This window comes from Balaenoptera borealis (assembly GCF_965194805.1).
Source record: "Balaenoptera borealis genome assembly, chromosome: 1".
Classification (NCBI taxonomy): Eukaryota; Metazoa; Chordata; class Mammalia; order Artiodactyla; family Balaenopteridae; genus Balaenoptera; species Balaenoptera borealis.
The window spans coordinates 101,610,595-101,682,683 of NC_138860.1; positions in this window are offsets into that span (position 1 = coordinate 101,610,595).

Genomic DNA, 72,089 nt, shown 5'->3' on the forward strand with positions numbered 1-72,089 from the left:
GGTTGCAATGAAGGTAATGCCATTACATGCAATAGATGATATTAGTACTAATGGCTGATAACTGATTCCATAATCAGAGACATTTTTAGGTATTATTCAGATTTCTATAAGCTCTACATATATTTATAATGTTAAAACAAGAACAACTTCACAGAAGAATAGTCTTTCTTTAGCAGTGATAGCTATTTTTCACGTTTAATTTAAATTTTATTTTTCAACTCAAATTGCCTATCAGGAACTTGCTAATTTAACTTTGAATAAATAAAACAATTGATATATACTCATATTTTTGTGAATAATCATTAAGAAAATTCTTTAGACCAAATGGATCTCAAATCAATATCTAAGTTTCCTTCACATCAACAATTATATAAATGTTGAAAATGGTAGCAATAGCTTAGGTTGCAGCTCAAAAAATAGAACAATACTATTAACTGCATGAAAATGTTATAGTGACTACCTAGAATGAGAAGTGCTAATTTGTGATATACAAATTCATTTAGAAATAAAGATCCTTAAGTATGCAATGCTTTCGAAGCCAATATACAGAGGATGCCTATCTAGAACAGAGATTGGCAAAGTAAAGACCATGGGACCCAACCTCACCAGCTGCCTATTTTTGTACATAAAGTTTTATTGGAACAAGCCTCACTTATTCATTTGCATCCAATTGTGTTGTCTATAGCTGATTTCATACTACAAACAGCAGATTATCATATGGTCCTCAAAGCCTAAAATATTTTCTATCTGGCTCTTTACAGAAAAAGTTTGCTGATCTCTCACCTAGAGCAATCCTTGCCCGAATAATTCACTTGGCAGCTCCCAAGTTGATTAATATTTATTTCATTTTCTTTCATTTGCGTAACCAATTCTCATTGTGCCTTTATTGTCTGGGTTTCATAATTTGTAATTGATTAACCCACTGTTGATGGCTTTGTATTTCACTATAGCTATGAAAATCAGCCGGGTTGTGGCCCTGACTAGGTCCCATTAAAGCCAAGAAATGATACGTCTACTAAGTAGAAAGACACAAATAAAATCCTTGGTGGGTGATTTGTAGTTTTCCTGAGAATGCAGTTCATGAGACCTGAAAAACTCAGTAACACAGTGTTGGCAATATACATAAGAAAGGCATATTGTCTTCTTTACCGTATCTATTGTCTCTTCTCATTAGTTTTACAGAGAATATAATGAACATTAAAACACTTCCTTGTTAATTTTTATTTGACCTATAAAAAGTGAGGAAGTCTGAGAAATGTATTTTTTAAAAGATGCATTGATAAAATAAGCTGCATTTTGCTATAGTAATAAACGACTTCTAATTCTCATCAGCTTATAAAAACTAATGTTTGTCTTTCATTTTAAATGTTCATTGGGGGTCAGGTTTTGCTCTACTCCATATCACCTTCATTCCATATCTGTGATGAGCAGAGCACCCTGTATCTGTCATACTGTAGGTCTTGTGGAAAAGATACATGGCAATCCAATCACTACTTCTTCAAGCATCAGCTCTGAAATGGCAAAAAAAAAAAAAAAAAAAAAAGTGATCTGGCAGGGTTCTTGGTAGTTTATATGTATGAATATTATATAATCTTATAAATATGTGGATAAAAATAGTTAGTAGAGAATCAATTATTTGGGGGTAGAGAGCATTGTAAGAAACAACAAATGAGTCATCTAGGTCAGAATGTAATGTCTTCTGATGAAAGCCTCTTGAAAAATGTATGCATATATATATATATAGAATAACTTACAAATGTTATGAAGAACAAAAGAGAGAAGCTGGAATAAATTTCTCAGCCCAAAAGTTAACATTTCAAATGTACTTTCTTAAATGGAATATTCTGTGCAGTATAATATTTTATCACTGCCTTTCAACTCTGGTATCTCAAATTATTTGGACTTTTGATAACACTATATCAAATAGTTAAAGTGGTCAAATAGTTACTGTAAATTACATGGGTGAGCAAAAAATTGTGACTTTAGTATATAGTTTTAACTCTTCTTTCTAACTTCCTTCTTGAAGAAAGTAAATTTCAGCATATTTATGAAACCACTGTCTGAAACAGTGATTGTTCTGACCCTTACGTGAGAGTGGATGTGTTTGTACCCCTTGGCAGCAGATAGAGTAAATGGCCACTCAAAGTATATGGTTTGGATTTCTCTTCTTGAAGCTGGGAACAGGTAAATATCATTTGATCCCTTCACAAGAAGGGCAAAGAGAACATTTGTTGAAATTGGTCCTTAGAGGAGGAGGTAAATTCTCTTGAGTTTGAAATATATATGAAAGGGAACTACATGAGTTAAACTCTGATGAAGCTTCCAAACTCCAGGAATAAGGAAGATACACGACAAGCTTCAAGAGGGGGAAAATAGGGTATTAAAAAGGAAAGAAATTTGTACCAACACTGAATCTATCAATAATACTGCAATGTAAGAAATTATGAAATACCATGTATAGACTATTGACAAAAAAAGACTGTGATGCAAGAATATTACAGTCATTAGAAATAACATACATCTATTAGGAGGAGCAAAGTCATGTCTGTGGGACATTTGACATGATGGAATGAGTTGCTCAGCAAATCTCTCTAAAAACAGTGCTAAAACTGGATAAAATGATGAAATACAAATATATATTTGAGTTCTGGTAGTTGACAAAGGCATAGAAAAATTGAGAATTGTTTATGCAGGAATACTATTAAATCTCTGGTAAAAACAGTGTGAGAATGCAGTATTCTTTCTAGGGACTGTTTTCATCCTTACAACTCGGTTTCAGCCATTGAAGTAGTTCTACCAAAGCAAGACCAGCCATGTAAGACAACAGCTTCACCACCAGAGGGAGCCCAATTCATTTGGAGAGGAGTGGGCATTAAGATATTAGTAACATTAGTGATCTCAGGACAAATAAATGTAAAAATCTGCAGATCCATGAGGCAGAGATTGTGATCCTGATTTAGGCAAGCAATGGACTAGCAGACTAGCTAGAAACTTAAATGAAAGATCCAGGAAAACAAATAGCCCTAAGGGTCATGATAAGGTTACCATATATCTAGTAGTTGATTGGAAGACTGCATTTTCAGGAGAAAATGGAGGGGGTTCCACCTAACCATATATTCCTGACTAACTGTGAGAATCTCAGAGAACATATAAGATGGTCAACCAAAAGTAAAAGTAAGACACATTTGAAAAGTGCCTTGAATACTACCACCCACCCACCCACATGCATACATACATATCATATCCATCAGCAGAGGGTATAAGCCTTTCACACTATAAGTGTTTGAGCACAGCCTCTGCCCAGTGACTACTTGAATTTAAACTTAAATTTAAAAAAAAAAAAAAGAACTGATTAGAGACATGTGTGGCCAAATACCATGAGATTCCACAGATTTAGTTCAATAAAGTTATTAAACAACAACAACAACACAAAGCACAGTAACAAAAACAGCACTTAGGAGAAAAATCAGAATCCAAAGTTGCTAAAATATAGTACCTAAAATTTCAATTATTCAACAAAAAATTAAGACACTTGAAAAGAAACCAGAATGTTGGACACACATTCAAGTAAGGGCAGTCAATAGAAATTGTTTTATAGAATTATTTTATATTGAAATTAGCAGACAATTTTTTAAATATTATAAAGATGTTGAAAAAACTAATGGAAACCATCTTCAAAGAATTAAAGAAAAGCATGATGATAATGACTCTACATGTACAGAATCTCTATAAAGAAAATAAATTACTAAAATAAACAGAAGAAAATTCTGGAGTTGAAAAAAATAAAAAGTAAAATACAAAATTCTCTAGAGGATCTCAAAAGCAGATTTAAAATGGCAGAAGAAAGAACCAGTGCATTTCAAGATAGAGAAATAGAAAATGTCAAATGTAAAGAACAGCAGGAGAAAAAGAAAGAAAGATAAAATGTTTTGGAAATCTATGAGACAAAGAGCCTAATTTTAAAATTGGGTAAAAGATATGAATTCACTGGAGGTTAGACAATTTACTGGAGGAGATGTCTCAATTTTATTAAGCACATGAAAAAATGCTCAACACCATTAGTCATTAAGAAAATACAAATTAAAACTATAATGAGCTATCATTGTATACCCACAGGAATGACTATAATAAATAAAGACAAACATAACAAGTGTTGGGATGATGTGGAGAAACTACAACCCTCATGCTTTGCTGTTGGGAATATTAGATGGTACAGCCATCTTAAAGAACAGTTTGGCATTTGTTAAAAATGTTAAACATAAATTTACCATATAACCTAGTTATTCCATTCTCGGGAATTTACATAAAAGAAATAATGTATATCTACACAGATTCTTGTACATGAATGTTCATAATGGCATAATTTGTTTTAGTTCCTAACTATAATTTGGAATATCCAAATGTCCATCAACTGGTAAGTGGATAGACAAACTGTTATATGGAAATGATTAACTGTTATTCAGCAATAAAAAGGAACAGAGTATGCATTCATCATACTGTATAAAGGAATCTCAGACATTATGGAAGTGAAAGAAGCCAGGTGCAAAAGACTGTTTATTGTATAATTCAACATATGAAATGTCCAGAAAAGGAAGTTCTATATAGACAGAAAGCAGATTAGTGGTTGCCTTGGGTTGAGGATAGAGCCAGGAACTGACTACAGGGCAGGAGTGAACTGTTTGGGGTGATGGAAGTCTTCTAAAATTGAATGGTGAAGGTGGTTTCACATCTGTATAACTTAACTAAAAATCACTGATTTTTACACTTTTTAGTTAATTTTATGATATGTAAATCACACCTCAAGATATGTGGAAAAAAGTAAAAACACACAAACAAAAGGAAAGAACATTCAGACATGCAAGGACTCAGGATATAACCATGCATATACTCTGATAGAAAAATTTTCAAAGATGACTCTCATCAAATGAAAGTTTAGTCAGAAAAAACCTCATGAAAGAGGAAGACAAATGATACAGGAAATGATGAAGAATACTTCCTCTCTCTCTTTCTTCCTGTTTTATTGTTTCCACACCTTTATCTGTATCAATCCTTCTGTCCACCTATCCACCCATCACTCTATTAAATTCAATAGAGTAATTTCAAGAGTGCTATATTTTTCTCCTTTGGCTACCTTCAAACATACTTTGCCCACTCTTCAGTGAAATCTTCAGCAGATCCCATAGCTATTGGATTATTATCAACAACATTAGTAGCCAAATCTTCAGGTGCTGTCGGAGTCCAGCTCCAACAGGATCCAGGATACCCCAAAAGGATGGACAGCGTCGGCGATGAACAACAGGAAGGAGACTGAGACTCGTGGACTCAGCCAAGTCAACAGGAAAGAGACTGAGACTCGTGGACTCAGCCAAGTAAAAATAGCACCATCTCGTGCTTTCTTTATTTCATATACTCATATATAGATTACAGTAGAATTACATAAATCATTAACATACATTGTAGTATTATTGTTTTGAGTCGAAAGAATGAATCATTTTGAACCCACAAAGATTTCCTTAAAAGATTACGTAAACCATACCTTTTAGTTTCTAGATTTTCTCATAAGATAAATTCCAAGGTTACCATTACGTACAGCACATGTTCTAAGAATTATTCTTGGTGGTTAACCAACCTTAACACCTAAGTCTAAATATATCCTTATATTCTATATATCCTTAGCCCCCACATAGCTTTTCCTACTTGGGCATTCCTTTTTTATAATGCCATAAAAATATCTAAAATATATTTTATAATTTCTATTTTGAATATTGCTACTCAAAGGCAATTTAATATAGCAACAAACAATATTAGGATTCCAATAATCTATTAAAGAATAACTTTCCAAATCATTTCTATTTGTCCCTAATCTAGAACATATCTGTTCACCAGTTAATTGATCGAATATCATTAAACTACCATTAATATTGAACCACAAATTATTATTACCATCATAAACACCCTCATATGGCCATATCTCTAGGGAGGATGGTGTTTTCCAAAGAAACATTTCCCTATGTCCAGATTTAGTCACTGTTTCCCAATGTCCCTCTTTAGGCACCGGGCCTTGCCAAACAGTACTCAAAGGGGAAGTCAGGAAATCTAAGATTTTTCCTTGGGGCAAATCCTGCCACACTTAAATTTATATATATAGAAATTATAAGTATTGCTTTTACGAGGAGTGTAGTCCACCTTCCACGTGTGGTTCCGCCTTGCAGTTCCGCACTGGAGCACCCCATGACCTTGTCATGGTGTTGCAGCGTCTGGATGGCTTCCAACAAGGTACTAAAAGGTACAGAAAAATCTCAGTAAAAGTTTAAATCTTAAGTCCATTTAAAACTTCTGTCAACTTAAGTGTTATAGGAAAATAAGAGATAAGAATATATAATTTTAAAATATTTTACTAGGCTGAAATTGTCTATACTACTTTTGTGTATCAGATGTCTTCTAGTGAGCACAGAAATGCTGATATACAAATGCAGATTTGTGAGCTAATTGAGTTTAGTAGATTAACATTTATGATAGAACTGGGAGTTTCTAGAATGGAAAGATTGATTGTTCAGTGTTAGAAATTCAAGTACATAGTTCATTACATAAAATTATTATTTTAAAATAGGTGAATAATTAATGGGGTCTGCATTCCATATATAGTATATAGTTAACAGGCTCTTTAGAAATAAGCTGTTTCTTTCAACACAGAGAGCAAATGGATCATCATGGTATGACAAGAGCTGACAGCCTCTTAGGCTAAAAAATCTAGGAGAAGCATGTCGAGAATGAGTCTCTCAGGCAATTGCTAGCTCTGTATCGAAAAACACTGGACCCTGGTAGAAACATACATCTTGCTTTCAGCTTTAGTCTGAGAATGAAATACACCAAACTACAGCAGAAGAGAGGAATGGGTGGGATCTACTGAAATTTCTTAGCCTCAGCTTCATACCTAAGTTTTTTCACAGATTTTTACTGAGTTTAAGAAACTAAAATTAAAAAAGCATTGTATTAGTCATCTGTTGTTAAATAACAAATTTATTCAAAACTTAGAGGTTTAAGAGAACACATTTATTATCTTCCAGTTTCTAGGGGTCAGAAATCTAGATATGGCTTAGCTGGATGCTCTGTATCAGCTTCCTATGATCTCATTGGAAGGCACAACGATTTCACTATGTCGTTATCGTACCTTGGAGGTTGTTGTACTAAAGGACACAGTTCCTCACTGGCTGGTGGCCATAGGCCACCCTCAGTTCCTTGCCATATGGGTCTCTACATAGAACAACTCACAACATGAAAATTGGCGTCGTCAGAGAAAGCATACCAGAAGAGCCAGAGAGAGAATGTGAGCAAGACAGAAGTAACAGTGTATTATAGGTATATCTCAGAAGTGACACATTTGCCACATTTTATTTTTAAAAACAGGTCACACAAGGAGAGGGGATCACACAAGGACATGAATATCAGGAAGCAAGATTCATTGGGAGTCCCTTTGAAGCTGATTACCAAAATCACCTATGATAATTAAATTTAGTACCTAGTTTCTAGACATTCTTGGGACACTGGATCCATAGGAAATAATTAAAGAAATCAACTGTTCCCTGTGCTATACAGTAGATCCTTGTTGGTTATCTGTTTTAAATACAGTAGTGTGTGCATGTCAATCACTTTGCTGTATACCTGTAACTAATACATCATTGTTAATCAACTATACTCCAATATAAAATAAAAATTAGAAAAAAAGAAATCAACTGTTAAACAAAAATCTATTGAAGTGATATAGGCCTACACATAAATCAAGGGATGAGTATTCTGGCATAATTTATAGAAATCAATTTTCATATTTATTAGAATATTTAGTTTCATCACATGCATATGTAGATCTAATTAATAGTTTAAATTTTTATCATTGATTTTTTTGAAATTGTGTCAAATATTATATTTCCATCATTACCTTTCCCAAGTTATTTCTTCTATTTGACTTAATTTATATAGAAGACTTGCAGTATGGTTTCTTGAGATCTATAAATTTTTTCAATGCCTTATTAATGCATTTTTATATTATAGCACTTGTGTTTACAAATGAGCATGCTTGATCAGCAAAATAATACTGCAGTAGCCACCCTACTCTTTTATACTATTATGTACTTTTAAATAGAGTTTGGTATTTAAACATTCAAAATGGGTAAAGTGTTAAATTAGTATAGACTATTTTGTTACTTTAAACTTGACTTTAGCAGTTTAAAGTAATAATTTAAAGACTCAGTATATAAATTTAAACTTTATTTCTTAAACAACAATACCAATAAACAAATATTTAACACATCATCTTCTAAAAGCATAGTATGGCTGTGTTATTCCCGAAATATCAATCCAAAAAGAAATTCTTGGTTTCCTATCTACATCCAAGAGGTATTATAATTTTCATTTTTCATACTCTAGGAAAAAGTTATTATAAAATCTTATTAAACATTTGTAGAAACATTATGCTCCCAGATGAATGATTTTACCAAGTAATCTTGGAAACAAGCCACTGAAGAGAATCCCAAAGGAAACACTTGTGTTTTATTCTTCAGTGAACAAAATAAGAAAAAAAAAATGTATTAGTAAAGGTAGACTAGTAATATTAATTTAACTCTTGACAAACCAGTGAACATAAAAGATCCTTTTTAATTTGCTTAAAAATTCTTTACTAACCTTCCAAGAAAAAAGCACTTATCTAGGCTGCAGATATATACAGTGATAATCAAGACATCTCTCTATAGCCCTATGAAAAATATAATAGATCAATAGAAAATGATTTTTTAAAAAGCATGCCTGTATATGTGCTTCCCTGCCTACACAAAATATGGGAAGATTCAAATAGCACATTAGAAGAAAGGCTTCAAGATTTTGCTAGGGGCCCTTGAGTATATAATTATCAATGTTATATGCTTACTAAAGGTTTTTAAGACAATGTTTTATACATTTAAATATATATTTTGAAATCAGAAAAAAATCACTCTACTAATTCATTTTAGGGAGGGAATAAACTTTTAAAGTTGTTATACTTTACTTATATTGAAATCTTAGTAGTGTTTGCATTTTGACTTAATAAAATAAAGTTCTCATAAAATTTTTTAAATCTTTTTTCATACATTTTTTACAGTTATTTAAATGAATTTTATATTACTAAAAACCTTTTGCTTTCTTGAATGGAATATTTAAATGCTTCTTATCCATAAATTTACAACTATCATCAATATAACTGTGTAATTTTATTGAATTTTAGTTTTCTTGTGTCTTAATGGAAGCACTATCTGATTGAATAGCAGAAATATTCCATTATGATCTGTCTAGTTTTGCCTAAATCCATTTACAAAAATACATCTAGATTGCCTATTTCAAAAGCATTAGCTGTTATGGCCTTACACTAGATTAAATCTGGCTTTTAAAATGTTTTAAATTATATTTTTAAAAATTAATGATTCACAGAGGAGATCTGAATGTCTTTTGTAGCAAAATATCTTATAACCACTTAGGTGAGTTTAGATAGTCATAGACCTAGTGACCAATGGTGGTAGGTTAGGCATAGGGGGCTGTTCACCAATCCAAGTGGCCATTTATACGTTCATTCTTGCTTTTTTGCCCATAAAGCCCATCCAACTGTTCTACCTCTGCAAGTTAAGAGCTACTACAATCTCAGTTGTGCTGCTCCACCGCAACAGTGAAATTTGGCCCAGGAATGTTTTCTCATTTGCAAATGATGAGAAGCTAATCAGTTGAGGATCAGAACAACTGTTTTGTAATCTGTAGAAAACTAGGCTTGTAGAACCCTGGACATGTGGAAAAATGTGATGAACATGCAGAGGTGAGTTCTGTCAATCATTGATTATTCTACTTGGCAATGAAATGCTGTGGAGGAGCTAGATAGCTAAATGGCAACTGTTATTTCTAACATGTAATATTAATAACAGAATATGTAAAGGTGTCCAGATACAGGAGACATGAAGCATGAACATAAGGCACAGAAGACATGGTATTCAAGGAGTCACATCATAAGTTCATGAACAAATTAATTTTATTTAAAATTTAGAAAAATATGAGAATAGATTAAAATTATTTGCTTAGAAATTAGAAAAGGCATGGGATTTTTTTTGTTATTTCCTGCATTTTTAAAATTTTTATTGGAGTACAGTTGATTTACAATGTTGTGTTAGTTTCAGGTGTACAGCAAAGTGAATCAGTTATATGTATACATATATGTACTCCTTTTTAGATTCCTTTCCCATACAGGCCATTAGAGAGTATTGAGTAGAGTTCCCTGTGCTATACAGTAGGTCCTTATTAGTTATCTGTTTTATATATAGTAGTGTGTATATGTCAATCCCAATCTTCCAATTTATCCTTCCCCGGCCCTTACCCCCTGGTTATCATAAGTTTGTTTTCTACATCTGTAACTCTATTTCTGTTTTGTAGATAAGTTCATTTGTACCCCTTTTTTTTAGATTCCACATATAAGCAATATCATATGATATTTGTCTTTCTCTGTCTGAGTTACTTCATTCAGTATGACAATCTCTAGGTCCATCCATGTTGCTGCAAATGGCATTATTTTATTTTTTTATGGCTGAGTAATATTCCATTGTATATATGTACCACATCTTTATCTATTCCTCTGTAGATGGACATTTAGGTTGCTTCCATGTCCTGGCTGTTGTAAATAGTGCTGCAGTGAACATTGGGGTGCATGTATCTTTTGGAATTAGGTTTTCTCTGGATATATGCCCAAGAGTGGGATTACTGGATCATATGGTAGCTCTGTTTCCATACTGTTCTCCATAGTGGCTGTACCACCATACTGTTCTCCATAGTGGCTGTACCAATTTACATTCCCACCAACAGTGCAAGAGGGCTCCCTTTTCTCCACACCCTCTCCAGCATTTATTTTTTGTAGATTTTTGATGATGGCCATTCTGACTGGTGTGAGGTGATACCTCATTCTTGTTTTGAATTGCTTTTCTCTAATAATTAGTGATGTTGAGCATCTTTTCATGTGCTTTTTAGCCATCTGTATGTCTTCTTTGAAGAAATGTCTATTTAAATCTTTTGCCCATTTTTTAATTGGGTTGTTTGTTTTTTGATATTGAGTTGCATGAGCTGTTTGTATATTTTGGAGATTAATCCCTTGTTGGTTGCTCTGTTTGCAAATATTTTCTCCCATTCTGAAGGTTGTCTTTTTGTTTTGTTTATCATTTCCTTTGCTGTGCAAAAGCTTTTAAGTTTAATTAGGTCCTATTTGTTTACTTTTATTTTTATTTTCATTACTCTAGGAGGTGGATCGAAAAAGATCTTGCTGCGATTTATGTCAAAGAGTGTTCTGCCTATGTTTTCCTCTAAGACTTTTATAGTATCTGGTCTTACATTTAGGTCTTTAATCCATTTTGAGCTTATGTTTGTGTATGGTGTTAGGGAGTGTTCTAATTTCATTCGTTTACATGTAGCTGTCCAGTTTTCCTGGCACCACTTATTGAAGACTGTCTTTTCTCCATTGTGTATTCTCGCCTCCTTTGTCATAGATTAGGTGGCCATAGGTACATGGGTTTATCTCTAGACTTTCTATCCTGTTCCATTGATCTATATTTCTGTTATTGTGCCAGTACCATATTGTCTTGATTACTGTAGATTTGTAGTATAGTCTGAAGTCAGGAAGCCTGATTCCTCCAGCTCTGTTTTTCTTTCTCAAGATTGCTTTGGCTATTCAGGGTCTTTTCTCTTTCCATACAAATTGTAAAAATTTTTGTTCTAATTCTGTGAAAAATGCCATTGGTCATTTGATAGGGACTGCACTGAATCTGTAGATTGCTTTGGGTAGTATAGTCATTTTCACAAAATTGATTCTTCCAATGCAAGAACATGGTATATCCCTCCATCTGTTTGTGTCATCTTTTATTAGTATCTTATAGTTTTCTGAGTACAGGTCTTTTGCTTCCTTAGGTAGATTTATTCCTAGGTATTTTTTTCTTTTTGGTGTGATAGTAAATGGGATTGTTTCCTTGAATACATTTTTTAAAGGAAACAAGAGGTAAATATCTGATGTTAATGAAATGAGAAACAAAAAATCCTAAACTCAAAGTCTGATTGTTTGAATGAATGGATCAATAAGCTTAAAAAGAGATAGCAAAAAATATATTTTAGAAGGTAAAGAATGTCAGCTATAATAAGAAAAAGATTCAATATTATGTTAAACAAATTAGAAATCCTAAAGGAAATTGTTGATATCCTAGCAAAGAATAACCAAATTTGACCCAAGACATACTAGTACTTAAATTGGCTATTATATTTGAAAATAGAAGGATTCAAAATTAATCTTTTAAATAAGCATTTGGAACAGATTTTTCCAAAACTGGCTTCCAACTATCTGGTAAAGTACAGTTAATATCACGTTATTTCAATGATCCATAACATAAATATATGCAATATCCAGTCAATATTAGAAAAGTAATATATAAATTTAATAGCACAACTGATAATACTAAACAAGAAAAATGCTTATATTTTGCTTATGACTATAAATGTAAATATTTTAATTAAACATTAGCAAATAATTTATGAAACAATATCCTATTATTTTATTAGGATAAGCTTCTAGTAAGACCCCAAAATACAGTGGCTCAAAAACAATAAATGTTTATTACTCTTGTTTTAAATGGTGCAGTTGCAAATGGCTCCTCTAGTGACACAGCATAGCAGGACAGTTATGCCCTCCATAACACATGGCTTTCGGGGTTTACCAGCTATTGCTATTTGCAGCTAGTGGAACAAAGAGAAAATCAAGGACAGGAATCTTGGTTTTTAATGAGATCAACTAAAAGTTAAACACGTCATGGTTTATTACCCTGAATTCTACCATAAAAACACAGTTAGCTGAGGGAGGAGTTAAAAACTGTAGTGTTTGGTCTGACGGCCATTTTCACAACATAAACAGTGGATTCTATTACAAAAAAAAAAATTAGATACTAGATACTGTGAAAATTATTTTCTGTTGCAAAAACTGAGTAGATTTTATTACAGGAAAGCAAGGGAGGTTTAAAATCTATTAAAATAATTTATCGCATCCTCAAATTGTGAGTACGGAAAACACAAGCCATGTTGACTTCATGACCAAGCATCTTATATGGGCCCTTAGTGCGAAAAGCAATCTTACTATATTTTACTAAACCATTCACTCTCTGCTCCCATAGGTGGCTATTTTATAGTTTGTACTCTCTTCCAAATCTTCCAACACTTTCTTTCATTTCAAATATTGATAACCTTGCTCTTTGTTTCATTGAGAAAATACATGAGAAGGAAACTTTCTCATTCTTTGCCAGCAATCCCTCAACTACATGCAACTAACTGTACCACATGTGCTGCACTCTTTTCCCATTACAGTGTATGAACTGACCATGTTACTCAAGGGCAGCAATTCCACTAGCCTTGAGGACTATGCCCTTTTAATTATTATCTTATTATTCAGCATATCACACTTTACTTCTCCATAGGACCCATTCCAACAGCAAGAGAACATGCTGTTATTATTTTCCAACTAACAAAATAAATTCTCCTTTTAATCCAATTGCTTTTAATTACATTTCTCTCTTCTCCTTTATAACAAAACTCCTCTTTTTCTAGAGCTAACCCTGTCAAGTCTAGAGTCAACCTTCTGTCACTAGTACACTAGTGAGTCAACCTGTGATCTCAGCGTCACTTACCTGTGATCTCAGCGTCACATCAAATTTCAGTCTTTATTTTAATAAATTCTCAGCAGCATTTGATACAGTAGATCACTCCTTCCATTTTAAAATACTTTCTTCATTTCCCTTTTGAATTTCCATTTTCTCCTGATTTTCCTTATAGCCACTAGATATTCCAACTTAATCTTTGCCAGATCCTTCTTTCACCGACTTTGAAGTGCTTTTCTTTGTAGTTCTATGTCCTGCTATCTTTTCTGTCTATATGGTCTCCCTGGATTATATCATCCAGCCTCATAGCTTTAAATACTATCTATATAGGATTACTCCAGATCTAAATCTTATTGGATTCCAGACTTGTACATGCAACTGCCTATCCAATATCTCCCCTTGGATTTCTAATAGGCATATAATCCCAAAACTAAACCCTTTACATTTTTCTCAAACTTTCTTCTTCACCCACGTTCCCAAGGCCAATGAATGATATTGTTATCTATTTCCTCAGGTTTTGACTGAACCAAAATTTTAGAATCATCCTTCGTTCCTTTCTTTCACCTCATCAAACTCTCAGAAAATCTTGTTGGTCCTGCCTTCAAAACCTGATGACTCACCAATATCTCCTCTTCTGCAAACTTGGAATTTGTTGATATCATCATAACCTCTTGCTCAAATACTACAATGGTCTTCCAACTGGTCTTCTGATTTTTGTTCTTACTGGCTCATAATAGAGCAAACTGATCAGATAAATCAGATATATCAGAATGTTTACTTCCTTAAATATGGACTATTTGGGAGTAGACTAATGCATCTATGTCATCAACTAGAAAAAACAGGCAAAATACCAAAAAAAAAATTATTTGAAGCCATCAAAAATACCTTGAAGTAAGGAAGACTAGATAATCTAATATTCCAGAAAAGTAAAATTTTCATGTTAGTAGATTGCAGACACTTTTCTAGAGAAGCTGTTACCAATTCTTGGTATGAGAACAAAGCTCTAGCAGAGAGTCCCCTTTGGGAGACAAAGAAACAAGTAGATATGTTTTTCTTCTTTATTAAAGTTACTTCCCATTTACAGTTATTACAAAATTACTGACTATATTCCCTGTGTTGTACAATACATCCTTGACCCCATCTTATACCCAATAGTTTGTACCTCCCATTCCCACCCCTGTACTGCCCCTCCCCCCCACTGGTAACCACTAGTTTGTTCTTTACATCTGCGAGTCATATATCACATATATTTGGAATCTAAAAACTACAACAAACTAGTGAATATAAAAAAAAGAAGCAGACAAGTGGATATTTTGAATGTTGTGAAAATAAAGAGATAAAATTAGAGACATAAGGTGATCAAATATAAATCGAAGGTTAATAGAAGATGTCCAAACCAAATAGAGAGAAAAAATAGAAAATACAGAAGAGTATATGACAGCCAAGTATGAAACTTTCAAAAATATCTATCTCATACTTATGATTTATTCTCCTCCTGCCCCATGAATGTCCTTGCTTTTCTTGAAAATTACAAGATTCCTCACCATAATTTAAAACTTTTGAATGTTAACTACTTTCTTCTTTAATGTCAAGAAAATTACAAGGATATTGACTATCATTATTATTGTTTATCTCTGTTTAGGATATACTAATGAATGCAGTCAGCCAAAAACAAGAATAATTTACACAAATATTAGCATATCAAAGAAAAATATCTCCTTTCATGATCATATGCTTATATACCTAGAAAGCCTGCAACAGATAAAAAAATTCTATGATTATTAAAAGAATTTGTCATACAAAATAAAGAAATCAATAACTTATCTTCTAAACTAGCACAATTCACACATTTTATTTATAGAGGAAAGATTAAGCAATGGCCCATACTACGCCAGGTACTTTTTTAGGTACCTGCAAAACATCAGTGAACAAAATATATAAAGATCCCAGCCTCCTTGCAACTCACAATTTAGGGCTTGGAATCAATAGAAATAATGAATAAATTATAACATATGTGAGAAAGTGATAATTGTCAGAAAAAGGAAATTTAGAAGTGATTGTTCCAAGCAGAATAATAATTATATCACTTCACTACAATTCATCCTCTGTATTCAGGTATTAAGAGAGCTTTCTGAAATGAAATGTGGCTACATCAATCATTTGCTCAGAACCCTTCCTCAGCTTTCGAGTTGTTAGCATGACCTAAATGGTGCTTCATGATTTTGCTTCAGTCTACGTATTCAGAGTCATCTCTAACTACTATCTGCAATTGATGAGACACCTTGGAGATACTGAAATCCTTCTTTCTCTTTTTAAATTATTCTGTTACCTTTTAGACTAGATAGCTCATATTTGAACTACAACATCCTACTGAGATTTATTATCCTGAAACCTTTTGTGATCTTTCCCAAATAGAGTTAATCAATCTTTATTTCATCTATGATATACACATATATAATTTTATGCATTTTATACATTCATTTAACTTACTACATAGCAATTATATATTTACATAATATATAATTGTGATGACATTGCCATTTTTATATACATATTATACTGTTTCCTTTTCTAGGTAGTGAGCAACTTGAGGACTAAGACATTGCCACTTTTATCAGTTTTTTATCCCACAAGAATAGAAGATGTTTGGTATAATGCAATTATTTCAACATATGTTTGAGCAAATGATAGGTAAATGGAAATAACGTGAAAAAATAATTTTTTTAATATTTATTTATTTGTCTGTGTCAGGTCTTAGTTGTGGCATGCAGGATCTTCATTGTGGCATGCGGGATCTTACATTGTGGCCCGCGGGCTTCTCTCTAGTTGTGGTGCATGGGCTCTAAAGTGTGTAGGCTTCGTTGCCCTGTGGCATGTGGGACCTTAGTTCCCTGACTAGAGATCGTACTTGCGTCCCCTGCATTGGAAGATGGATTTTTAACCATTGGACCACCAGGGAAGTCCTGAAAAAATGATTTTAACTATGGACTATGAAACTTTCTTTTCAAAAGGTCATCTGTATTTATTCAGAGAACACCAAGTATATTATACGAATGAAAAATAGAAAATGAGAATGCTATTATTGAATCAATTACCTACAGCTTTTTTGGGTTTGGTTTTCCTTAGCATGGTATGGCACATAGTGCTGAGTAAATATTTTTTAAAGGAAATAATTTAATTATGCAGATGACTATATGGCAGGTTTTTTTTTAATTTATTTTAATTTATTTATTTTTGGCTGTGTTGGGTCTTCGTTTCTGTGCAAGGGCTTTCTCTAGTTGCGGCAAGTGGGGGCCACTCTTCATTGCGGTGCGCGGGCCTCTCACTATCATGGCCTCTCTTGTTGCGGAGCACAGGCTCCAGACGCGCAGACTCAGTAGTTGTGGCTCACGGGTCTAGTCGCTCCGCGGCATGTGGGATCTTCCCAGACCAGGGCTCGAACCCGTGTCCCCTGCATTAGCAGGCAGATTCTCAACCACTGCGCCACCAGGGAAGCCCTATATGACAGTTTACAAGGCTTTAGAAGGTATAGCATTAGCAAGTAACAAAAATTTTAAACCAAGAGCTCATATTTTCAATAGCACGTAGTATTTATGAATGTAATATTAGAAAATTTCTTAAATTTTAATGAGGTGTTGACATTAGATGCAGGTGAATTATCCCATATACATAATATTTATAATTTTTTGTACAGAAAACAAAGTCTGATTTGATTTAATATAAAAACTAGAAATATGAGGAAAAAATGTTCACAGAATGAAGTCTCAATATCCAGTCACACTTACGTCTCATGCAAAGATTAGGGAAAGTATCCTTATTTTCTCTAGACCATGAGCAAGTACTTTTTATTGTTGAGTATTCTTTTGTTACTATTATGTTCCAGATGCCAAAAAAATATTATTTAAAGTTTCTCCTTAGCCTTGGGAAATGGGACATAGTCTACTACTATTATTATTATTTTTAAACTTAGAGTAAGACAAACAGACATAGCACAAAGGAACATATTTTTTATCTTTAATAATTTTACTTGGAATTTCTATTTGTCTATGAGAGTACAAATATTTAGTAAGTATTACATCTTATTCTATATGGTATGACATATATTTGCAATGTGAAATTTTAAAATATGTAAACCATCTCAAGAAGAACTAAGTAGTGTTACTTGTATCTAATACACAGCAGTTTCACTGGTCATCATATTTTATAGTTATAATTTACTTTAAATTTTTCAAGAGAATGTTGATTTAAAATATTCTCTAAGGAGTATTGCTTTCAGAATCTATCTATTTTAATAACAGTCTTTGATGGATCTGACATTTGTACTAAAATTGTGCCAGTTTATGATTTTATCTAGCTAAATATAAGTTATAAAGAACAGAAAAGAGCAATCAATGATGAAAAGTAATTTTAGGAAAAATGAGTTCACAGTTTAAGTAAATATATTAACATAAAGCTAAAGCTTACAAAACTGTAAACAATTCTGAAGAATTAAAAAAAGAAACTGAAGTGCTCATACATGATGCTTTTTCTAAATAAAAACTGTTGAACACTATGCAATATGAGTAATTATTTTATATTATGATTCTAGGCAAGTACATATTTTATTCTTTCCATGGTACACTGGAACAATTATCTAATATAGTTTTTGATACCTTAACTGACCTTGTCAGAGGGCATAGTAGGTGGGTGTCAATTTAATAGTATGTGGAGGAGTTCACTGGATCCTATCATTTGTCATTCCATATACATTATTATTTAAATGAGAAATGTTTTTCTTGTTTAATAAAAAGTAAATATTCTGGAGATGACCTATTTAGCAGATAATAACAGCAGAATTTCTTGATAGCTAGCCATGATCAAAGCCCAAGGAAGGTAGATATGATTAGTTACATGGAAGAGAAAGGCAGTACCCAAAGGGTGCAAAGAAGGTATTAATCTGGATAATCAAGGGGCTTCTACGACAGAGTCAATGCATGTATTTATTCCCTAAACCTGTTTTCCTCCTCCAGTGTCCATTATGTTTCAGAGCAATGTTTCTAATTCTAGGCACAGAATATGGGCAGAGGTGACCCTCTTAGTATATTTGAAAATTTAGGTTGAATATTGACTGACCTTTATCCTCACTTTATCTACTAACAGGCAAAGTAATCAGATTTTGTGACTTCTTTCTTTCTTCTTTCCCTCCTTTTCTCCCTCCTTTCCCTCCTCACTTCATTCCTTCCTCTTACTTCTTCTCCTCTTTCTTCTTCTTCTTCTTCTTCATCTTCTCTCTCTCTCCCGTTTTAATATTATTATTTTTAGATGATTCATCAATATTCAAAAATGTCTGGATGGGCAAGTGATTGTTTCTACTTAACAGATATGTATCTGGATACCTCTGTGTAGGTCCATCTACTTGAGATGCTGAAAGTTTATGGAAGGTAGCATCATTAACTGTGACAAGTATATTTTTCTGTATATTTTCAAAATAAAATATTCAAATTTTTGTTTCCATCAATATAAGTGGCAGAAATTTTAAAATTGAGTGTTATATTGTAGATTCTCAGTATATCAAAATTTTGGTCAAAGAAATATTTTTAAATATGTATTTGAGAATTATATGAAATATTTTACGAATAGATGGAAAGTAAGTAACCTCTATTTATATAATGGTTATATTTATTAAAAGCATTATTTATATATTTATGAGAAATGACACAAGTGTTCTCAAAAATATAACAGTAAAGATTAAAACTATTTGATTAGAGTGGAGACAAATTTTACTATTATAAATTCATTCCATTTACCCCTTTTAGAAATTTCTTAATTAATCATAGTATGCAAATTTATTGAAACTTTTCTGAAACATGAAAGCTACTAACAGCATCACTCCTTTACATTTTTTTCAATTTTAGAATGAGATAATTATATCATCCTCTGAAATGATGGCTTAAGAAATCAATTTTATCTTGTCACTTTCCTAGGGAAGCTGCAGTGGGAGAAAATTACTTTATAATAGAAATATTCAGAAATTCTTCCAGTAGAGTATATTATGTCACATTTATAGCCTTTTATTTTAGGCATGTGAAACCTTCGATGTGTTCTATAAAACATTTTGTACTGTTTAACTTGTGTGACTTGCAATTAATCTCAGTGTAACAGAACAGCAGGAAATATTTCTGAGGTTTAAAATTGTTTTCTTTTCCCAATTTTCCTTACAATGTGTAATATGGAGGTGTCATAAGAAAATTAGTTTTCCTAAAATTATAATGCAATATTCTTGCTACTCCTGGCACTTTAGTAACAAGTTGCTGTTCTGTAGGTTTCTTTCAAAGTTATAATTGTAGTGAGGTAATCATTTTACTCTAACAGTAAACTGTATTTTTATTGCTGTCATCAGATGTAGTCTACTGCCTTATGGGGTATCTCTACTGCTCCTTTACTGACCACTCAAGCTCAGCATGTTTCAAAATTTCATTCTCTAATAGTCATGGGATTTAGTCAAACCATTTCTCTGAGCCTCAGTTTCTTACTATGTGAAATCAATAATTATCCTAGTTGAGTTCTCATCTTTCTCCTAGCCCTTAAATTATATGAGGTTTTGTTTTGTTTTCAGTCTGGACTCCCCAAAGACAAGCTCCTCCTTATGTCTTCTTGAAATGACACCACCATTTATCCAGGTATTCACACTTAAATTCAAAGTGTACCCTTTTTTATCCTTACTACTTCACACACACACACACACACACACACACAATTCATATGTATCTTGTTCTTTTTCATGTCTCTTCTCTTCCCCATTCTCTTCTCATTTTTGTCATTCAGTTTAGACCTTCATTAACTTGATCCTGAATTCCCAGCATGTCTTCCAAATTATACTCCTTCCTAGGCTCTTCCTCTTCAAGTCATCCTTCTCATAAGTCTGTCAGAACAGCTCCAGTCATAGTCAAATGAATTGCTGACCCCTGTGTATACCAAGTTAACTATAAATATAATAACATCTAACATTCAAGATGTCCAACCCTAGTTTTGCTTATCACAAAACCACATAAAACTCTGGTCCAACTGAACTGACCAATGTATTTATCTTTAAAATAACTTTTTGTGGGGTTCTGTTATTTGTTTGATGCTGCTTAGTTTTATTTCCCTTTTTTTAACTTTATCTCTAGAAATTCCATTCCATGGAATTCTTCCTTGTCTCATGAAAGGACACGCTCTTTATGAAAGTACTACCCAGTTGCCATGATGATTTTGTAATCCAGAGTAGGAGCAGAGAGAAACTTAAACCAACTCAGTAATTTTTTCATACAAGAAAACTGAGTATCAAGGGAGGGGAACAAGATGACAGAGTAGGAAGATCCTGGGCTTGCCTCTTCCCATGATGCACCAAAACTACAACTGTACATAGAGCAACTCTCTCTGAGAATGACCTGAAGACTAGCAAAAAAGATTTTCCACAACTAAGGAAGTAAAGAAAAAGCCCATGAGACAGGTGGAAGGGACTGAGACACAGTCTGGCTGAGACCCACACCCCACACAGGGTGACCCACAGGTGGGAGGAGATCACAACCATGGAGGTCCTCCCTGAGGACTCTGGGGTCTGAACCCTACTTTGGGCTCCCCAGCCTGGGGAACCTGCACCCAGGAAGACAAGCCCCCATTACATTTTGCTTTGAAAACCAGCAGGGCTTATGTCTGGGAAAGCCAGAGTGCTATAGGAAACCAAGATTCTGCTCTTAAAGGGCACTCACAAAAACTCACTCACTCCAAGTCCCAGTGCAGAGGCAGCAGTTTGAAAACTGCCTGGGTCATATGTAAAGGAGATTCATTGGCTACTTTTAGGGCATGTGTCAGAGGGACAGGGAACTGTTGGAACTTTCGCCAGGGTCAGAGGTGCTGGTGGGCACCATATTTTTTCTTTTGCTTAACTTCTACATAGATGGTCCAGCACTTCTGGGGGGTCACCACTTCTGAATCTATGCATCTACCTTACTGGCACTGCTTACCCTGCCCTGGTGTTCACCTGCAGACACACCCCAGCCAGCGCTCCTCCAAAGCAGCCTCCAACCACCCCGCCACAACCGGTAGGTAGCCTTGACCAGCACCAGGGCCCCTCTAAAGTGGCTCCCACCCTAGGGGGCTGGCCCTGCACAGAAGAGGACCCACAACAGTTGCAGCTGCGCCTTACAGCCAGCCATGTCAAGACCAACCCCACACACTAGCACACCTGCAGCAATTGCAGTCCAGCTACAACAGAAGGACACACACAGCCCACATAGGGTACAATCTCAGAGCACCTGGCTCTGACGAACAGAGTAGACTGTGCTACTGGGCCCCACAGGACAACTTCTACATAAAGCCACTCCTTTAAGACCAGGAGACATGACCAATCTACTTAATACATAAAAAGAAACACAGAGAGTTATGCAAATGCAGAGACAAAGGAGTATGTTCCAAATGAAAGAACAAGATAAAACGTCAGAAAAAGAACTAAACAAAATGGAGATAAGCAATGTATCAGATAAAGAGTTCAAAGAAATGGTCATAAAGAGCTTGATGAACTCAGGAGAAGAATGGAAGAACACAGTGAGAATTTCAACAATGAGATAGAAAATATGAAAAAAGAACCAATCAGCTGAAGAATACAATAACTGAAATGTAGAATACAATAGTGGGAACCAACAGCAGATTAGATAATGCAGAAGAACAGATTGGTGATCTAGAAAACAGGGTAGTGGAAACCACAGCTTAGAACAGTTTTTTAAGAAGTTTGTAATGATAGAGACCTACCTCAGGAAACAAGAAAAATCTCAAAAAAACAAAAAAAACAAAAAAAACTAACATTATGCCAAAAGGAATTAGAAAAAGAAGAACAAACAAAACCCAAAGTCAGCAGAAAGAAGGAAATAATAAAGATCAGAGAGGAAACAAATAAAATAGAGACAAAAAATAGAAAAGATCAATGAAACCCAGAGCTGTTTTCTTTTTTTTTGAAATGATAATCAAAATTGATAAACCTTTAGCCAGAGTAATCAAAAGAAAATAAAAGGAGGCCCAAATAAATAAAAGCAGAAATGAAAGAGAAGTTACAACCAACACCATAGAAATACAAAGGATTATAGACGTTTACTATGAAGAATTATACACCAGCAAATTAGACAACCTAAAAGACATGGACAACTTTCTAGAAACATACAATCTTCCAAAACTGAACCAGGAAGAAATAGAAAATATGAAAGGAAAAATTACTAGTAATGAAATTGAATCAGTAATGTAAATACTTCCAACAAAAGTTGAGGACCAGATGGCTTCACAGGTGAATTCTACCAGTCAAGATACAGTTAATACCTATCCTTCTCAAACTATCCCAAAAAATTGAAGAGGAAGGCACACTTCCATATTCATTCTACAAAGCAAGCATTACCCTAATACCAAAGCCAAACAAGACACTACAAAAAAGAAAAGTAAAGGCCAATATCACTGATAGAAAAATCAGTGCAAAAATCTTCAACAAAATGTTAGCAAACCAAATTCAACAAAATATAAAAAGATTGTACAATATGATCAAGTGGGATTTTTTTCAGGAATGCAAGGATGATTTAATATTCCCAAATTGATCAACCTAGATACTCCACATTAACAAAACAAAGGATAAAAATCATATGATCTTCTCAATAGATTCAGAAAAAGCTTTTGACAAAATTCTACATTCATTAATGATAAGAACTCAACAAATTGTATGTAGAAGGAACATACATCAACATAATAAAGGCCATATATGACAAACTTAACATCATAATCAATGGTGAAAGGCTGAAAGCTTTTCCTCTAAGATCAGGAACAAGACAAACATGCCCACTCTCACCACTTTTATCAACATAGTATTGCAATCAGACAAGAAAAGTAAATAAGACACATAGCACAGGGAGATCAGCTCGGTGCTTGTGACCACCTAGAGGGTTGGGATAGGGAAGGTGGGAGGGAGACGCAAGAGGGAGGAGATATGGGGATATATGTATATGTATAGCTGATTCACTTTGTTATAAAGCAGAAACTAACACACCGTTGTAAAGCAATTATACTCCAATGAAGATGTTAAAAGAAAAAAAAAAAGAAAAGTAAATAAGAGGTATCCACAATGGAAAGTAAGAAGTCACTATTTGAAGATGATATAATACTATATATAGAAAACCATAAAGATGCCACCAAAAAAACTATTAGAACTACTAAATGACTTCAGTAAAGTTGTAGGATACAAAATTAATAAATAGAAATCTGTTGCATTTCTATTCACCAATAACAATCTATCAGAAAGAGAAATTAAGAATATAATCCCATTTACAATTGCATCAAAAAATACCTAGGAATAAATTTAACCAAGGAAGTGAAAGATTTGTACTCTGAAAACTATAAGAAATTGATGAAAGAAATGAAAGATTACACAAACAGATGGAAAGATATATTGTGATCACAATCAGAAGAATTAATATTGCTAAAATGTCATACTAACCAAAGCAGTCTACAGATTCAGTGAAATCCCTATGAAATATAAATGGCATTTTTCACAGAACTAGAACAAATAATTCTAAAATTTATATAGAAACACGAAAGATCCCAAATAGCCAAAACAATCTTGAAAAAAAACAAAAACAAAAACAAACTTGGGCTATCATGCTCCCTTGTTTCAAGTACACTACAAAGCTATGGTAATCAAATCAAATATACTACAAAGCTATGGTAATCTTGTGCTTGTGATACCAGCACAAGAACAGATGCATAGACCAATGGAACAGAATAGAGAACCCAGAAGTAAACCCACACTTATATGGTCAATTAATCTACAGTAAAGAAGGCAAGACTATGCAGTGGGGAAAAGACAGCCTCTTCTACAAATGGTGTTGAAAAAACTGGACAACTACATGTAAAAGAATGAAAACAGACCACTTTCTTACACCATGTAAAAAAGTACACTCAAAATGGATTAAAGACTTAAACATTAGTCCAAAACCATAAAACTCCTAGAAGAAAATATAGGCACTAGACTCCTAGACATCTGTCTTAGTAATATTTTTTGGGTCTCTCTCCTCAAGCAAGGGAAACAAAAGCAAAAATAAACAAATAGGACTACATCAGGCTAAAATATCTTTTACATAGTGAAGGAAACCATCAACAAAATGAAAAGGCAACCTGCTGAATGGGAGAGGATATTTTCAAATGATATATCTGATGAGTTAATATTCAAAATATGGAAAGGACTCATACAACGCAATATTAAATCTTTTTAAAAATGTGAAGAGGACCTGAATAGACATTTTTCAATGAAAACATACATATGGCCAACAGACACATGAAAAGATGCTTGATATCACTAATCATCATGGAAATGCAAATCAAAACCACAGTGAGATGTCACCTCACACCTCTCAAAATGGCTATCATCAAAAAGACAACAAATAACAAGTGTCAGCAAGAATGTGGAGAAAAGGGCACCATCATGCACTGTTGGTGGGAATGTAAATGGTACAGCCACTATGGAAAATAGTATGGAGGTTCCTCAAAAAGTTAAAAATAGAACTACCATATGATCCAGCAATTCCTCTTCTGGGTATTTACCCTAAGAAAACAAAAACACTAATTAGAAATGATATATGCTCCCCCATGTTCACTGCAGCATTATTTACAATATATGATATCTATGTCTATATATCTATATCTATGCCTACAAATAGTCATCTTTTGAAGAATAATAGTAAAACATAGTACCCTTTCTTTTCCCACAAACATGCTGAATACCATTGAAATGAATAACTAAGATTATTTCATATAGTTGTGTGTAATTGCAGAACTAGCTTAATTAAGTTTGAAAAACATGACACAAATGATTGGAGTAGTGTGATATTTAATTGAATTATTAAATTTATTTTACCAGTTCTGCATGAAATCAGGATGTATTCATACTTAAGCTACCTGCTTAGGACCTCATTTGATATTTGAATATTGCCCAGATAGTCAACATTCTATTTATTGTTTTTGAAGAAAAGTTCTCACCTCTAAGCAAAGTTGCAATTTAACTCTGACTTTATTGAAACAAAAAGAAAACATACACACACATACACACACACACACAATCTTCCACACACATTTTTGTAGAGACATCTAAATTCTCTATTATCTTTCTGTGTGTATGTTATAAAACACATACAGAATATCTATATGTAACTGATTGTTTTATTTTATCATTTGGCATTCTTATATATCTTTGATTTTTTAAAATACATATTCTGGGCATGATTTAATATTAATAGATTTTTTTGGAAAAGTGTATATTATATAAGAATTCTGAGAATCACAACAGTAGAACAACAACAACAAAAACTTAGCCAAGAAAAATAGCAATAGATATAAAGAGTTTGAAGCAATAGATGTAAAGAGTTTGAAAAATAGCAATAGATGTAAGTATTTTTAAACAATGAAAACTCAGGTATTCTGCATGACCAAAGCTAGGAAAAGATGATCATTTTTATTAAAAGATGTATAAAATTCTTTGTGGGGACTGATAATAAAAATACACAAAGATGTATAAAATTCTTTCTGGTCTATATTCAAATGTGTCTTGGTATTTTACTTCATGTACCCAGATTCAATGGGAAATTAGAGATTGGCTCTGGACCATGCAAAACGATGTCAGTGTATTCAGTAAAATGAAAAAAAAAAAATCACCTAATTGAGGAAAAATACCATCACTCAAATTGGTCATTTTTTATTGTATGGAAAAGTATTGAGATAATTATATGAAATTCCCAAGTAAACAAAATACTTCATCGTTGTGAAGGCATCATCAGTGTAAGTAAAATGTCAACTGGAAAAATTAGTCTCTCAAATGAACATTGGACTTTCCAATTCTGGCACTTATAAGTGACTTTTACTAAGTCATTTAAGTTCTCTCATACTCAGTTACCTCATTTTTAGAATGAAATACCTAAATCAAAGAGTGGTTGTAAGTTTAAAGTGAAATAAATTGATTTCAAGTGGACATGGAATCTACCACATAGCAGAAACTTCCTCTTCCCTCTCCAGTCCAGGGCCTCTTAGTCAAACACATGATTTGACTAAAACACATTTCTATAGCTTTTATGTCTTTACTATCTATGTCATTGGAGAGCATCACAGTGTTTAAAGAATTCAGAGGAGCGGACTTCCCTGGTGGCGCAGTGGTTCAGAATCCGCCTGCCAATGCAGGGGACGTGGGTTTGAGCCCTGGTCCGGGAAGATCCCACATGCCGCAGAGCACCTAGGCCCATGCACCACAACTACTGAGCCTGCGCTCTAGAGCCCGTGAGCCACAACTTCTGAGCCCACGTGCCACAACTGCTGAAGCCCATGCACCCTAGTGCCCATGCTCCACAACAAGAGAAGCCACCGCGATGAGAAGCCCGCGAACCGCAACGAAGAGTAGCCCCCGCTTGCCACAACTAGAGAAAGCCCACGCACAGCAGTGAACACCCAACACAGCCAAAAATAAAAATAAAAAAAAAAATTAAAAAAAAGAATTCAGAGAAGCAATACATAATAGAAAACAACCTAATTTGATGCTGGAATTCAGTGTGAATTAAATATACTTTATATGATTAATCTAATTCATATAGTGCCTCAAATATCTTGTTGTGTTTAACATAAAAAAATCCTAAAGTCCATAAGCACACACACACAGTTTTTAAAGTTCTGTATTGAGAATTATGTGAATTAAATTCACCACATGGAAGATTCATTCAATAACAAGCCAAAATTAATTAGGGAGTATATATTATGTGTCAGGCACAGTACTAGGATGTAAAAGTTATAATAACAAATAATTATGCTTATGCTATTACATGACAATAATAATCTAAATTTACAGGATGTTACATTACTATGTGTGAGGGGGACTGTTGCACCGGGCAAGGTTGTCACTAGCCCATATGATATGCCCTTGTGTAAGTGAGAAAAGGGTACCTCTTCCTCCGTGCAGACTCATTCCTGAGCCAGTGAGTAAGGCTTGGTGAGCTGAGTGCCAACTGGATTTTACCTCTTAATTGTCCCCTTGGTCGAGGTCTTTGTACAATACATACAAAGTACAACAGAGCTTTGTGGCCCTAGATCAGAGATTGTAACCCAGTTTTGTTTTGATGAAAGCATTAAAGATTTTGCCTCTGTGCTAACCAGCAAATTAGTGGATGGAAAGTTCAAACTATGGATACAGGCAGTGAAGAAAACACTGCAAAGAGGAGTGTGAGCAGCAATGGCAGAACTGTCACTCTACACTCTTAGTTTTGGTATTGCTTCCCTCCTCTGATAGGGTAATGGGTTTCCTGTCAGCCTAAGTCCAGAAAAATTTTGATGCAAGCAAATTATTCCCATTACCCATCATTGTGGTTTCTTCCTGAGTCCACTGATTGCCTGATGATTCACATTCTCTCCACATCTCAGTCCCTAAATTTATGGTTTTCAAATTATTTTTACCTGACTAAATCTTTCCTCAAAATATTCAATAAGACTTTCCAAATAAAGTAAATGTGGAAAAGCTAGCCCATAATCCCACTTGTTTATTTATCTGCTCCCCTGTCCCCAGGTACCTCTGGGACATCACCAGGGCACCTTGGACAGAAACACGCTGCTCCAGAACTGTCAAGATTCTCTTTATTTGTTCCACAAAAGATCCATCTATCTCCTATTTCTCTCTGATTTTTCTCTTGGGAGATCTAAAAATACATATTTAAGCTCAACGGTTAATGGTTTCTCCCTACCTATGCATTATTTTTTTTAAAGTTTCCAATGTCTTAACCAGAAAGAGTAAATCAAGTGCCATGGGGGAAAAAAGTCATTATATATCTTTTCATTGTATGTATTTTCATAAGGAGCTAATTCTGATCCTATTTAGAAGTGCTTTTCTTTAATCCTGTCCTAAGGACATTAGTAAAATTCTCAGGCCTGTGATTGATCAAGTTAGTTAATATCTTCAAGTCTGAATTTCCTTAACTACAAGTGGATTTAATGATATCTATCTATCTAGTGGGACTGTTATAAAGCCTGCACACAGTAGGTAGAAGAGGCCTAGTGCAAGGCTCTTAGGAAAAAGTAGTAATTATTATTGTGGGATGGTAACAAGAATGGGTTCATTAAATATCCTTCCCATTGGAGTTAAAAAATTTCCTCATGAACTAAAATAACATGCGTTGGGTAGGAAAATCATGGACAGTAGTCGAGATACTCATTGACTCCAAGATTGCCACTTACCCAAGAACCATGAAGTCTTATAATTAGGAAGACATTTTGTTCTCTCCTAAGACGGCTCTGCTTAGAGGAGACTTGAGAGGCAGTGATATGAAAGGTATTTTTACAAATATTTAGGCAGGCATGACCTTAAAAGAAATATGTTAAGAAACAACATGTATTAGAAGGTGACTTCCAAAATTCATGGCCCTTTCAGAAAACTGTGCTTTTTGCAAGGCCGTGTAATCTTATGGAAAATAAAACTACCTTCAGGAACACAAGAAAAAGCAATACTTTGGAAATAAGAAACATTACTCACTACTATTCCCTTTCTCGAACCACATAATATGTTTCTCTAACATATAACATGTTTCCCAAAGTTCAGATAAAATATTTTTTGAGTAATTAATCCATTCCAAAAGTGATGTGAACATTTTATGCTGTCTTTCTGGATACAATGGTAATCAGCAGCTATTCTATAACTTAAATTTGGCAGGTATTGTTTTCTTTTCATTGCCATTATAATGGTGACATAATCAAAATTCACATCTGGGAATGACTGAACTACTTTGCTGTAAATATTACTTTCCAGGAAGTACAAGTAACAGACTCTTTTTTTTTTAATCTCTAAGAACAGGAAATAAGCTATTTCAATTTCCAGTGGGATGTTAGCAAGGAAATCCTGAATATGTTAGGCAAATTCTTCGTGTTCATTTTGGTTGCTTTCTCTTTTTATGCAACTAATTGAACACATAGATTAATTTCCACTTTCATGCTTTAGAAAATAAATAAAATATTTTGTTTGTTAACCTGTTAACTCTCATTTATTTGGTACTCTGCAAAGTTTATGATGTTCTTTTGGTTGTGGATGGGTATATATTTGTAAATTGAAGGACAAAGGCATTTGCAAAGAAATATTCCAGGAGGAGTTTATGAATAGCCAGGAATTTGAGGCAACTAGTTAATTGGGAAGCACGTGCATGTGATAGAATTAAAAAAAAACAGACCTGGTGTTAAGAGGCCTAAATTCTAGCGGTTCTACCCTTGACTAAGCTCAAATAGTCTCCTTCTGGTATTTCTATAACACTTATGTTACACCTTTTGTAGTTGTCCCACAGTTCCTAGACATTCTACTCTGTTTTTTCAGTCTTTTTTTTCTGACTGCTTTCAGTTTGGGAGGTTTCTATTGAGATATCCTCGAGTTCATAGATGCTTTCCTCATCTGTGTCTGGTCTACTAATAAGCCCATCAAAGACATTCTTCACTTTTGTTACAGTGTTTTTGACCTCCTCTGGCATTTCTTTTTGATTCTTTCTTAGAATTTCCATCTCTCTGCTTACATTACTCATCTGGTCTTGTATGCAGTCTGGTTTATACATTAGAGCATATTAATCTTAGTTGTTTTAAATTCCTGGCCTGATAATTCCAATATCCCTGCAGTATCTGAGTCTGGTTCTGATGCTTGCTCTTCTCTTCTGACTGTATTTTTTGCCTTTAATATGTCTTATGGCCGGACATGGTGTACCCGTTCAAGGATCTGCTGTAAATAGACCTTTAGTAATGTGGTGGTGAGGTGCAGGGGAGGGGAAACATTCTATAGTCCGAAGAGTAGGTGTCAGTCTTTTAGTGAGCCCGTCCTCTGGACTGTGAACTTCACAGGTGCTTCTCTGTTCCACTCCCAAGGCCCTTAGGTGGGATTGGATGGCTAGATCCAGCTGAAGTTGGCTATTTCCCTTCCTCCAGGTCAGCTGGCTCTGATAAAACTCCATTAGATTAGGCTCTAGTTAACTAGTTTCTCCTGAGGGCAGCCCTTGTTAAGGGCAGAGTGCTACGCCACATTTCAAAATGGCTCTTTTTCTCCTCTGCCTGCCAGAAGCAGAGGAGATTTTTCTCTGATACTCATTGTGAGCACCTCGTCGAGCTCCTGGAGGTAAAACTCACAAATATGTGGAGGGGGCCCACTATAACTGGGTCCCCAGGAGTCTTTAACCCTCAGACTTGTCTGCCTGGAGCCTCCTTCAATTCAGTTGCGGTTCAGGTTTCGCTGCTTCAACAGCGGTTCCTGCCAAGAGTTCAGCTCCAGAGTCTCTGCTCTGGTAAGTTGTGATTTTTCCGTATTCACTCCATCTGGGGGGGCAGGGGTTTGCCCTGTGACTTCACTTCTCTAAAGGATCTAAGAGAGTTGTTGACTTGTTTGTTTGTTTGGTTTTTACTTGTTAGAACATAGTGGTGATTTCCAAGGTTCTTGTGTGCGGTACTAAAGACTGGAAGTTCAAATATCCTCTGGTGGTCTCAGTTGCCTCACCAGTTAAATAGAGAATGAACTAGTTTTTCATACGCTGATTTAGTTCAATGGAGATGGAAAGCTATTCTTAAAAAGTTACAGCATTGCTATTTTGCTTACGGTTTTTTCTTTTCTACCCAAGAATTACTCAAACCTTATTCAACAGTTGCTGAAAAGTTCTAGTTTTGCTTTCAACACAGTATTTCATTTGTTTCTACAGTAAATATTCTATATGTATAGGCAGCCAACTTTTGCTTGTCTCTTAAACCAGAGAAGTTTGTGGTTCTATTGTTTACATTTATTCAACTTGTTTTGTAGCTCTGGGGAGCTAGATATAATCATAACTTACGTAGGTTTAGCACTTTACAAGGTACTGGGTGCTTGATAAGGGCTAGGAGTGACAGTGATAATGGACGGACCCAGCATTTTTGGTAAACAATCGTTTTTTAACCATATACTTCTTTGAGTTAACCATAACTTTCAGACAATTTAAATGCAATATTTACATTAAACCGTATGTCAACAACAGTCTAGGAATGTGGGGTAAATATTGATTAGGAAAAGGACAGTAGTGTAGATAATTTTTTAAAAAGTTAAAGCTACACGGAGTTTATAATGGAGTGATCCTTTCACCTGCCAATATGCATTCAGTAGATTGAAATACACTTTTAAGTAAAACCACTCCTTATTGAAAGAAATATGCTAAAATACGTAGTCTGAAACACCTCCTATATATTTCCATAGTCTTTCATATGTTGCAAACATTATGTTACCAAATTAAGTAATATGGACCCCCACTTGGGCCCTAGCTCAGCCGAGGCCCCCTGCCTTGGTGGGGAAGGTTCTTTTTCCATTTGAGTTCACATACCCAAAAATGAAACGGAAGCTGACATTGAAGCAGCACAAGCTTTATTCAGTGGCCAAAGAACAGAGCAGCAGGAACTTAGTTCACAAATCGACTTTTTGCTTTAATGGTGAGAGAGATTTGCTTTTAAGGAGCAAGGACAATGAGTGGAATGAGACTAATGATGGGGAGGCACATGCTTTGGTTTTCTGGGAAAGAGGCACGGCTTTCATGGAAATGGTGTGCCACCCCTTTTCTATTCTTCTTTGGTCTGTGACTTCTGGTCATGGCCACACGAGGTGTGTCATGGAGTGCTTAATGTAGTAGAATCCGTGTAGAATGAGACGGGGAACTGTTGGAGGTCAGATTTGTCGCCATCTTGGTTTCAGCTGGTTCTATTCAGTTTCAGTTTTTCTCTTCTTATAGCTTCCTTTCTTTGTGTCTAGACACTGTGACTTAGAGACATATGTTAGTTCCTGTTCAAGGGAGCAGTTGGTGGATTTTGAGCAGGAGTCTGGTGGAGACTCTGGTAACAATAATTGACTTGTTTTCTCGACACTTTCCCCTTACTGCTTATCATACATCGTGCTCCCCTGATTAGAGCATTTTATTAAAAAAAAAATACAAGTATATTCTTCTAATGATGTCCCAACAGTTCTAAGCTAGTAACACATGTTCGTGTGCCTGCAGTATTTGGGTGGATGCCATGAAAGTGAATTTATTTAACCGTTATTAACGAATTTTGTTAAATCTCGCAATTTATGGTTTAATGCTATTTCTTTCCCACAAGAGATTTCTACAGTGCAAATACAGAGGTAAAATCATTTATTTTCAGTGAGATAGACTGATTTTACTGGTTAATGTGCTTTTATTTCAAAAGTAAGCTCTATCATTTTAGTCAATTAACTTTTTGTCCTTTGTTCAAAGTCCAGAAATGGTAAGAAATTACTTTGTCACTGTATCCAATCTGAGAATTTCTCTGAAGTTGTAATTACTATAGTGAGAATTTTAGATTTATTGTACTTTACCTATCTCGAAGAGGCAACATAGTATCCAGTACAAGTGGAATTTTCTGTAATGGATTTTATCAGATGGTCAAGACCTTTTTAAAGTAATAGAACTAAGGTCTTAGTGTTCATCTGATACAAATAACTGCACTGAAAGGAAAAGCTGTTTTGATTAATACTCTTTTACAAATGCAGCAAGATTATACTTTTACGGTAAATGCAAAAGCTAAAGATGGAGTCTGAATGTGCAATTGTAATGAGAATTTAGCATGTACCCTAATTCAGGCATTCTGCATTTCACAGCTATTTCAACTAATTCTAAACTGGTTTATTGCCACTAAAATTCATCATAAATCACATAGAAATTTCAAATAATTAGTGTGCCTACTAAGCATCTGGAAGATTTTGAAAGCTTGTGTCAGGGGTCTAGACTCCTGCACTTGGCATTCATGGATAAAAGTCTGTTCCTTGGACACTCTAAACTTTTCTCCTGTGGTCTTCATAAAGTGACCTACTCTGTCATTTAGCTCGCTGGAAATGTCACACTTATTCCTCCCTAGTTACTTAAATATTACCCTTCCTTCAAAATTCAGCTTAAGTTCGTCCTATCCTGTATAATTCCTTACTGGTGACCTCAAAGCACACTGAACTCCAGTATAATTTCTCATCTTGATCAATCTTATTTGGCTTTTATTTTATACATCCTTAGATTCTTAGGTTGCAGCAAAGGTTGCATACACTTGTCAGTAATCCCAAGTCTATTATTGATGATACTAGTGGGGGAAAAAAACCCCAAGATATTAAAAATGCACTATACAATAGAATAAATGGCATTTATTTTTTTGTCTCTTGCTTAACTTGAAACTGATGTTTTTTCATAATAACATTATTACATAATGATAACCATTAGTGAAGCTAGAAAAACTTAATTCAAACAGAAAAATCGTTAGTGTTTACTGAAGAAGAGCATATAGAGAGCTGAACAACCAAAAAAATTAATGATGAAGATTTGAGTCCCTGCTAGTTCAATAGTTAACATAAACACTTTAAAAGCAGTCCAGAGAAGGGTGGTTCCTGAGTGTAATGAAAACACCAAGCTGAAATAGGTAAATACTTTAAAATAGGCATAGCAGGGCTATCAGCTATTTTAAGAACTAAAATAGAATGGTCCATTTTACGGCTATGTTGATCTTGGTTTATTTCTTGTCATATAACATACTCTTCACTAAATAAAGATGAAAAAATCTATGTCTTGCAAAATAATTATTTTCATATTAATAATAGTAATTATTAATTCAGTGCAATTTGTAAAATAGAATCTTAAATTCCAAAGTTGCTTGGAAATAGGCAAAATGACTTTAATATCAATCATATCTTATTAACAAAAATAATATAAAGAAAATGTATAAATAATATAAATTTAAAATTTTATAATGGAATATAACTCAAAGTACTTTCAAAATATATTTTTAAATATTCAGGAAATATTTAATAAATGTTAATAACTGCTTTTTTTGTGAATTATATGAAAAGCAATATTTCACATAATCCATCTCATAAACTTATAAAGATGAACATAATATTTTTATGCAATTACATGATACCTTAGGGATTATGAGAAATGTAACTGAACTTCAAAGGAACGTGGTCAAAAGCAGTTACAGGAGAATCATGAAATATGATCCATTTAGATCATCAGATGAGAGCATTCCAGTTTATAGGAATAGTTTAATCAAAATTAGAGAGGCCAAGCAAACACATAATACGTGATCATAAGATATGAGAAATTATGGACAATAATAAGCATAATTAAGGAAGAGCCCAAATAGAAAGATGTTAGCATCCAGGGAATGGTATTTTTTGCATATTGAAATAAATAGTGGAGAGTTATTGTAGGTTGTGACCACAATGAATTTAGGAAAGCATATTCTAAAAATCTTAGTTTGGCAAGCAAATGTAAATTAGACTAAAATGGAGGGGGAATCCCCAAAACAATGAGATATTAAGGAAGATAATTGAAGATGGAAATGTTGAAGACTGGGATAGTAGTGATAAGATGAAGAAAGTATTCCAAGAATAAAAATATTTCAAAGAATAAAATTGGTGGTGAGTAAGTAGAACAGTGGAAAAACAGAGTAATTATCTGATAGTCTAAAGATTTACAAAGATAACATGTAAAAATTGAATTTGTCCTTGGGAGCTTTGTAGAACAAAAATATCATCTCAAATGCAGACATTAAGTTTGAACATTTGAAGTGACTATCGTATATCCAATGGAAATGATATAAAAGAGGTGCATTTTAGTGATTGAAGTGTATTTTAATACAGCTTTATAAAAATCATGAGAGAAACTATATGAAACTGAGTTGGAGTGATTTTCAGTTGGTGTTATTTAGTGAACAAAACAAAATAAAAACCCAAAGTGGAAAAGAACACACATGGTATGTTTTCTGTAAGAAAGAAGTGAAAATAAGAGACATGGACATATATCTGGTTATCATTACAAGAAGAAACACGAGAAGGACAAATCATAAAGCTATGAAGTTTATACATACAAGGAATGGGGTAGGTATGGGGTAAAGGAACACAAAGGGGAGCAATCAGGTATTTCTCAAAGTATACCTTTTTATGCAACTTTTACTTTTAAAAACATGTTGATATTGTGCCTATAAAATAAATCAGTAAGACTGAGGAAAGAGAAAAAAAAATTCAAACTGAAGGAAATGAACCTAAATATATTTCAAATTGATACACTAACCACACCGAAGGAAAAGAAGGAAGGGAGGGAAGGAGGGAGGGAAGGACAGGGAGGGAGAAAGGGAGGAAGGAAAATAAGCAGAAAAGAAAACACTTAGATAACTTAGGAACACATATATACTATTTGATTGAATATCCTAAGTCTGGGATTGGTGGGCTGTGGGGATTAAGGAACAAAATGCCAAGAAATCCTGACATCTTTTTAGTGATATGCTTATGGTAGTAGTAAATGGAGAAGCAATTCTGAAACCAATTTCAATGAAATACAGAAATAATCAAATGAATAAATGTGCTGCTGGTGGTGGTAACTGGAATTCTCAATTCTCAGAATGGAAGAAAAAAGAGTCCCATTCAGCCATCTGTAGAATAAAAGTGATCCCAAAATACAGGTTCACATTTCTGTGTTTCTCTCTTCTCCAGACCTTGACCCAATAATGTTTTATCATTAACTTTCCAATGCCTTCAAACTGATTTTTTTCTTTTTCTATTCAACCCAAATTTTCTAGTCATTCCCTATGGGGGATTTTGAATTTGCCCAGTGCTGGAAGGGAATCATTCATATTTAATTTATTTATTTTAAACACACACACACACACACACACACACACACACACACATACATACATACATACATATCCTGTGAGTTCTGTTTTTCTGGAGAATCCTGACCAATACACATGCATATATATTTTATACAGTAGTAAAATTTTTTAAAAAATTGACAATACAGAATAGGCAAGTGTATCAGAGTTTCTATTTTATTTAGAAGCAAAAATGGAATATTCCTTATTGTTGGAGTGCCTCATAGCTCAGTTCTTGTACTTTGGTCTTTACTACCTATATTTATTCCTTTGGGAGATCATTCAGATTTATGGCTTGATATATTTTCTGACAACTGTCAGATGTATGTCTTTAGCTCAGACCACCCTCTTGAATTCCATACATTATCCAACTGCCTATCAACATTTCAACATATATGTGTGTGTGTGTATATATTTAGCACTTCAAATATAATATGTTTAATTTCTATACCTTTGAAAACATAGTGTGAGGCAGAGTTGCGCCTACATCTGGTGAAGTACACTTGTCAAGCATCAGGAAAAACACTGAGGAAGAAAATCAGAGAGATGCTCTGGTACATTCTTGGATGGGACACTGGCAGTCAATGAAACTGTTCACTACAGCTTCATTGAAATAAATTGGGCCAAGCAGAGCTGGCCACAGACATCTGCTGCATTGTCCAAAGCCAAACTCTTTTTTCCCCCTAAAACCTGATATTTTAGTCATTTATTGATGCAAAAGAAATTACCCCAAAACTTAGCAGTTTAAAGCAATAAACATTTATTGTCTCATATAGGAATGGCTCGGCCTACTGTTTCCAGTACAGGTTTTCTCATGAGTTTGCAGTCAAGATCTCACCTGGGGCTACATTCATCTGAAGGTTTGACTAGAGCTGAAGACTCATTTCTAAGAAGACTCACTGACGTGCCTTGCAGGTTATGTCTTACTGTACGGCCTTAGTTCCTGCCAGTATACACTTCTCCATAGGGCTTCATGTGTGCCCTCATGGCATGACATTTAGTTTCCTGCAGTGTGTTTCCAGAGAGAACAAGCAGATGCCCATAACGTCTTTTATGAAGTAGCCTTGGAAGTAACACACTGTCGTTTCCACAATATCCTATTAGTTACACAAGCCAGCCCTTCTGACATGGGAGAAGTTTACACACCACATGAATATCAAGAGTCAGAGATCACTGGGGAACATCTTGGAGTTTGGCACCACACCTCTTTTAACTACAGTTTTCCCAATCTCAATGGCTACTCCATTCATCCTGTTGTTCAAACCCACAAACGTGGATTTATATTTTACTACTTTATCTTATATTCCTAGATCAAATAAGATGATATGATATTAATAAGATGATATGAGAATTTCAGTTTGGGGAATACATTTTCCCATGTACACCATACACTTTAAAAAAATAAATTGAAAGTTTGAAAAGCTATATAATGCAGAGTTTTGGAAAATAATCTGGCAAATTAAATAAAATTAATACCAATAGTAATGATTACTGGGACTTCCCTGGTGGTCCAGTAGTTAAGACTCCACACTCCCAATGCAGGGGCACGGGTTTGATCCCTGGTCAGACAACGCTGCACGACACACACACACACACAAAAAAGAATGATGATTACTAACTTTTATTTGGCCTTTATATTATGGCAAGCATAAAATCTGTGGCTCAGTATTTAAAGCATTATCTATTATGATTCTGATAAAGACCATGGAATATGTGTATTGATATTTTAAATATGAGCTAGCTCAGTATTCTAAAAGTTAACTATTTACTTATGGTCATACAACTATTAGGATTAATATAGTTGATTTCCTTCTAGTAATGGGCAAAATCTCCCACAGGGAAAGACTAGAAAACTTGGATTAGATAGAGAAAAAAAAATTTGTTTGAAGGCATTGGAGAGCTAATAATAAGATAAAGATTTATTGGACCAAAGTCTTACAAAAGAAATAAACTTAAAATTGTGAGTCTAGATTTTGGGGCCCCTTTTACTCTACAGGTTTCTGTTTTAAACTATTCTGATTGAGCAAGAGGTAATTAATAAGCTGAGCAGTTGAGCAGAACTCTTGCTGACTGATATGGCAGATAGGAAATAATACTTGGACATCAGAGTCTAAAGAATAGGGTAGGATCCCTGGTTACCATGCTTGATTGGGACCAAGGAGAAATAGTATTCTAAAAGTAATGACAACCGGAAATAAGTTGGCTACCACAGGCCCTGAGACTCAGCTTCAAATTATCTTAATGGAAAATGGATAAATAGATCTGGTATTGCTAGTGCCCCCACTGAAAGAAAAAAAATATCAGAATGGATTTAAATTAATCCCCCAATTTTCTACTTTGTTTGGCATTTAATGAGAAATCTTAGAGTGCACATGGAATCAAATTGATGTGATTAAAAATATCAAGAGAAGCAACAGACAACAGAATCAGATGTTCAGTTACCTAATGCACCCAAAGTAACTGTTTTTGAGTCCAGAGGGACAAGTGTTTCTGTAAAAGAAACTGGCTGTGATTATTGGAACATGGTGTTGCATGAGATTAAATACTTTGAAAACCCATGAAGTTTAGAACTGTATTGAAAAACAAAACAAAAGCAAAAAAACACTCTCTGTAATAAAGGAGACCAAGACTATTCTGGATATAAAATGACTTCTGGGCCAACAACTTTGTACAGAAAAGAAGCAGGCTAAGAAATCTTCATATCCAGAAAACCCATCACATTATCTAGTGTCCCTTTTAGGAAGGACCAAGGAAAATGATAGAAAAGAAAAGACAACCTTAAATACAGGATCTAATAGTTATTGGAGAAAACTTGACTGTGCAGCTTTTCCCAGAGAGCAGAACTGGAGTTTAATTTAGAGTACTTGGCAGATTTTCAAGTTTTCAAGTTTGTTTTCAAAATTGTTTTGGAGCACCAATTACTATGTGGCTTCCATTCTTCTCCCTTTTGAATGGGAAAGTTTATTGTAGCAATTCCATCTCTTTCCATCATTGTGTCGCATGTTTGTGCTTGGAGGTGGATAACCTTCTTTTAGTTCATAGGTATCTGTATCTTATATTCTTATGAAATCTAGAACTTAAAGCTTGACGACATGGTTCAGTTAGATTTTTGTTGGCTATGATAGAGCAAGTATATTTTAATGGTGGGGAGAGGCAAGAGTAATTGTGATGAAAAGGACAAACTTTATGTATTGAATTACTGACTTCAGTTCTTTACCCATCCCTGTATCCATGCCTGTTGTCATATAACTTTGTGGTTCCTCTCACTACAAAGTGTACTTTACTACCCCTCAAGGTTTGCTCTTGGCCATGTGACATGATTTGACCAAAGGACTATTAGTAACATGACACAAGGAAAAGCTCGAAATGTGCTTATCTACTAGGGCTTGCCCTCTTGAAATTCTGCCATTGCTATGTAATAAATGTCTCATATGTAGTTGCTGCTCCTTCAGCTTAGACAAGAATGAACTCACATTGGCATATATGAGTCCACCATGCAGTGAGAAACCAAAATCAGCCAGATACATATTTTTAAGAAAAGCCACATAGTCAAACCCATAGTCTATCAGCTAACCCTCAGCCAATCCGTAGATGTGTATGTGAGATTAAATGATTGCTGTTTTAAGCCATGGGCTTAGAGCAATTTGTTATGCTGTATTATTATGTCAATAGCTGGAAGTGATGACATAAATATTTACTGCATGATTGTGTTATATAAAGTTTTAAAACAAAAGAAATTGAACTATAATGCTAAAAGTAAAAAGAGTTGAGAAAAGAGAGGTTACTATTATTGGGAGAGACATGAGAGAGCTTCTAGGGTGCAGGTAATTTTTCTGTTTCTTGACCAGAGTAATGGTTATATGGGTATTTTTACTTTTGATGATACATTTGGCTTCACATTATAATCTGTGCACTTTCCTGTAAGTTTGTGATGTGCCAATATATCTTTTAAAAATTCTGTGCTCTTAACTGCTATGACATATATAGATCAAGCTTTTATAATATTAGGATATATAGAGAGATATTAAAGAATTAATTGTACCTTTAAAATTAAAAAATCAGATATTTAGGTATGGTTGATGTAGATGGCCAATCCCCTTGTAAAGCCTAGAAATTTATAGGTAGAGTTTATAATATTATAAGTCCCATGATGAATAAATATTCTATGATACTCCCTGTATACCTCACAATACATACAGGAAGACCTAAGTGAATTTATTTTTGTAAAAATGAATACAAGGAATTGAGGGAAAGAGTAAATGACTCTGAAGTTTTTTATGTACAATGGGAGAAATTAAGCAGACTTTTAATAAGGTGTTGAAAATTGGAAGGTTGGCAGATTCTCTTGGTAGATGTACATGGAATATCTAAGTTGATTTTTCATGAAGGCAGTTGAAAGTTTGAAAAGGAATAATCAATGAGGCAACCATTAATTTTTTTGTTCAGTGGATTTGCTATTGTGACAAATGATGTTGAGCTTGATAAGAACATTTTGTAGTGTGGTAAGACAAAATCCTGAATCATTCAACATTAAGAGAGAATGAGAGAAGTGAAATTGGTTGTAATTGACTTAGAAAATAATTATAAAGAAATTTATTATAAAGACTATAAAGAGCTGAAGCAGTAGCTGGAGAAGGATAATGGGAAAAGTAAGGTTTTTCCTAAAGAAGTGAGATATTAAATACTGCTTATACGCTGATGGAAATAATCCAGTAAAAGATCAACACTAGTGATAAAGAAGAAAGAAGCAAAAATCGCCCTTGGGATGCCCTTTACTAGGAAAGAGGGGGATGGGATTTGTGCAAAAGTGGAGCACAGAGAGTCATCCTTTCTAAGAAAAGGAATATCAGGGTGTATGTTTAAAGATACAAAGGCATTGATGTAACTTGTGGAGAGATTTGGTGGAAACCCTCTTCTGATTATTTCTATCCTCTCATTGAAAATTAGATGCACCTTTATTACTTGTGAATAAAGAAGTGGGAGTACCAAATTTTAAGTGGAGAAAAGTTTCTATAAGAGTGAACGTGTTCAGTAAATATTACAGAATTGATGGATAGTACTAGGTGTCTATTTGATGTTGGTGGTCATAAAAATAAAGTAAGAGCAGTTATCAAGGTTGTGCATTTTTCTCCAGCTGTGTTAGGCTGTCCTGAAGAAGTTGTAAAATAGACAGAAATTCGAATTTAACCAGACTGGTGTTTTGCCAGACCAGAATAACTGAGATAAAAAGGAATAAGGGTGTATGCAAAGAACTGATTATGTAACAATTCATGTAGGCTAGATAAGGAGAGATATGAGGATATTATGGGGCTGTGGAACCCTGGAAAGCTGACAAAATCAATCGATGAAAATTGCAAGTGGTGTGGGTATGGAGAGGAATAAGAAAGGGAGTGTGCCAGAGAGTTTTTAATGGTGTCCTTAGAGATTATATTTTGGAGGGACTTGCTTTTATTTGCCAGGGAGAAGCCTAAGTTACCACCAGGGACTGGGAAGATACAGCATAAAACTAGAGAGAGGAAGTTAAGTTTCTAAGAGGACAGATTATTGAAAAGTTATTTTATACAGTATTGAATATTCAAGGATTATAATAAAATTAATATTGAGTAAAATTTGAGGCTATGATCTTCAAACATTATGGATTTTAGACAGAAGGAAAGAACAATTAGCTGAAGGAAGAAAGAGGACATCACAGACTGTGAGATCCAGCGCACAGTGGAAAAATTTGGGGAGCTGGAAAGAGGTGACCGTTGGTAAAAGATTAGCATATGAACAGGTCTAGCAATGAGGATCTATTTGATGACCTTGATGGGAATTGTCCTTGTAGTATGTTAGGCAAATTAGGTTGGCATTGACGTGGATATTGCAAGAATGGACTTATCTCGTGACACATGGAGCTCTGTGACTCCCTCTTTACTTATAAATCATGAAATGAAATGTTTTGTCCTTGACTTTAAGTCATGTATAATCTAGTTTAGAATATAGATTATGCATATAAAAGTACACGAATATTACCAATATATTAAAATAGTATAAAAAAGTGAATTTAAGCTACACATCAATAAAATGCCAATACCATGGTTACACAAGGAAGAAAATTTTTCAAATCCATATATGTCTCTCCATCTCCATAACCCAGTGTTATTTAACCTCCCATCATCTTTTTCTGAGACTACTCCACAGTTTTCTAAGTGGTCAGTGGTATCAGTTATCGCCTTTTTTTTTTTTTCATCTGCACTGCAGCTAGAGAAATATTTCCAAAACACAAGTATGATTATATAGTATTTCCTGCTTAAAAGACTTCAATGACTTCCCTTTTAATTTTAGGACAAAAATCTTTCTTTAAACATTACTCAAAAATCTTTGCAAGAGTTTACATTTACTCATTTCTCAAGTCTCACCTTTTCACTCCAGGTCCCTCTAACTATAGAAACTCTGCACTTGTGATTGCTTCTGTATCTCTTACCCCCTTTCCTCTTCAAATTAACATCTTCATATCCATACCCAACTCCAGTCAGCATTCCCAAAGAGAAAACTTTCTTGTCCTCTTTGAATACTTCAGTACCTTAATAGATGCTCACGTGGTGCCAAGTATCTCTTTCATGGCACTAGCTACCTTTGCAATGTTCCATTTACTTGAATAGCTATTTGATTTATACCAGCCTTCCTTTCCAGACTCTAAAGTCTAGGATGACTCTTATAGGTTATGCTTCTGTTTTTGAATTGTTTCAGAAAGTCCCAGGCATCAATTTGGCTTATAGTTATTAAACCAATTAATTGATTAATTGTTTTTCTTAAAGATCTCTGAAAATATAGAATTCTGTAAAACCTTAGGGGTCAGACAACCAGCAGACAGAACTAGTGTACACTTGCATGATGACTATTTGAGAGAAGAAAAGAAACACCGGGAACTCTACAACAGAGGAAGAGAAATATTAGAGAAGGAGATTTTAGGAACAAAATGGTAGGCTTCTGCATTTGAAACATGATCAATGGAGAGAACAGGTAATAAATAAGAAGAATCAATTCTGTTGTGAATTCTACTTTTTTTCACATGAGTAAACAAACCCTAACTTTGCCTTCCTCACATTTCACATTTCCAATGTGTGCTGCATATTGAAGAAAGCAACCTGCTTAGACTGGTCTTAGAGGTCGCCTGCTTAGTGACAAGAAAATTCACTTATAGAAGAAACTTTATGTGCCAGTGATTTAGACCTGTTCTACTTTAAATGGAGCACTTGCCATAGCCCTGAAGAATGCTACTCAAAATGCAGCCTTTGGGGGCATTAGAGCCAGGGCACAAGGTCACACTCTGCTTTCATTCACAATTCCCTTTGTTGCATGTGTTTCAGATTTCCCCTTTCTCTTTTTCTTTTTCCTAAAAGTCCCCAGTACACTCACTTTGGGGGTCTCCTAGTATTTGAAAATATACCAAGAAAATATAGCTCTTTGAGGAAATTTGAAATTATTAGAGGTAAAGATATACTCAAAAAAGACTGTGTTCTCTCTTGTAGTTCTCAGATTAAATTCATCCACTGCATAATCCCTTATTAGTTATGAAACCAAGCTTTTACAGTCTTGTGACAAAGAGAGATCAGGAACCCATACAACATTCATTTGTAGATATTAGTTTGCATGTCTCTGGAAAATCTTTCATGGAAATATACAAGTATTCTTGTAAAGGGTGATTAAATTTGAGTACATGTTTGATTTTATGACTGCTGGATAATTTCTATTCAAAAGCATGAATTGCACAAAGATGTGGCATTGCCATTATTAACTTTTGTACATCTTCTACATTGCCTTATAAAAACCACTGCTTTTTACTCTTTGTTATATTTACATGTTTATTTATAGTGAACCTTTTAGTTTCTCTTTATTTCTAAATAATGCATACTTTCCTCTACTCGTAAAGGGAATTTTAGATAGACTTGGTTTGGCATATAATTTTTTTTTTAATATTCAAAGATAAGAGATATATGTTTAGGGCAAAAACTATAACAGCCTTTTGTAGATTGAACTGAGATTGAATTATATGTTATCAAAACTGATGGTAATTAAAATAGAGATAGCACTGTCCAAATCACCTCACACAGAGCATGAACTAAGAAACAAAAATTCCAGCACTTATACTTTTAGGGGTTTTAAGTGGTTCCAGCTGCCTGCATCTTCGTTCATATTATATTATCCTCCATTTCACATCAAGACAAACAGTCTTTATATATGCCAGTTTCCATTTATATGTCTGTCTGACATATGGCTTGAAATGAGATCAAGCTTCCTGGTCAGAATGTAACTTAAGCAGGCCAAAACATCTGGGGACTCTGGTCACAAATCAAACAACAGGTTCACTTACAGCCTTGGTGTTTTATCCAAGGCCCATATACATTTATTTTAGTTTTTTCTTCCTTTATATTGAGTATTACTCTTCATTTCTTCGTATTTCCCAACATTTCATGTGGCTGTGTAATTTATCTTGGAGCTTAGCACACACTTTTACAAAATATCCAATAACTGTACTGTTCAGATAAACTGCGAGCATCTCGATATGTGTTGTTGGAAGGAATCAATGGTGTGCAGGAGATGTTCACACCAACATGAGAGAGCTGATTGTGAACAACTCTTCATAACACTGATTTAAGTGGCTTCCCATTAGTGGCTTGAAATCAGGTCTGATGGAAGTATTTACACTAAGGAAATTATAAATTATAAATCAGTATATTTATACAAGTCTATCTCTGTCTTTCCATCTTTCTTTCTATTAGTTTCTTCTGAGACACTAAAAGCAATGTGCAGGATATTCATAGTTAACAGTTTATGTGCTTGTTTGGAATTTTTATAAATAATAATTTGGGAAAATAAGAAAAAATTTTTGATTCCTATCACTGCTCACCATTCCCACTACTAATCCCATAGTACAAACCACTCTCATCTCTCACCCGGATTAGCCTCCTATTGGATTTCTTCTCACCCCTCTTCAGAGAACAACCAGAGTCATCCTTTTAAACAAATATTACTCTTCTGCTCAAAAATGCCCCATAGTTTCATAACACACTGAAGTAAAATCTGAAGTCCTTAATATGGCCCAAAATATTTTACATAGTCTAGCCTCTGATAATTCACTTACCTTGTCTCTTACCAAGTTATCCTCCTTTGCTATTTTTCAACGACATTGCCCCTCTTGGGTGTTCTTCTGAAACAACCAGCAGGCTTCTTCCTAAATGCTTTCCTCCAAATATCCTATGACATACTCTATGCTTTTTTTTTAAACTCAGAAGTTCACCTTCTTAGGGCCTTCCTTAACAATCCCATTTGATTAACAAACTGCTCACTAACTCTATCTCCATCATGTTGTTTATTTTGGTTTATAATCCTTCACAGTTATTATCTGGTGTCCTATTATATATCTGTTTGCTTATGGTCTATCTCCCACCTCTACAATTTAACCTCCTCCATGAGCAACAACTTACTTGCTTTGTTCACAGCTGCAATACCAGAATGGTGCCTAACATATAGTAATGCTTCTCAAATAATTTCTGAAAATATGAATATGCCCTTACACTGTGAGCGAAGAAATACATTGAGGATCACATGTTCAGATACGTCATATCTCTAGTTTTCTCATACAATTTATACATTGAAAGACAAGGAAAAAATAATTTACTGACAAAACCCTGGAGGGATTATTTAAAATCTAGAACAGGGGTTGGCAAACTATGGTCCTTGTATTGTATTAGTACCACCAGGGGGCTAAGCATGTAATGGTTAAAACAATTTCAAAGAAAAATAATATGTTTGGCGAGTGAAAATTTTATGAAATCCTAATTTTAGTATCCATAAGCAAAGTTTTACTGAAAAACAGCCATGTTTGATTATACATTGTCTTTGTCTATTTTCACCCTAAATATTGGAGTTAAGGAGCTGCAACCAAAACCAGATGGCTCACAAAGCCTAAAACATTTACTATTTGGCACATTAGAGAAAAAGTTTGCTGACTCTTGGTCTAGAAGATATTCAGATTATCCATACCTAGCCTAATTAAACTCAATCTTTATATTACATCTTCATTTTGGATATTCATCTTATTTGCCATATTGTTCAAAGCATAAATTTGGATTCCAGTTCATATATTATGTAGCCAGGAGGAGGTAATTATCATTTTTAGGAGTCCTGCTAATTTGGCTCTTTATGATCACATTCCATGATTACAGTTAAATAGGTTGAATTAAATGAGATCTCACATAGCTAATAAAACTATTCAAAGGTAGAAAATATTCCCCAAGCATTTGCAATTCAACTACAATTATATCACTGTATGCATTGGGGGAAAAATAAAAGCAAAATAGGATAACAAAACCAAAAGATTGTTATTTTTCTTTCCTTTACTAGGTAAATAATTGTGATCAGCTTTAATAATTCACTCCACAGAAGCAAGTATTGGAGGGTGATTCAGTGAGTAACTTTTGAGATCAAGATTTACAGAACCACTTTTGCAACAGTATAGCTTCTACCTTCTATTTCAGCATTCATTATGTCCTAGGACACTGTTATAATATTTGCAATGAGCCATGTTTAAATTTGATATATTGCCTATGATCCATGACCTGTTACTTAGACATTATGACAAATGCATTGTTTAACAGAGCCTACAATGTTCTATTTACTTTGGGAATATTTTAGTCCCTTCAATACAATTTTAAACATTTATTACAATGTTGTACATCTTTCCCTGAGACTATTAGCTTTTTCTAAGAATATATTTCACATGCATTGCTAAGACTTAAACTATAGTTTAAAAGTACTTCCATTTTCTTCTATTACCCTATAAGAACCCTGACATACATACATATGTATTTATAATATATGTGTGTGTGTGTGTATATATATATATATATATATATTATTATTATTATTTTGCAGGGCTCAGGGGGTTAACTTTTATTGAGCTTAGGCATCAGGATATAAATAATGTCTGTACAAAAACAAGCATTTGTTACTATAATTTCTGCATTGTAATTAAAATACAAATAGGTTTTTAAAAATAGTCAGCTCAATCAAAACCCACTACTTCAGAATCAATAGCTTCTTTGAAGTCACAGTAACACTTAAAAATTGTTAAGACTAGAATGCAAAAATTAGGTTGGTTGGAAAGCTAATTAAGCTTGCTCCAAATATAATTTGGAGTTCCAACCTGCTCAAGTAGAATTACAAAAGGGCAAAATTGTGTTTTTCACAGAGATTCAGTTCACTGGAATCACCAGTGCTGGGCAGCTGTTACAATATTTAGAATCCTGAGATAATAAGGAATCCAGGCATTCTTTAGACAGTCTTCTCTTGTCCTTTTCTCCCAGTCAGAGATGTGTGGGTGTGTGGAATGATAGTAATTATAGCTTTGATGAGAGAGTTCAATTCTTCATCTTTACAAATAGTAAGTTAGAATTGACTAGGATTAATACATTTTGTTTTAAGTGATTTGATGTATTTCCAGCTGGTTGAAGTCCCTCTGCAGTGAAGTACTCCAGGATGGTTGTGCTGTACGCAGTGGCAGTCATGCCCACACATCAGTGGTTGGTCATCCTAGGTTTTAGGCACCATGAATATGGCCAGCTGAGAACTGCAAGCTGACTCTCTGTGAGTAGGAAACCACATATGTCTTGGCCTTCCCTGAGTTCTTCCCAGCCTTGCCACCAATCATTTCAAATTATGCTGAAGCTCCAACCAGCAAAGCAGAGAAAGAGCTAGTTAGATACCTATCGAGATCCCACTGTCTACTCTTTCATTGCACCGGGATTCAAACTGCCAGATATTTTTATCAGAATTTTTATATTCATTTTCCTAATGAGGAAAATGCAATTGTAAAGCTTATAATTTAGAGAAAGCCATACAGTTTTAAGTGAGGAAAAAAAGACTAGAGTTTAGGTGGTTTTGTTTCCTAAACCAGTGTTCTTCCAGTAAAACTCACCATGTAACTTTCCCTGAAGAACTGACTATACCGCTAGGATTTCAACACAGGTTTTTGACTCCTGGTTCCAGTGCCAATATGCGAAGGGCTCGCAAGTCATCCTTCATGTCCTCACACAAGAAAAATCTGAACAAGTTGAAGATAACTTTTCTTAAACCTATCAGAAAAGTGAGGTTTCAGGGCAAACTGCATCCCTGAAATCTGGAAAGACAGGCTAATCCAGAGAGTTATAGTCAAGATCTGATTACCTGGAACAGAGGCTATTGGAGCCATAAACTGGTAAAAAAAATTAAATGGTAATTTAACAAATGGCTGGAGTCTGAGTGTGGACTAGCTTATTAGTGAAAATCTCCAAGGGCCATAGTCTTAGGAGGCTCCACATTTTGTGGCTTTTACTTCCAGAAACCCCACCAGGTTCTTATGGTGAAGAGGCAAGAAAGGTCCTCTGGTGACTTAGGCAGGAATAGAAGAAGAGGAATCATTGTGAAATATGCTCACAGAATTATCCATCACAGAGACCTACTCTACCAGAGTCTTAGGCCACTTGGAGGAGAGGGGCATTTCTCTCATTCCAGGTCCCCTAGCTTTCCTGTCTCATCTAAGGGAAGGAGGACTAAGAAATGTTTTTAAAAGTCACAAGCCAGAAACACAGGCTCATTAAAGGAATGAGATGATAGAATGCTATCCCTCTCCCACACCTTACCAACAGAGCTCTAATATAATAAAGGTGGATTACAGCTGAAGGAGCTACAAGATGCAGATTCTGAGGAGGCATTCTCATGGAAGCCTGAAGTCAGAAGTAGACATAAAAACAAGGACATCAGAGGAATTGGAACCCTCTGGCAGCCACAGAGTATTTTTGCTATAACAAACATTAAACACAGACTAACTCTTAGCCAGTTTGATGTAAAACCTCATACTAAAGCCTGTTATCTCAGTTCCTATTACCTGATATATCATAGTTGGCTTTTAACAAAAAATTAAAAGCATGCTAAAAGGCAAAGAAAAAACCAAAATTGAAGAATGAGACAAAGCAAGCATCAATACCATATACTCATATGGCACAGGTTTTGAAATTTTCAGACAGAAATTTAAAATAACTATGATTAATATATTAAGAACTGTAATGCAAAAAGTAGATAATAGATAAGATCTAATGGGTAATGTAAGTAGAGAGATGGAAACTCTAAGAACAAATCACAAGAAAATGCTAGAAACAAAAACTGTAATAGAAATGAAAAATTCCTTTAATGGGCTCATCAGTAGACTGGACAAAACCAAGGAAAGAATCAGTGAGGTTGAGGATAGCTCAATAGAAAACTCCCATACTAAAATGCAAAGAATTCTATTACTATGGAATACAGGAGAAGTGACACTGGGAGACAGCTTCCACTTTCTGCTACTTAGGTGATCAAAAGTGGTGATATGGATTGATACAAAAAGTAATAACCACAATGCCTAATTAGATTATGGAAAAGACTGTGAAATTAAGAATTTATACACCTATGCAACTGCCTTTTTTTAAAAAATTATTTTATTTATTTATTCTTGGCTGCATTGGGTCTTCATTGCTGTGCACAGGCTTTCTCTAGTTGCGGTGAGCGGGGGCTACTCTTTGTTGTGTACGGGCTTCTCATTGCAGTGGCTTCTCTTGTGGATCATGGGCTCTAGGCGCGCAGGCTTCAGTAGTTGTGGCACATGGGCTCAGTAGTTGTGGCACACAGGTTTAGTTGTTCCGTGGCATGTGGGATCTTCCCAGACCATGACTCGAACCCATGTCTCCTGCAGTGGCAGGTGGATTCTTAGCCACTGTGCCACTATGGAAGGCGCAGTGGTTAAGGAAAGGAAGCCCTATGCAACTGCCTTTCAAAAATGCCCTGCACTTTTCTTTAGTGGCACCAGAAAGATGTGAGCATATTCTATGTGTCTTATGCTATTATTTGTTCTTTCCCTTTTTAGACACATCTTAACATTATTTTTAACCTGTTTTTGTTAGATAATTCTATATTTAGCTCTTATAATAATATATGTATCACTTAAAATATTTTGTTCTAACAGTGTTTTAAAATTCAGTTATTTAATAAAAACATACAAAGCAAATTAAACACACATACACACACACACACGACACCTTGAATGTATATGAGAAGAAAGAGGGAGAGAATATGCAGAGTTAACTATAGCCCTCATATCTGCATTTGGTCTCAAAGCTATTAGATACTTGTGAGTCCATCTTCCACTGTGCATTTCATATTTCCCCCGTCTTCAGCCAGAACTTCAGCTGGTCAGGATTTTTCACCCAGTAGGGTGACCCAATTCTTTGTTCTTGAAGGTCTGAATCCTCTTGCTATTTTTTGGTTGTGTATGTTTTCCATTATGTTTTACTGTTGTGCATGCAAGTATTAAGAGTTGCCCCAAAGCATCATCTGAGATCTAGACCCCATGGGCAGCAGCAACACCATCTTCCCTTGGTAACTGGAATCAATGACTCCAGCCTGTGCAGCAACTTTGTCCTGCCTATTGGTTCAGTGGCATTAGGAGCTGAAATATCCAAATGACAGTCTAATTTTTGGATTCAGTTAAACCATTGTTGTGCCCTTGGTTGAAATACTACCACCTTAGCAACTAAGGCTTCTAAACCAGAAGAGCTCAATGTTGCCTGAATAGGAAACTAAAGTTCTCCAAGTGGGTTATTGGGTGTGATAGTGAGAGAAGCGATTCCCATTGCTACTCCTTGATTCTCAGACCCATGTATTCTGGATTTAAAGTGGTAGAATCATATGATGATCTAGTCAAAACATATTCTGCATCCTGTAAGACAGAACTACCTCCTTTTAGCGAATTGTCTTCCAAATGATGACCTGAGACTTCAGTAAGCCATTCTACCTTTCAATTAGCTCAGACACTTATGGGTGATGTACACTGTAGCAAGAAAAATTAACATCATGGACTTGAGCCTATAGGTGCATTTCCTCTTCTATGAAATTAATTTGTTGATCAGACACAATACTGTGCAGAATAACATGACTGTGGATAAGCATTCTATATATCAAAACAGAGTGGTGCTGGCATTGCACAGATGGTGGTGCTAGGCAAGGAAATCCATACCCAGAATCCATACCCAGAATGTGTCTATGCCAGTTAGGACAAACCTCTGTTCCTTAAATAATTGAAGAGGTTCAACATAAGTAACCTGCCACAAGGTGGCTGTCTGTTCTTCCTGGATAATAACGCCACAATGGCTCAGTGTTAGTCTCTGCTTTGACAGATTCATACCTAGCAGTAGTGTTAACCAGGACAGCATTGGCAAGTGGAATTCCAACTTGTAGAGCCCATACCTAGCCTCCATCTCTGCTAATATGACACTCTGTTAATTTTTTTCTCACTTGAATAGCCTACTTTATAGTGTGTGCCCCTTGGTGGGCATTGACATAAACAGAAATATATTCACAGTCTTTATTTTTTCTGACAGTTCCATCCATAGGCCTTTCCTCAGACATTTTTGTCCCCAAATCTTCCAATGCTCTTCCTTGCAACCCCTGATAAAATAGCAAAACCATAAGCTTCTGTAGATAAAGCAGCATAGATCTTCTAGCCAGCTCTCAGTCTAGATATAGTGGACAACTGCTCAAATGTCTACCCACTGGGAGGATTTTCCTTACTAGTGTCCCTCAAGGCACTCAGGGTTGTGGTGCTGCCACTGTCCATGTTTGGTTAATACCAGCATATTACATGGATACATCTGTAAATGAAACTTAAGTTTTGTTTTCTTCCTCAATCAACTAGTCACAAGGAATGACCCAGGGGGCCTAAGTCTGAGTCATAGGTTCATGCAACATATTTGTTCCTTCCAGATCAGCCTCAGCTTGGCTTCTTATATAACATTTACATTTAATAATAGATTGCAGGGGAGCTTGAGCTGCATTATGACCTGATATCTCATGTTTATGTTTTCTACCAAGGCAAGTAGCATCGAAAAACTCAAGAGGATAATACTTGTCTACAGGAGGAGGTATTTACTACCAAATCCTATTAAGACCTGTGTTATGATTCTCCATTTTATAGTTGACATAGGCTCCATACAGGACTTCTATTTGCCATGGATGATTTGCATATCATTATGTTTGCTACATTATTATAAATGCCAAGTAGTAAAATAGCTTTCACTGCAGCCCCAATTTCTGCAGTCTTCTCTTTTTCATGTCCCTCCATTAGACTGGCAGCCTTTCAAGGGACTCAAATTAGCTATATGTTGCCTCAAAAATCCAAAATGGCTTACCAAGTATTGTGCCTCTTTCTTTAAGGTAAGCTGTGAAATGTGTGAGAACTTGTCTTTCACTTGTAAGGCACATGTTAACATGTCCCAGGTGATTGAATATCTACAGATTTCACTGAGGTGGAGGACTCCTGACTTCTTGTGTGGTTTAACCTTGTAGTTTGTACATGTCATATTAAGGCATATAAAGTTCTTTTCTACTTAGTGATCCAATCAACAAATGCCGTCAATGTAGTGGACCAGCTTTATATTTCATTGAATGTCAAGATAATCAGGATCTCCCTATATTTTATCACAGAAAAGAGCAGTAGAATCAAGATAGTCCTGAGACAAGACATGCAAGATATACTGGTAGTCTTGCAAGGTTAAAAACGAAAGCAGTTAAAAACTGCTTCTAGGTATCCTTACAAATTTGTAAGGAGAAAAAAACATTAGCTAGGTCAATATCTACATATCAAGGTCTGGGGATGTATTAATTTGCCCCAGTAAAGATACACCTGGGACAGCAGCTGCAATTGGAGTCACTACCCAATCAAACTTAAAATAGTCCACAGTCATTCTCCAAGATCCAGCTGACTTCTGCCAAGCCAAATTGGTGACTTAAATGGGGATGTTGCACTACTCTGCTTCTTTCAAGTATTTGATGGTTACATTAATTTCTTCAGTTGCTCCAAGAATGCAGTATTGCTTCTGGTTTACTATCTTAGTAGGAAGTAGAAGCTCTAGGGGCTTTCACTTAGGCCTTCTCGCCATGATGGTCCTATCACCATGGGTCACAGAGCCAGTGTGAATATTCTGTTAACTAATGTATAAAGCATAACTCTTCCAAATGTGCATTCAGGAACCTATGAAGTAACCACAGGATTTTTGTGGACAAACTGGGCATACTGTGAAATGGACTTAAGACTCCATCTATCACCTGATAACCAAAAGTCTCAACTTTGGTGGGTCACAGTGGCATTTTGAGTTTCAGACACCTAGGGAAGACAGGTGGAACAGGATGCTGAGGGAGTTAGAACAAGAAAATTAGACTATAACACTATATTGGGCAAGTGTATTGATATGGATGCAATTATTAGAGATTCAAGTGTTAACTCCTGTAGCTGGAGATGGTCTGTCAGCTACCTCTGCTACTTTCTTGCAATTATTTTACTGAATAAGCTATTTCCTGCTGGATCCAAATGTGTTCCCTTATGGCATGCTGAGATTTGACTCTATTAGGGGTCTAGTGACAAAGGTGTAGTTTTGGTGGGTCTTAAGAGGAATTTTCATCTTCTTTCTAGGCATCTGACCTAGGCGAGGTTATCACAGGCTTTCAAGCGAAAAAAGCTAGTCTCCTCAGACACTGGAGGGCAGGCTACATCCTTTCAATGGTAAGGGAGACTTAGAGTAACTTGAAAGTTCAAGATTGTCAAGGTCATAAATTTCAAATTAGATGTCTCCATTCCAAGCTTCAGGATCACATTCCTAAGCAATAATGCCTTTACTTTCATGTGAAAACTTGGAAAGACTAAATTCAAATGTTGTTTTAAAAGAGTGTCATGCAGGTTTAAATTTTTTGCTTCTTTCAGCAATATAAGACCTATGGCTACAAGAAGCAAGAGTTGGTTTGGGGGTTGTCACAAAGGCTCTCAGTTTCTCAGACTGTGAGTTGATATGATAGTTATCATAGTTAGTTATGGACTGGCTCTTGTCACATAATTACTCAAGTACACTTGAAAGACTCCATGCCATACTACACTGCTTTCAGTCATATAACCACCATAAAAGTCAAGTGAAAGCTTCCAAAGCATGCACTTCAATTGGTATTTCATTACAATTAATCATAGGTGATAAATTGTGATGCTATTATCTGTCATGGTTACTAGCATCCTATTTTCCATTGCCATGAAGCTCAGCATTGCACTAAGCCTAAGAATTCAAACAAACCATCCCAAATTTCTATTTTTGTGAATCTGTATCCTGGCATTACTCCTGGTACCAATTCTGTATCAGTTAGCATTCAATTAGTAGAGAAGTACCATAAAGTAATTTAAACAGAGAAATAATAATTGACAGGATTGGAGTGATAGTGAATTGATTAATGAGAGTTTAAAAGAACTTTTAAGAACATAGCAATAACAGATATAGAGAGTAGCCACTATCCATGTGGATGAGATATAAAGCCCCAAGGAATAGATTCTTCATCAAGGGTAGGATCCAGATCTTATTGTAGGGGACACATCTTTGGCTCACTAGATGACACATAAGTTAAGAGACCTGCTGGAAATTCCATTTAGTTTACCAGAAAAAGTCTTCCACAGGGAGGACATGTGCCTTAAACTCACTATATATTAACACAACCAAAAGCTGAGCCAATCAAAATCCCAACAAATCATTTTGTGTATTTTGAAAAACTGATTCTAAAGTTTATATGGAGAAGCAAAAGACCCAAAGTAGCCAAAATAATATTGAATAGAAGAACAAAGTTGGAGGTGTGACACTACACAACTTCAACACCTATTATAAAACTACAATAGCCAATTCAATGTGGTGTTGGTAAAAGAGTAGAAACATGGATGAATAGAATAGACTGTAGAACCCAGAAATAAACCTGCATGAATGCAGTCAACTTATTTTTTGATAAAGAAACTAAAGCAATACAATGAAGCAAAGATAGTCTTTTCTATAAATTGGTGCTGGAACAACTGGACATCCACGTGCAAAAAAAATGAATCTAGACACAGACCTTACTTAACAAAAATTAACTCAAAATTAATTATAGACCCAAGTATAAAATGCAAAAATATAAAACTCCTAGAAGATAAAATAAGAGGAAACCTAGATGACCTTAGGTACGGTGATGATTTTTTGGATATAACACCAAGGGCACAATCCATGAAAGAAATAATTGATGTGCTTCAATTTATTCAAATTTAAAACTTCTGCTATGCAATAAACAATGTAAAGAGACTGAAAGAAAAGCCACAGACTGGGAGAAAATATTTGCAAAAGACACATATAATAACGGACTGTTTTCCAAAATACACCAAGAACACACAAAACTCAACAATAAGAAATGGATTGGCCAAAAGGTTCAAACAGTTTTTTTCTGTAAGATGGCTCTAATAGCACTTAGTTGTCTTTAACTTCATTTGAAACAATTTTGTTAGATTGTATGTGGCAGCTGTCATATCAGCACGCATTTAAAAAAAGGCTTATCAAAACTGGTGAATTTGGGGGACTTCCTCATGGCACAGTGGTTAAGAATCTGCCTGCCAATGCAGGGGACACGTGTTCAATCTCTGGTCCAGGAAGATCCCACATGCCGCGGAGCAGCTAAGCCCGTGCGCCACAATTACTGAGCCTGTGCTCTAGAGCCTAAGAACCACAACTACTGAGTCCACATGCCATAACAACTGAAGCCCATGCTCCGCATCAAGAGAAACCCATGCACCACAACGAAGAGTAGCCTCTGCTCTCTGCAACGAAGAGTAGCCCCCCCTCTCTGCAACTAGAGAAAGCTCGCATGCAGCAATGAAGACCCAACGGAGCCAAAAAAAAAAAAAAATTGTTGAATTTTTGTGTAGCCATTTTAAAATTGAAGATGGAAGAAAACAACATTTTCAGCATATTATGGTTTATTATTTCAAGAAAGGTAGAAACATAACTGAAACACAAAAAAGAGATTTGTGCAGTGTATGGAGAAGATGCTGTGACTGAACACGTCAAAAGTGGTTTGCAAAGTTTCATGCTGGAGATTTCTCTCCAGACGATGCTCCACTGTCGGGTAGACCAGTTGAAGTTGATAGCGATCAAATCGAGACATGAATTGAGAACAGTCAACGTTATACCACGCGGGAGATAGCCGACATACTAAAAATATCCAAATCAACCATTGAAAATCATTTGCCCCAGCTTGGTTATGTTCATCGCTTTGATGTTTGGGTTCCACATAAGTTAAGCAGAAAAACCTTCTTGACCATATTTCCACATGCAATTCTCTACTTAAACGTAATGAAAACGTTCCGTTTTTAAAACAACTTGTGACAGGCGATGAAAAGTGGATACTGTACAATAATGTGGAACAGAAGAGATCATGGGGCAAGCGAAATGAACCACCACCAACCACACCGAAGGCTGGTCTTCATCCAAAGAAGGTGATGTTGTGTATGTGGTGGATTGGAAGGGAGTCCTCTATTATGAGCTCCTTCCGGAAAACCAAACGGTTAATTCCAACAAGTACTGCTCCCAATTAGACCAACTGAAAGCAGCACTCAACAAAAAGCGTCCAGTATTAGTCAACAGAAAACACATAATCTTCTATCAGGATAACTCAAGACCGCTTGTTTCTTTGATGACCAGGCAAAAACTGTTACAGCTTGGCTGGGAAGTTCTGATTCATCCACCATATTCACCAGACATTGCACCTTTAGATTTCCATTTATTTAGGTCTTTACAAAATTCTCTTAATGGAGAAAATTTCAATTCCCTGGAAGACTGTAAAAGGCACCTGGAACAGTTCTTTGCTCAAAAAGATAAAAAGTTTTGGGAAGATAGAATCATGAAGTTGCCTGAAAAATGGCAGAAGGTAGTGGAACAAAAGGATGAATATGTTGTTCAGTAAAGTTCTTGGTGAAAACAAAAAATGTGTCTTTTATTTTTACTTAAAAACAGAAGGCACTTTTTTGCTAACCCAATACCATGCTGAAGTCAGGTGGTAGAGAAAACTATGTTCTTCAAGAAACTCACATGTGAGAAAATCATGCACTTTTCTTGAGCTAAGTGCTGGGGAAAGTGTGCTTTGCGGTACCCTAGACATGGACAGAAGTGTGCAAACTCAGGAACCTAGTTCTGGTAAAATTATACTGTAGAAATCTGGCAAGTGAGACAAAGAGCTACCAGGAAGAGAACACCCCTTCCCCCTCCTATGTCTCTCCAGCACCCTCTGCTAACATGGCTTAACATAGTGCTAGATGGCAAGGAGACATTTACGTAACTACCTCCCTTAGCACAGAACGGTCAAAAAAGGGTGCTTCTGGGTATGAGAGGTAATAAATTTATAACACACAAGTATTGCTATAGCATTGGCCCAAGCCTTAATATGAATTACTGCATATTAAATTCTAAAGAGCCGAAATATACCTCAATTGATTTGTGAACCTGCTCTAATGGATAGGTCACTGACTTCAGTGTTACTAATCATACACCCTTTAGCAAGTTCTTCTCTAAGCCTCAGTTCCTAAAGCTTCTTTATGTGTTATAAATTGTAAAGAGCTACAGAAGTAAGTTCTCACTTCTTTAATCATTACTATTGGAAAAAATATCCCATAGGGGAACATCATGATGGTTCTTGAAGAGTCTTTGATGTAGGAAATAAATTAGATATGTTTCTTTAATTCCTACTTTGGATCTTAAAATGTCCTACAGAGGTAAAGGAAGTATATGCCATCTTGAGCTCTTTCATTGCTTTAAAATATTTTTTCCTATTAGACGTTTTCTTAGGATAAGTGTGAAATTAATTGAAAATTGTGATTTTGTTTCCTCTATGCATGTGCACACATGCGTGCACACACACACACACACACACATATCCTTCCGTGTGTGTGGCTGGGGGAGAAAAGAAACACACACATGTTATAAAAATTTTCTTATGTATTGCATTTAGGTATAACTTCCAGAAAAAAATCGTGTAATAATTGTGAGGATAGTTATTTTTTTAACTTTTTAAAAATTGAAGTATAGTTGATTTACAATATTGTATTAGTTTCTCAAGTGTATATCAAAGTGATTCAGTTACATATTTTTATCAGATTATATTTCATTATAGGTTATTACAAGATATTGAATATAATTCCCTGTGCTAAACAGTAAATCCTTGTTGCTTATCTGTTTTACATATAGTAGTTTGTGTCTGTTAATCCCATACTCTTAATTTGTCCCTCCCTTCCTCCTTCCCTTGGTAACGATAAGTATGTTTTACATGTCTCTGAGTCTGTTTCTCTTTTGTATATACATTGATTTATATTATTTTTTAGATTCCATATACAAGTGATATCATATAGTACTTATCATTCTCTGACTTCACTAAGTATAATATTCTCTACATTTGTCCATGTTGCTGCAACCGCCAATATTTCATTCTTTTTTATGGCTGAGAAATATTCCATTGTATATGTGTGTGTGTGTGTGTGTGTGTGTGTGTGTGTGTGTGTGTACACCACATCTTCTGAAGCCAGTCATCTGTTGGCAGGCACTTGGGTTGTTTCCATGTCTTTGCTATTGTAAATAGTGCTGCTATAAATATCGAGGTGAATGTATCTTTTCAAATTAGAGTTTTCTTCTTTTCCAGATATATACCCAGGAGTGGGATTACTGGATCATATGGTAGCTCTATTTTTAGTATCTCTAAGGAACTTCCATATTGTTTTCCGTAGTGGCTGCACCAGTTTAAATTCCCACCAGTAAATGTAGGAGGGTTCCATTTTCTCCATACCCTCTCCAGCATTTATTATTTGAAGACTTTTTGATAATCATTCTGACTGATGTGAGGTGATACCTCATTGAGGTTTTGGTTTGCATTTCTCTAAAAGTTAGCAATGTTGAGCATCTTTTCATGTGCTTGTTGGCCATATGTATGTCTTTGGAGAAATGTCTATTTAGGTCTTCTGCCCATTTTTTTGATTGGGTTGTTTTTTTGCTATTGAGTTGTCATGAGTTGTTTGTAAATTTTGGATATTAACTCCTTGTTGGTCATATAATTTTTAAATATTTTCTCCCATTCTGTAGTTTGTCTTTTCATTTTGTTGATGGTTTCCTTTGCTGTGCAAAAGCTTTTAACTTTGATTAGGTCCCATTTGTTTATTTTTGCCTTTATTTCTTTTGCCTTGGGAGATAATCTCAGAAAATATTTCTAAGATTTATGTCAGAAAATGTTTTGCCTATGTTCTCTTCTAGCAGTTTTATGGTATCATATCTTATATTTAAGAATTTAAATTATTTTCAGTTTATTTTTGTATATGGTGTGAGGGATTGTTTTAATTTCATTGATTTACATGTATCTGTCCAGCTTTCCCAACAACACTTGTTGAAGACACTGTTTTCTCCATTGTATATTCTTACCTCCTTTGTCATAGATTAATTGACTGTAAGTGCATGGGTTTATTTCTGGGCTCTTTATTCTGTTCCATTGATCTATATGTCTGCTTTTGTGCCAATACCACACTATTTTGATCACTGTAGATTTGTAGTATAATCTGAAATCTGGAAGGCTAATGCCTCCAGTTTTGTTGTTTTTTCTCAGGATTGCTTTTGCAATTCTAGGCCTTTGGTAGTTCCATATAAATATTAGGATTATTTATTCTGGTTCTGTGAAAAATGTCTTTGGTGTTTTGATAGGGATGGCATTAAATCTGTAGATTGCTTTGGGTAGTATGGCCATTTTAACAATATTAATTCTTCCAATCCAAGAGCATGGGATTTCTTTCCATTTCAATTTGAATCATCTTCAATTTCCTTTATCAATATTTTATAGTTTTTAGCATATAGGTCCTTTCACATCCTTGGTTAAGTTTATTCCTAGGTATTTTTTTCTTGACATGATTTTAAACAGGATTCATTTTTTACTTTCTCTTTCTGATATTTCATTATTAGTGTAAGGAAATACAGCAGATTTCTGTATGTTAATCTTGTATTCTGCTACCTTGCTGAATTACTTTATTACTTCTAGTAATTTTTGTGTGGAGACGTTAGGGTTTTCTCTATATAGTATCATGTCATCTGCAGATAGTGACAGTTTTATCTCTTCTCTTCCAGTTTGGATACCTTTTTAAATTTTTTCTTTTCTTGTATGGCTAGGACTTCCATTATTATGTTGAATAGACAGGTGAGAGTGGGCATCCTTGTCTTGCTCCTGAATTTAGTGTGAAGGATTTCAGCTTTTCACCATTGAAGAGTATGTTGGCTGTGGATTCATCATCGATGGCCTTTATTATATTGAGATAGCTTCCATTTATAACTACTTTGGTGAGAGGTTTTTTTGTTTGTTTTCTCACGGTTAAAGATTTGATGAAAGTTCATAATAATGCAATTGACAAGGAAACTTAGTTATTTCTGAGATATACATTTTAAAGTAATAACTAGAATTATGACTTATAACATTATACCAGAACATATAAGATTTTTAGAAATTTCATGTAATGTCTGAAACATTTATATTAACGTATTTCCATACAAATAACCCAAAGAAAGTTTAGTATTAGTTGTTTTGTTTGTTTGTTTGTTGTTTTATACTGCAGGTTCTTATTAATCATCAATTTTGTACACATCAGTGTATACATGTCAATCCCAATCGCCCAATTCAGCACACCACCATCCCCACCCCACCGCAGTTTTCCCCCCTTGGGGTCCATATGTCCATTCTCTACATCTGTGTCTCAACTTCTGCCCTGCAAACTGGCTCATCTGTACCATTTTTCTAGGTTCCACATACATGCATTAATATACGATATTTGTTTTTCTCTTTCTGACTTACTTCACTCTGTATGACAGTCTCTAGATCCATCCACCTCTCAACAAATGACTCAATTTCGTTCCTTTTTATGGCTGAGTAATATTCCATTGTATATATGTACCACTTCTTCTTTATCCATTCGTCTGTTGATGGGCATTTAGGTTGCTTCCATGGCCTGGCTATTGTAAATAGTGCTGCAATGAACATTCGGGTGCATGTGTCTTTTTGAATTACAGTTTTCTCTGGGTATATGCCCAGTAGTGGGATTGCTGGGTCATATGGTAATTCTATTTTTAGTTTTTTAAGGAACCTCCATATTGTTCTCCATAGTGGCTGTATCAATTTACATTCCCACCAACAGTGGAAGAGGGTTCCCTTTTCTCCACACCCTCTCCAGCATTTGTTGTTTGTAGATTTTCTGATGATGCCCATTCTAACTGCTGTGAGGTGATACCTCATTGTAGTTTTGATTTGCATTTCTCTAATAATTAGTGATGTTGAGCAGCTTTTCAAGTGCCTCTTGGCCATCTGTATTTCTTCTTTGGAGAAATGTCTATTTAGGTCTTCTGCCCATTTTTGGATTGGGTTGTTTGTTTCTTTAATATTGAGCTGCATGTGCTGTTCATATATTTTGGAGATTAATCCTTTGTCTGTTGATTCATTTGCAAATATTTTCTCCCATGCTGAGGGCTGTCTTTTCATCTTATTTATGGTTTCCTTTGCTGTGCAAAAACTTTGAAGTTTCATTAGGTCCCATTTGTTTATTTTTGTTTTTATTTCCATCACTCTAGGAGGTGGATCAAAAAAGATCTTGCTGTGATTTATGTCAGAGAGTGTTCTTCCTATGTTTTCCTCTAAGAGTTTTATAGTGTCCGGTCTTACATTTAGGTCTCGAATCCATTTTGAGTTTTTTTTTGGGTATGGTGTTAGGGAGTGTTCTAATTTCATTCTTTTACATGTAGCTATCCAGTTTTCCCAGCACCACTTATTGAAGAGACTGTCTTTTCTCCATTGTATATCTTTGCCTCCTTTGTCATAGGTTAATTGACCATAGGTGCATGTGTTTATCTCTGGGCTTTCTATCTTGTTCCATTGATCTATGTTTCTGTTTTTGTGCTGGTACCGTATTGTCTTGATTACTGTTGCTTTGTAGTATAGTCTGAAGTCAGGGAGTCTGATTCCTCTAGCTCCGTTTTTTTCCTTCAAGGCTGCTTGGGCTATTCGGGGTCTTTTGTGTCTCCATGCAAATTTTAAGATGATTTGTTCTAGTTCCGGAAAAAATGCCATTGGTAATTTGATAGGGATTGCATTGAATCTGTAGATTGCTTTGGGTAGTATACTCATTTTCACAATATTGATTCTTCCAATCCAAGAACATGGTATATCTCTCCATCTGTTGGTATCGTCTTTAATTTCTTTCATCAGTGTCTTATAGTTTTCTGTATACAGGTCTTTTGTCTCCTTAGGTAGGTTTATTCCCAGGTATTTTATTCTTTTTGTTGCAATAGTAAATGGGAGTGTTTCCTTAATTTCTCTTTCAGATTTTTCATCATTAGTGTATAGGAATGCAAGAGATTTCTGTGCATTAATTTTGTATGCTGCAACTTTACCAAATTCATTGATTATCTCTAGTAGTTTTCTGGTGGCATTTTTAGGATTCTCTATGTATAGTATCATGTCATCTGCAAACAGTGACAGTTTTACTTCTTCTTTTCCAATTTGTATTCCTTTTATTTCTTTTTCTTCTCTGTTTGCCGTGGCTAGGACTTCCAAAACTATGTTAAATAATAGTAGTGACAGTGGACATCCTTGTCTTGTTCCTGATCTTAGAGGAAATGCTTTCAGTTTTTCACCATTGAGAATGAGGTTTGCAGTGGGTTTGTTGTACATGTCCTTTATTATGTTGACGTAGGTTCCCTCTATGCCCACTTTCTGGAGAGTTTTTATCACAAATCGGTGTTGAATTTTGTCAAAAGCTTTTTCTGCATCTATTGAGATGATCATATGGTTTTTATTCTTCAGTTTGTTAATATAGTGTATCACATTGATTGATTTGCATATATTGAAGAATCCTTACATCGTTGTGATAAATCCCACTTGATCATGGTGTATGATCCTTTTAATGTGTTGCTGGATTCTGTTTGCTAGTATTTTGTTGAGGATTTTTGCATCTATATTCATCAATGATATTGGTCTGTAATTTTCTTTTTTTGTAGTATCTTTGTCTGGTTTTGGTATCAGGATGATGGTGGCCTCATAGAATGAGTTTGGGAGTGTTCCTTCCTCTACAACTTTTTGGAAGAGGTTGAGAAGGATGGGTGTTAGCTCTTCTCTAAATGATAGAATTCACCTGTGAAGCCCTCTGGTCCTGGACTTTTGTTTGTTGGAAGATTTTTAATCACAGTTTCAATTTCATTACTTGTGATTGGTCTGTTCATATTTTCTATTTCTTCCTTGTTCAGTCTTGGAAGGTTATGCCTTTCTAAGAATTTGTCCATTTCTTCCAGGTTGTCCATTTTATTGGCATAGAGTTGCTTGTAGTAGTCTCTTAGGATGCTCTGTATTTCTGCGGTGTCTATTGTAAGTTCTCCTTTTTCATTTCTAATTTTATTGATTTGAGTCCTCTCCCTCTTATTTTTGATGAGTCTGGCTAATGGTTTATCAATTTTGTTTATCTTCTCAAAGAACCAGCTTTTAGTTTTATTGATCTTTGCTATTGTTTTCTTTGTTTCTGTTTCATTTATTTCTGCTCTGATCTTTATGATTTCTTTCCTTCTGCCAACTTTCGGTTTTGTTTGTTCTTCTTTCTCTAGTTCCTTTAGGTGTAAGGTTAGATTGTTTATTTGAGATTTTTCTTGTTCTTTGAGGTAGGCTTGTATAGCTATAAACTTCCCTGTTAGAACTGCTTTTGCTGCATCCCATAGGCTTTGGATCATCGTGTTTTCATTGTCATTTGTCTCTAGGTATTTTTTGATTTCCTCTTTGATTTCTTCAGTGATCTCTTGGTTATTTAGTAACGTATTGTTTAGCCTCCATGTGTTTGTGTTTTTTACGTTTTTTTCCCTGTAACTGATTTCTAATCTCATAGTGTTGTGGCCAGAAAAGATGCTTGATATGATTTCAGTTTTCTTAAATTTACTGAGGCTTGATTTGTGACCCAAGATGTGATCTATCCTGGAGAATGTTCCGTGCGCACTTGAGAAGAAAGTGTAATCTGCTGTTTTCAGATGGAATGTCCTATAAATATCAATTAAATCTCTCTGGTCTATTGTGTCATTTAAAGCTTCTGTTTCCTTATTTATTCTCATTGTGGATGATCTGTCCATTGGTATAAGTGAGGTGTTAAAGTCCCCCACTATTATTGTGTTACTGTTGATTTCCTCTTTTATAGCTGTTAGCAGTTGCCTTATGTATTGAGGTGCTCCTATGTTGGGTGCATATATATTTATAATTGTTATATGTTCTTCTTGGATTGATCCCTTCATCACTATGTACTGTGCTTCCTTGTCTCTTGTAACATTCTTTATTTTAAAGTCTATTTTATCTGATATGAGTACAGCTGCTCCAGCTTTCTTTTGATTTCCATTTGCATGGAATATCTTTTTCCATCCCCTCACTTTCAGTCTTTATGTGTCCCTAGGTCTGAAGTGGGTCTCTTGTAGACAGCATATATATGGGTCTTGTTTTTGTATCTATTCAGCAAGCCTGTGTCTTTTGGTTGGGGCATTTAATCCATTCCCGTTTAAGGTAATTATCGATATGTATGTTCCTATGACCATTTTCTTTTTTGTAATGGGTTTGTTTTTGTAGGTCCTTTTCTTCTCTTGTGTTTCCCACTTAGAGAAGTTCCTTTAGCATTTGTTGTAGAGCTGGTTTGGTGGTGCTGAATTCTCTTAGCTTTTGCTTGTTTGTAAAACTTTTGATTTCTCCATTGAATCTGAATGAGATCCTTGCCGGGTAGAGTAATCTTGGTTGTAGGTTCTTCCCTTTCATCACTTTAAGTATATCATGCCACTCCCTTCTGGCTTGTAGAGTTTCTGCTGAGAAATCAGCTCTTAACCTTATGGGAGTTCCCTTTTATGTTATTTGTCATTTTTCCCTTGTTGCTTTCAATAATTTTTCTTTGTCTTTAATTTTTGCCAATTTGATTACTATGTGTCTCAGCGTGTTTCTCCTTGGGTTTATCCTGTATGGGACTCACTGCGCTTCCTGGACTTGGGTGGCTATTTTCTTTCCCATGTTAGAGAAGTTTTCAACTATTATCTCTTCAAGTATTTTCTTGGGTCCTTTCTCTCTCTTCTCCTTCTGGGACCCCTATAATGCGAATGTTTTTGCGTTTAATGTTGTCCCAGAGGTCTCTTATGCTGTCTTTCATTTCTTTTCATTCTTTTTTCTTTATTCTGTTCTGCAGCAGTGAATTCCACCATTCTGTCTTCCAGGTCACTTATCCGTTCTTCTGCTTCAGTTATTCTGCTATTGATTCCTTCTAGTATAGTTTTCATTTCAGTTATTGTATTGTTTCATCTCTGTTTGCTTGTTCTTTAATTCTTCTAGGTCTTTGTTAAACACTTCTTGCATCTTCTCCATCTTTGCCTGTGTTCTTTTTCTGAGGTCCTGGATCATCTTCACTATCATTATTCTGAATTCTTTTTCTGGAAGGTTGTCTATCTCCACTTCATTTAGTTGTTTTTCTAGGGTTTTACCTTGTTCCTTCATGTGGTACATAGCCCTCTGCCTTTTCATCTTATCTGTCTTTCTGTGAATGTGGTTTTTGTTCCACAGGCTGCAGGATTGTAGTTCTTCTTGCTTCTGCTGTCTGTGCTCTGGTGGATGAGGCTATCTAAGAGGCTTGATGGGAGGGACTGGTTGATGAGAGTTTTTATCATGAATGGATGTTGAATTTTATCAAATGCTTTTTCCACATCTATTGAGATGATCATTTTGTTATGTGATGTATCACCTTTATTGATTTACATATGTTGGACCATTCACGAGATCCTGGAATTAACCTAAATTGATCATGGAGTGTGATCCTTTTTATGTATTGCTTGATTTGGTTTGCTAATATTTTGTTAAGGATTTTTTCAAATACTGTATATTAATCAAAGATACTGGCCTTTAATTTTCTTTTTTTTGTAGTGTCTTTTTCTGAGTTTGGTGTAAGGGTGATGGTGGCTTCACAAAATGAATCTGAGAGTGTTCCTTCCTCTTCAATCATTTGGAATAGTTGGAGAAGGATAGGTATAAGTTCTTTGTATGTTTGGTAGAATACCCCAGTGAAATCTTCTAGTCCTGTACTTTATTTTTCAGGGATTTTTTTTTTTTTATTACAGATTCTATTTCATTTCTAGTGATTGGTCCTTTCAAACTATCTGTTTCTTCTTGTCTCCGTTTTGGCAGGCTGTATGTTTCTAGAAACTTTCATTTCTTCTAGGTTGTCCAATTTGTTTTCATGTATTTGTCCATGGTATTCTCTCATGGTTTTTTGCATTTCTGTGGCATCATTTGTTATTTTTCCTCTTTAATTTCTTATTTTGTTTATTTGAGTCCTGTTTCTTTTCTTCTAGGTGAGCCTGGCTAGATGTTTGTCAATTTCATTTACATTTTTAAAAAAACAGCTCTTGGTTTTATGGGGGGTTTTCTTCTATTCCTTTTTGGATCTCTATTTATATCCTCTCTGATCTTTATTTTCCTTCTGCTGACTTTGGATTTAATTTGTTCTTCCATCTCTAATTCTTTTAGGTGGTGAGTTGGGGTTTTTTTTGAGATTTTTCTTGTTTATTGAGGAAGGCCTGTATTACTATGAACTTCACTCTTAGAACGGTTTTTGCTGCATCCCATAGATTTTGTAAGATTGTCTTTTCATTTTCATTTGTGTCAAAGTATTTTCTGATTTCTTCCTTGATTTCATCTTTGACCCATTCGCTTTTTAATAGCATTTTGGTTTGTCTCCATGTGTTCATACTTCTCCTGTTTTTCTTCCGTGGTTGATTTCTAGTTTCATATCATTGTGGTCAGAAAAGATAATTGAAATAACTTCTATTCTCTTAAATTTGCTGAGGCTTGTTTTGTGACCTAGTGTGTGGTCTATCCTAGAGAAGATTCTCTGTGTGCTTGAAAAGAATGTTTATTCTTTTTGTTTGTTTGTTTTTTGTTTTGGTTTGGTTTTATGTTTTTTGGGTTTTTTTTTTTTTTTGCATGTAGTGTGCTGTAGATTAAGTCCAACCAGTCTATTGTATCATTTTAGAACTTCTGTTGCCTTATTAATCTTCTTTCTGGATGATCTGCCCATTGATGTCATTGGAGTGTTAAAGTCTTCTACTATTATTGTATTATTGTCCAATAAAATAATATCCTCTTCTTGTCTTGATCCCTTTATCGTTACACAATGCCCTTTTTTGTCTTCCTTTACGGCCTTTGTTTTAAAGTCTATTTTATCTGATGTGAATATTCCTATCCCCACTTTCTTGTTTCCATTTGCATGAAATATCTTTTTCCATCCCTTCACGTTCAGTCTGTGCATGTATTTCACCCTTAAGTGGGTCTCTTATAGGCAGCATGATGTACGTTCTTGCTTTTTAATCCAATCTGTAACTCTGTGTCTTTTGATGGGAGTATTTAGTCCACTGACATTTTAAGTAATTATCGATAGGTATGTACTTATTTGCCATCTTATCACCTGTTTTCCAATCGTATTTGTAGTTCTTCATTTCTTCTTTTTGTTTTTCGTTTGTGGTTTGATGTTTTTCATTTGTAGTATGTTGAGTTCCTTTCTGTTTGGTTTTTGGAATCTATTGTATGTTTTTGGTTTGTGGTTACCATTGAGTTCAAGTATGTTGACCCATAACTATATCTACTTGCTTTAAACTGACAGTCATTCAAGTTCAAACACATTCTCAAAGACCTAAATTTTTATACATTCCTCCCTCACATTTTGTGATTTTGATGTCCTATTTTACATGATTATCCTTTTACTATTAATTTTAATTGTAACCACTTCTACAATTTTTTTTATTGTTTTTTAATCTATGTCCTGGTATATAAGTGATCTTTGATCCCTTTATATATTTGCCTTTCCTATTGTGATTTTCCCTTTCCTATAGAGTCTTGCTTCTTTTCTGTTTAGTTAAAATCCTTCAATATTTCTTTAGGGTTGGTTTACTATAGCTGAATTCCTTTAATTTTTTTTTTTTTTTTGATTGATTGATTGATTGCTATGTTGGGTCTTCGTTTCTGTGCGAGGGCTTTCTCTAGTTGCGGCAAGCGGGGGCCACTCTTCATGGCGGTGCGCGGGCCTCTCACTATCGTGGCTTCTCTTGTTGTGGAGCACAGGCTCCAGACGCGCAGGCTCAGTAGTTGTGGCTCACGGGCCTAGTTGCTCCGCAGCATGTGGGATCCTCCCAGACCAGGGCTCAAACCCGTGTCCCCTGCATTAGCAGGCAGATTCTCAACCACTGCACCACCAGGGAAGCCCCAAATTCCTTTAATTTTTGCTTGTCTGAGAAATGATTTATCTCTCCTTCTCTTCTAAATGATAATCTTTATGGGTAGAGTATCCTAGAATGCAGGTTTTTCCTTTTCAGAAATTTGAATATATCATGCCACTTCCTACTGGCCTGCAAAGTTTCTGCAGAGAAATCAGCTGAGAGCCTTAAGGAAATTCCCATGTATATGACTCTGTTTTTCTCTCTCTGCTTTTAGAATCCTCTCTTTATCTTCAACTTTTGCCATTTTAATTATGATATGTCTTGGTGTGGGTCTCTTTGGGTCCATCTTATTTGGGACCCTCTGTGCTTTCTGTACCTGGATATTTGTTTCCTCCTTTATGTTTGGGAAATTTTCAGCCATAACTTCTTCAAATACACTTTTGATCCCCTTCTCTTTCTGGAACCCCTATTATGTATAGGTTGGCATACATTATATCATCCCACAGATCTTGCACATTGCTCTTATTTTTTTTTCATTTGTCTTTCTGTCTTCTGTTCTGATTGTGTAATTTCCATTATTCTGTCTGTCAGATCACTTATCTGATCTTCTGTGTCATTTAGTCTGCTATTCATCGGTCCTAGATTGGTTTTTATCTCAGCAATTGAATTGTCTATTTTTGAATGGCTTGTTTTATAGTTTCTAGCTTCTTGTTACAGTGATCTGCATTTTCTATTAATAATTTTTCTTAATTCCTTTAGCATTTTTATGACATCTTTTTGATCTCAGAATCTAGTAGACTGGTGAGGTCTGTTTCATTATTTGTTCTGTCAGGTGATTTCTCTTATTCTTTTAACTGGGATTAGTTTCTCTGCCTTTTCATTTTACCTATCTTTCTCTACTGCTATGAATTTAGGAGAAAGAGTTATCTGCTGTTGTCTTGAAGGGGTGTTTTTTATGTGGAAGTGTCCCTTTGTTGACTGTCTGTGTCCAATATTTTTGGTTCAAAGGCTGGTTTTTGTATGGATGACAGCCACATCTTTTCTCAGAGTGTGCTGGTCACTATACCCTTGATAGGGCTGTGGTTGGTCTTGGGATATTTAAAGCCTGTGCATGATGTGAGGAGGGGCTTCCTCTCTACTCTGTGGCTGTTGCTGCCCTGTCGGGGGAAGGATCTGCTCCACAGTTGGAGTAGAAGCCCTAAGGGTCAGGTTTGATCAGACTCTGTAGCCCTTGAGTGTGTGCCCTGCCCCAAAGGAGGTGATTGCTGAAGCAAGTGAGACCCATGTGGTCACAGAGAACCTGTGCACCACCTGAGCAGGTATCCTAAGGTCCACTCATTAGTAGCCCAAGGTCACGTCCCTTTCTGTGTTGTGTTCATCCCCGATCTAGTGCAAGGCTATGGTGTGGAGTAGGCTGGTGTTGGGCATCAGGGCATTGTGGCTGCAAGAATTGAGGTGGTTGCACTGCAGCTTGAGATCTGGGCTGCTTCTGTGGCAGACTTCTCCCAGGATCTGTCTGCCCCAGATCTAGCACTAAGCTGCCTTTTAGAGTGGACAGAGCCAGGGTGCTCTCCCTGGGAAAGGAACCACTGTGTACTGCTGCCCAGCGCCTGCCTGCTAGAGATTCAGCACTTAGGTGCTGCTTGCTCTTGTGGCTGCATCCCGTGTGTGTGCTGACAATGGCCTCCAAGGCTCCTTCAGGATATACTCCAGGTGCCCCTCTCTGCCTCTGCATAGCTAGACCAAATCTTTGCCCAGATCTGATGGCAGGTTGTGGTTTGGAGTGGGCGGGGCCAGGGTGTTTGCCCCTTTGGATTGGGAAGGGCGGAAACGCAACAGCCACCAGTGCAAGGCTCTCTGCCTGATTGTTAGCATGACTGCATGCGTGCAGTACAGTCTAGGCTTCTCCAGCCCTTCTATCTGTCTCAGGGGATTTCCCAGCAGGCAAGGGGACTTCTCTGTGCAAGACACCAGGACTGATATGCCCAGATCTTGGCTTGACCTGCTCACTCTCAAGGGGGAAAGTCCACGCATGTGGATTATCTCTTCCAAACAGATCCTTCTCTGAGGCATATGCCCTAACCCAAGGCCTTTTTTGTTTTTTCTGTCCTTCCTGGTTACATGGAGATCTTTCTTGCAGCTTTGGTTGAATAGGAGTTCTTCTGCCAGTTTCCAGTTAGTTTTCTGTGAGAATTGTTCCACATATAGATGTCTTTTTGATGTATTTGTGGGAGAAGCTTAGCTCCAGGTTCTCCTACTTTGCCATCTTGATCCCCCCCTTCAAATACGGTTATTTATTACTTGACTCAGCTTTCAATGTGGTTTCATTAATGATTCACTATTTTAAAAATGTTCTCTATTGCTTTGAAAGAGTTTTAGATCATTTATGGGAATATGTTAATTTCTAAAAATTTTAGTCACAGACGGATACCAAATTATTTAAAATGACCTATTAGTGTTTATAAAGATAGTCATATGATATTCACCTTGGCCTATTTATACGATTAATTGCATTATTTTCCAGTTTCATTTTTGTTTCATTTCTTTCCAAGTTTGGTTGGCCTATGTTTTTTTGTTGTTTTGTTTTATTTTTATCATTTTTAAAATTGAAGTATAGTTAATTTACAATGTTGTGTTAGTTTCAAGTGTACAGCAAAGTGATTCATTTATCTATATCTATATACACATATTCTTTTTCAGATTGTTTTCCATCATAAGTTGTTACAAGACATTGAGTACATTTCCTTGTGCTATACAGTAGATCTTTGTTGTTTATCTATTTTATATATAGTAGTGTGTATCTGTTAATCCCAAACTCCTAGTTTACCTCTCCCCCTCCCCCCATTTGGCATCCCCTTTGGTACCAATAAGTTTGTTTTCTATGTCTGTGAGTCTATTTCTGTTTTGTAAATAAGTTCATTTGTATTGTTTATATGTTAAATCTAATATTTATTTAACTCAAATTACACCTAAAAATATGGATGGTATTTATATTTGGTGAAAGTTTTTCATGTCTTTTTATTTCTTGCAAGTTTTTCTCATACTTAGAAAGATCTCTCTTATCTCTTATTATATAGCTACTTTATTTATACACAGAATATAATTTTCACAGTGTTAGAAATCTTTTGTTAAGGAATCAGTTCTTCAATTTATTTTAAAATGCTATTGCTTCTTTCTGTATCCAGGTTTGACCTACTTTCTTTCCTTCCTTCCTTTTCTCTCTCCCTCCCTCCCTCCCTTTCTCCCTTCTCTCTCTTTCTCTATTTCTTTCTTCACTGCATTTTCCCCCTGATTTTATGAAGGTGGGGATTTGCTTTGCTTTACTTTTCTAACTTTTGTATTTTCTGATGTAATAACTTTTCTTCATCCTTTCTTATTTAATGAATCATTTAATGGTAAGTGGTAATGGTAAGTTTGTGATTGTAGCTTTGTTCCCCTTAATCATTAAGATTCTTATTTTATTATTTTTCAAACTACTATGCAAACTACTTCTACATGTAGTGTTTATTTTCTCTTTGATGCAACACATATTTTTCAAATTTATTTTATT